Source organism: Aegilops tauschii, chromosome 3, assembly GCF_002575655.3.
Source record: "Aegilops tauschii subsp. strangulata cultivar AL8/78 chromosome 3, Aet v6.0, whole genome shotgun sequence".
NCBI classification, from domain to species: Eukaryota; Viridiplantae; Streptophyta; class Magnoliopsida; order Poales; family Poaceae; genus Aegilops; species Aegilops tauschii.
This window is the reverse complement of record NC_053037.3, coordinates 628,823,997-628,896,085: the sequence shown is the minus strand read 5'-3', so window position 1 is coordinate 628,896,085 and position 72,089 is coordinate 628,823,997. Positions and strand designations below refer to the sequence as shown.

At 48.0% G+C, this 72,089-nt stretch overlaps 4 pseudogenes; all 4 read left to right on the top strand.

Moving 5' to 3' along the window:
* Positions 1–50,452: 50,452 nt before the first annotated feature.
* LOC109785248 (uncharacterized) lies at positions 50,453–51,152 on the top strand (annotated as a pseudogene).
* Positions 51,153–51,692, top strand: LOC141020547 (uncharacterized; annotated as a pseudogene).
* Positions 51,693–55,181: 3,489 nt separating this feature from the next.
* LOC109784339 (uncharacterized) lies at positions 55,182–55,979 on the top strand (annotated as a pseudogene).
* Positions 55,980–55,995: 16 nt separating this feature from the next.
* LOC141020559 (uncharacterized) lies at positions 55,996–66,600 on the top strand (annotated as a pseudogene).
* Positions 66,601–72,089: the final 5,489 nt, after the last annotated feature.

The following is a 72,089-nucleotide window of genomic DNA, read 5'->3' as shown; positions in this document are numbered from 1 at the left end:
ACCTTCGGTACTAAAACATTGTACAACTGATTAGCAATCTGCTGCTTTAGTCCACTCAGCCATCTCTCTAGGTCCCAAAGTGAAATGTTTCCCGGGTATGATATTAGGCAAGAAATAAGAAATAACAGTTGCAAAAATACCCCTTGTAAAAATTAGGGACAATTTTTTTTTGGCGGCTTAAAAAAAATAAGCTGCATCTCCCCAGCTTAAAAGACAAGCCGTCCCCTAAAGTTTTTTTAGAACGAAGACGCTCGACGCTTCCGGCTTTAACTTAATAAAGCCCACAATAGGAAGTGCACACGAAATAAGTCTTACAACACGACCAGGACCCTCAAAAGGACAAGCGGGGCGAGGGCAGCAGGTTTAGGATTACACGCCGCAAACGGCTAGACCAGAGCACGCATGCTCGCAGTAACGATTCCAAAAGGTGCCACCATAACCTACGGTTGCGGCGCAGGAGCTCTTGCCAAAGTGTAGACTTGACGTAGATGGGCCAGAGCGAGCTGCAGAAGATCAGCGTCTTGGCGCCTTCCCAGCGGCCCCCACTGCTGCAAAAAGATAACACCTTTGTATATAACATCAGCGGGATGTGAGGCGAAAACGCCCTCTATGGTAAGTTTGTTCCTAATGCGCCAAAGTGCCCAAAGTAATGCCCCCACACAACACCACATGACACGTCTAGCGGAACCCGAGACCGACGACAGGATAGCGCACAACTCAGAACATGTCCGAGGATCCCAATCCCGGCCAGCGGCCTCACGAATAGCACTCCACACAAATCGGGCCAAGTGACATTGGAAGAACACGTGGTTACCGGTTTCAGGCGCCCCGCACACCGCGTACGACCCGTTGGACGGTCCGTTGCGTTTGGCGATGTTCACCGACGTGCGCAGCTTGTCACGAGACAGTTGCCAGAACAAGACCTTGGTTTTGAGGGGGAGCCTTGCCTTCCAAAGCCCAGACGCAACTTGCTGCTGAGTGCCCCTAGCGAGGGCTCGGTAAAGGGAGTTTACAGAGAACTTGCCAGAGGCGTTGAGGCGCCACGACACCACGTCCGGGCCCTGGGTTAGCACGACGCCCTCAAGGATAGACAATAAGTTTCCCAAACTTGCCGTCTCCGGGCCAGTGAGTTCCTGATGAAACTAAAGCACTAGTGGGGACTCAGCCAAAACTTGAGCCACGAAGATGAGGGGATCAAGTGCAATATTAAACAACTGCCTAAATCTGGACCAGAGAGGTTGGTCGCCAATCCATAAGTCCGTCCAGAATCGCGTTGAGCATCCATCCATAACCTGAAACTTAGCCCCCATGGCGAAGATTGGTTTAAGCTCTTGGTTGGAGTTCCAAAATGGAGATCCCCGACCAGAAGCTGCAAAGAAGTTGCCGGACGGGAAGTATCTGGCTTTGAGAAGGTCCACCCAAAGCCCAGTTTCTCCCAGGGATAGCTTCCAAATCCATTTGCACATTAAGGCAACGTTCATGAGCCTGGAATTCAACACCCCCAACCCCCCGGGACTTGGGACGGCACACGGCCGTCCACTTGACTAGGTGGTACTTCCGTTTGGGGCTAGCTCCTTCCCAGAAGAAGCGAGACCGCGGAGTGTCTAACTTGGAATGCACTCCTTCGGCAAGCAGAAACAAACCCATGGAAAACATGGGGAGCGAGGAGAGACAAGAGTTTGTGAGAATAAGCCTTGCTCCCGAAGACATGAATCTCCCTCTCCACAGCCCCACCCGTCCGGCCACCGTGTTGCAGATGGGGGCCCAGTCCAGGATGGTGGGAGCCCGATCCCCAATCGGAAGCCCCGGGTACAGAAATGGAAGACTGCCCAATTTGCAGTTGAGCAAGTCTGCCACGTCTTGACTCTCGTCTGGCCCCATCCCCATGGAAACCACTTCACATTTGTGGAAGTTGATTTTTAGGCCGGACATGAGTTCGAAGCTCAGCAGGATAGCCTTGACCGTAGCGATGCTATGCCTGTCAGGCTCGAACAGTAGCAGCGTATCGTCTGCATACTGTAGGTGGGAAACCCCTCCCGGAACCAGCTGGATAGCCACCCCCTTAAGGTGACCAGCCGACCTAGCTCGGTCCAACATTGCAGCCAGGGCGTCGGCCACAAAGTTGAAAAGTAACGGAGAGGCTGGGTCTCCCTGACGCAGCCCCCGCTTATTGCGAAAGTAGTGGCCTCCTTCGCCGTTTACCGCAATGGCCGTTTGGCCCCCCGAGACCAGTTGGAGCATGCGGTGAACCCAAACTGGCGCAAAGCCTCTTCCCAAGAGGACCTGCCTAAGGAAGTCCCAATTTACACGATCATATGCTTTTTCGAAATCTAGTTTTGGAAGGATCGCGGGCTGACGCGTGCGTTTGAGCGAGTGCACAATCTTGAGCAAGGCAAGGGCCCCCTCCAGAATGTTGCACCCACAAATGAACGCAGATTGGTTCCTACTAATGATGGGATGGGCTACCGGAGACAAACGCGAAGCATAGGCTTTAGAGCAAATTTTAAATGGCACGTTAATCAGCGCAATGGGTCTAAATTGCCTAATATTGTCAGCCCCCTGTACTTTAGGGATGAGGGAGAGGATCCCGAAGTTTAAGCGGGAGATATCGACCTCGCCGCTTATAAAACCGTTGCAAACCCCAAATATCTGGCCCTGAAGGAGAGCCCAGAAGCGCTTGAACATGGCAACCGGCCAGCCATCCGGGCCGGGAGCCGTGTCTGACTTCATACCGTGAACGGCAGTGTCAATCTCCAAAGGCGTGAACGCGAGACCTAGCTCGTCGTTTTGGGCCTCAGACACCCTGCCAGCCGGGCCCCACAGGTCCGAGCGTAGGCGCGCCAGAGGTGGCTCGCACGAGCCCATCAGTTGGATATAGAACTGATAGACGTGTCGCATAATGTCGCCTTGACGCAACAGGAGCCCCTGCTCCGATTGCAGTCGTAGGATGGCACATTTGCGATGGCGGCCATTCGCATATGCATGGAAATATTTCGTGTTCGCGTCGCCTTTCAGGGTCCATTTAAGCCCCACTCTCCGCCGCCAGTATTCTTCTTCTGCCCGGAGAAGCGACTCCACCTGACCCTCCAGGTTGTAGCGGTGTGCCCACTCTTGTTCAGAGAATGGGCGCGCATCAGCCTGCGCATCCAGTGTCGCGAGCTCCCGGACGAGACGGGCCCGCCGCAGTTTGTCATCGCGACCTTGGTTAGCCCCCCCATCCCTTGAGAGACACACGCAGGCCCGCTCCGGACGCGACCCACATCTCCATGGGCCCGCGCTGGTGCCCAAGCCTGTTTACACATGCCTCCCATTTTTGCCTGAACACTTGTTCAAACTCTGGGAGTTCGAACCACGCCGTTTCAAAGAAGAAACGAGGGCTTCGCTTGAGCCTATCCTCCCCTGTGGATAGGACCAGAGGCACGTGGTCAGACCCAATGCGTGTTTCAGCGACCAACGAGCACATGGGAAACCACAACTCCCAATCAGCTGTCACAAACACCCTATCAAGCACTGAACGCACCGGAGACAACTGCTTGTTGGTCCAGGTAAACCGAGCCCCTGTTCTGGCCACTTCCCTAAGCGCCATGGCCGCAATAGCGTTGTTGATCAAGGAGACTCTGGTCCAGGTAATGTTCGAGTTGCTCTTGTCCGCGCCCGAGCGAATCAAGTTGAAGTCGCCTCCCATCACCAGCAGAAAGTTGAGGGAAACCGAATGTCCCACCCGCGCTTGGAGCTCATCGAAAAACTCGAGCGAGCGCGAGTGGTCAGCGAGGCCGTAGACCACTAGCACCACCCACTCCCGAAGCGACTCCCTATGCCTAACGTGGGCCGAAATAAAAAAAGGTGCCCGTCTCCCAGGACAGCACCTCGAAGTAGGCATTACTAAGGCCCAGAAGCATGCCACCCGAGTGCCCGCGGGCCGGAGACCAATGCCACACAAAGCGCTCCAGGGGGTCGATCACCAGCAACTCGTGGTGACGGAAATCAGCCTTAATGGTTTCCTGGATGCCTACCGCGTCAATGCCCTCATTGCGCATGTACTCCTTGAGCTGGGTCCGCCTCCCAGCATGGCCGAAGCCTCGGATATTCCAAAAGAGGAACCGCATTAGATGATGCGGTTGCGGAGGCGGATCCCACGCGAGGTCACCGCTTTTGCCACGCGCCTCGTCTTTTGGGGCAGACGAGGGGGAGAGGCGGCAACAGCCCCTGCTGTTACCACGCTCGGATCGTGCAGCACAGCCATGGTCGAGGGAGTCCCCGCTCCCCCTTCCGGCACGGCCGCGCGCGCAGCCGCAACACAAGCTAATGCTGCCTGTGCAAGTTCTTTTGAACGAATGGGAGAAATCAGCTCACGGGTCTCTCCCTCCGACACCAATTGAACCCCACTATCCCCCAAAATCTCCCCAAGTGCTCATCCGAGAAGGAATCGAGAATCGTAAAGCGCGAGGAGCGGGGGGGGGGGGGTCATTACCTTCAATCTCCATGTTCTTCTCGGCCTGGAGGAGTTGCGCGCGCTATAGAGACGGCATGTTGCCCTTGGCGCCCTTGGGGTGGCCACTGGTGCGCGTCGGGGTCGGAGCTATGGCCACCGCCTTGGAACACTTCGCCTTGGCCACCGGGAGCGTCACGGCCTCCGCCACCAGGTCGGCAGCAAGACCCGCAGAGGCAGCCGCAGGCCCGCCCCCTGCCGGATCCAGAGGAGAGGCCAGCGCCATGACCGCCTGCTTGGGGGTGGCCGGGGCGCCCAGGTTCTCCATCAGAGGGATCGACGAAGTCGCCTTGTGCCCCTCCGTCTTCTTCGCCTGCCGCACCGAGCCGCTCTTGCTCACGCCACCAGAAGGAGGGGACGTCCACATGGCGGAGCCGCACCCCTCACCCACCACGAGGCCCGGAGAGCGCACACCAGGGAGCAGAGAAGAGCGACGGCCAGAGTCGCAGGAGGCCGTCGCACCCCGGTCCGCATCGGAGTCAACGGCCATGTTGGAGCCATACTGGTTGGCCTCCATAGTGGCGCCCACCAGACCGAGCGGCGCAGCCGCCGCCGGCCCCCTGCCCTTGGAAGGGCCCGCCGTCTTGTCCAGGGGCTTGTCTTGGAGGCGCAACTTGTCCCACGCCGCGGTGTCGATGGAGTCGTCGCCCATGCTCTAGTCGTTGTCTTGGTCCACGTCCTTGTCGCCGGGGCCTTTGCCGTTGGAGGGGGGAGGCGGGGGGGGGGGGGGGGGGGGAGGGGGGAGGGGCAACACCGCGGCCCGACGTAGCGAGCTCGGGTTCCAACTTGATATCGTACCCTTCTCCATTGAACCAGAGCTCGACACGGCCGCGCAGCTTGTCAGGGGCACGACAGGCAAACCGCATCTGCACCGGACCCACCCGGATCAGAGACAGTTCGCCGATCGCGATGGGGCGACCGATCATGGGCGACGACTACTTGGGGGGCACGCCCACACCACCGAGAAGCAGTCCGCACCCACTGGAAGCACTTGCCAGTCCCATTCGTCTTCGAAGAGGTACGGCAGCTCCGCCTCCAGCACGGCCGAGGAGAGCAGGCCCGGGGCCGCGGAGATGAAAGCAGCATCAGCGCCCAGGCCCGCGCCCGCGGCCGCATCCGCCGGCCCCTCCACGAACGGCAGGCAGAAGAAACCCTGGCCCGGGATCGCGTTCCCCATGATCTGGAGCTGCAGAGGCTTGCCCCGGGTCGGGCAGTAGGCCGAAGCATGGCCTTCTTCTTGGCAGAGAACACAAAGCGGCTTGAACGTGCAGTCGATATGGAAGTGGCCGACCCGCCCGCATTCGAAACACTCCGGCCCATCCGCCTCCTCCACCGGGATCGGCTCAGCCGCCGTGCCCTTGGACGACGCCGGCGCCGCCGGCAGCGCGGGTAGAGCACGCCGCGGATCCGCCACGGCCCCGGGACTATGCTTCTGCTTCTTGGCGTAGGGGTCGCCGACCCGGTCGCCGCAGTGGGGGTGCTGCATCTCCTTGCGCTTGAGCTCCTTCTTCTTCTCGAGCCCGCGGCGTCGATGCTCTTCTTTCTTCTGGTGCTTGCGCTCCTGCTCTTTGATCCACCACGGAGGGAGCGGCCCCCAGCCCCCCGCCTCCGCCTCCTCAATTGCGAGCTGCGTCTTGGCCTTGGCACGAAGCTCGCGCTCGCGTTGCTTCTCGGCCTCCAGATCCAGAGGCGGCGCTATCGGCGGCTTCTCCACGCGTCGCTCCCCGCGCGAGCCCATCCGCACCACCTCGACGAAGGAGCGCCGGAGGGGAGGGGGAGGGGACAAGCGGCGCAGCCGACGAGCTTGCTTGCCGAAGCGGCGCACCTGATCTGCGGTGGCTGCAAACCCTAGGGTGGGCTCTAGCACGCACCGTCGCACCCACACCCATTTATAGGGGAGGCGGGGGGGGGGGGGGGGGGGGGTGGGGGGGGGGGCACCGAGGCTTCTAAATTAGTTATCCCATAACTAGTTTCGAAGCCCCAATGAATGAGAGAGGTGACTTGTGGGAGAAAATCTGGAGAGGAGGTGGCTTACTTTATAAGCCACCAAAATTATGTTTGTACTAGATTTTATTTGAGGCAAATGTTTGTACTACATAATAGAAAAACACGCGTTGGCTCCATATGCCTTCGTGGAGAAGTGCTGCCCTTCTCGTTGTGGTCCAAGAAGGGAGATTAAGGAAAAATGGGCGTATGGCACGTTAGTTGGTGCTAAGGAGTATGGCCCATTTATGAACCGAGTCGTCCTTTTCAGCTTAGATTGGCGCTCATAACCGCTGCAGCGAATTTGACCATAACGGTGCTGAGTCTGGCACATGATATAAGGTGGATTCGCCGGCACGCCGCGAGCAATTTCATGATAAATTTCTTTGGTTCCTACACTAAGTACACAGTCAACCTTTTTCTTAATTCTTCTCCTGCTGTAATCTGTGTTAATTAGATGTGCTTTGCCTATGTTTCTACTTATGTAGGCGAGTTAGGTACAGAGCATGATTTGTTTTTTTTTGCAGAATTTACAACCAATAATACCGACTATAAATTGTTGAACTTATGCAACTTTACTTTTTTTTGCTGGAAAAACTTCCAATCTATTCATCTTCAATCATGTTAGTACAACGAGCACTAGAAATAATAAAAATTATATCTAGATCCGTAGACCACCTAGCGACGAGTACAAGCACTGAAGCGAGCCGAAGGCGCGCCGCTGTCATCGCCCCTCCCTCACCGGAGCCGGGTAAACCTTGTTGCAGTAGACAATCGGGAAGTCGTCATGCTAAGGTCTCGTAGAACCAATGCACCAGAACAGCAACCGCTGCGGATGAAGAGTGTAGATCAAAAGAATCCAATCTGAAAACACACGAACGAAGACGAACGACGAACAGATCCGAGCAAATTCACCAAAGGCAGAACTGCCGGAGACACAACTCCACACGCCCACCGATGATGCATGAAGCATCACCGGAACCAGAGCTTGGCGAGGAGACCTTTATTCCATCTTCAGGGAGCCGCCACCGTCTCGCCTTCCTGAGCAGGACACAAACCCTAACAAAGCTCGAAAAAAAAATCTAAAAACGGAGCCCTCCCACCGACAAGGGCCGAGATCCACTCCGCCTCGATGGCCATAGGACCACCGGAGACGGGATGGACCGGCGCCGGCGCCGGTGGGAGGCAGAAAGCTAGTGTTCTTGGGAGGCGGCGGCTAGCTCCAGAAACTTTACTTATTTATATATGTTTACTTTTGCTTCAGGTCACATCTAGTACTCTCATTAGTGCTGTTGTATTTATCGTAGTGTTATGGATTAACCCTTGATAATCCCACCATAAAAGGTTTATAATTTTGTTTCAATGAGAACACCGGAGCTAGCGTCATTGCCATGTTCTTACTTGGCCCAAACATGCTCTGAAATGCACATGGTGTTATTATGAAAAACTTGCACGGTTCCCCAGTTTATCTTGATCGCGCCCCATTTGTCCTTGAAAAAGGTCGGTGCACACTACACCTGTAGTTTACGCTGTAAGAGTTTCTTAGATCTTGTGATGGTAAACATCTCATATGTACATTTCCATGAACAGTTACAGAGCTTGTAGGAGAAATGGATCTTATTTACATACAAAATAATTCATGGCAGGCAACTACTTTCCGGAAACTCTCAGATCTCCTGGCATAGACTAGTGCCTACATGTCAGGTTTTGTTTTATCTAGTTGTATTTTTCAGAATTGCTATGGATCATTGGTCAAGCTCACATATTTACAACTTGGTCTAAATAACTTTCAACCTAGGCAAACAACATCATGTAGGCTGCCAGTTTCATCTTTGTCAGAACACTTTTTAAGAAACTTCTATTGATTATCGTAATTCGCAGCCTTTCGGTGCCAGCCCTGACCTTTGCTCTTCCCGCTTCAGAGCAAAAACGAAACTCGTTCCAATTCCTGCCAGTGGATTTTCCTAAAGATGTAGAGACGAAGACCATGCGGGGATTTGTTTGTATCTAGCAGTTTGATTTTAGCTCTGGTTTGCTCATTGACCATAGGACTAGAGTTTCCCTGATTTCCTGCTGCTAGTAGTTAAGGAAAGCTTAATACGCACGATGTGGATTCGATCCATTGAAAAGTAAGAGAAAATTGACTAGTGTCAATTTTATTTCCTAGCAGGCTTCCTACACGCTCTTTGATATGCAATTGCCCTGCAGGGTCGGAAAACCTACCCATGCTTGTATCTTGGTAACTCCCTAATTGTGATGGAGGTTCAGTAGTCATTCAGAATTGATGCATGGAAATGAATGTGATACTGAACTTTATGGGAGGAGGGGAATGCCTGTACTGCTTAGGCTTGCCCAAGGCATGGCTGCGAAGCCAGCCATATGAACAATCATGCACACCGGTCAAGAAGAGAGGTCCTCAAATAAAAACAGGACAATTTATTCTTTTTTTCTGTTCGAAGGAGCCAAATCTCTATGTATCAATCTAACGCCAACATCATAAGAAACTAATTATAGAAAACTAAAATGATACTTCCTCCGTCCCATAATATAAGAGCTTTTTTGACATTGGAGGTTGAGCGTGGATCACTTATAGTAGGGTCCATCGTCACTTCTCAAACAACGCACATGACCTCGGCGTTGAATGCTTGCTGCAGTAATGTCGATTGATGGAACCTGTCTACAACGTTGCCTCGATCGATGTTCTTCGTATAGCTGGTTCGTCGGTTTCACGCTGTACATGAAAACACATGGCCTATTTGGTTCACTCCAATATCTCATAGCAAGAAATTGCATCTAGATATATTGCTGGAATGGCCATGAGTTTAGAACCATATGCTTTGGTACATAGCTATATACTCCCTCCGTCCGGAAATACTTGTCCTAAAAATGAATGTATCTAGACTTATTTGAGTTATAGATACATCCATTTTATCCGTTTCTAGGACAAGTATTTCCGGACGGAGGGTGTATATAGCTAGATGATAACTTGGTACTATTTCTTACCAGAGGAAGGAAGACAATTAATGAGCTCATGATATTTAATCCATTTATCCTTTTGGAGATCAACATAAGCAACAAAAGATTTACAGAAATTGACAACAATCTCAAAATCAAGACCATATTTTGCACTAGGTTTTAGAAAAAAAACATCAGTTTTAACACAATCATATTTAAGATTTATACCGGATTCTTTACCTTTGTCGACATCCCAATGTTCAACATTACGTTGAATTCTTTCCAAAAGATCTCATTTATAATCAATATGTCTACTTGTAAAAGAACCGACCGAAGAAGCATCAAGCATTTCTTTATCGCGTAGAGGAAGTATTGCAAAAAAATTGTGAACAATAATACCTCTAGAAAGCTCATGATTTGGCCATATGTGCATTAATGACATAAGCCCCCACCCCACAAGCTTGAGAGATACTTTCTCCGCCGCGAAGCCAGATCTTATAGATATAATTCCGATCACAGTGAACTAAATGCATAGGATAAAATTTATTATGGAAAGTACATTTGAGTCACTTCCAGTCCCATGCGTGAAGATTATCCAATAGCCTAAACTATGCCAATGTTTTTTCCTCCAAAGATGAAGGGAACAACTTCTTCTTAAGTTCTCCATTGGATAGAACTGAAAGTTAAATAAACCACATAATTCTTCCATAGTAAGTAAGTGCATATCTGGACAAATAGTTTCATCTCCTACACAACGGTTAGTTTGCACTTGTTCAATAATGCCAACATGAATTTTAACAACATTTTCATTAGGCGGAGGTTCCTTCCTAACCACTTGTGCACGTGGAGAGGTCACCCCGAAGAAACCTCTTAAATAACTTTCTTCCATAGTGAAGAAAAGTAGCGAACAAAAATAAAAAAAGACATCACGTACGGTAAAGGTTTACCTTACCAAAGCACTACACTCTTCGACAACGGAGCCAGAAAAGAGTCTTGATGACTCACAAGTATATGGGATCAAAGATAGTTTTTTCAGCAAGTAAGAGTGTCGAACCCAACAAGGAGCATAAGGAATTGACAAAATAGTTTCCACCAAGGTTTCACTCTAAATGTTGTAAAGATATTTTGATAGGTTGTTTGATAGCAAGGTAAAAAGTAAGAAAAGCAATAGATTGCAACAAGTGGCCCTTGAGGACACACATGAATCTCAAGTTACTTTTATAGGGACTAAAGCGCTCTTGAGGACACACATGAATCTCAAGTTACTTTTATCATGATTCATTAAGTTACTCTTCATTCTTTTGATCATTGTTATGTGGGTGGACCGGAGCTATCCTACTGTCCTAACTTGAACAAATACATACTTATAATTATACTATTCATGCAAGGATCTGCAATTAAAAGAGATGTGATCAAGATAAATTTAACATGACATTAAACAATTGGATACAAAACAACCCCTCACATAACAATTGATAAATTGCGGTTTGGGTTACTATCACTCGAGCAACCCATCATCAACAAACTGATTCCACAATTCCTTCCCCTAGACCCAAATATGGTGAAGTGTCGTGCAATTGACTTTCTCATAACACCACTAGAGGAAGAACAACACAACATATAATCAAAACATTGAATGGTAATCTACTTCACATGACTACTATCAATAAGACTTTTCGCATGTCCTCAAGAACTAATGGATCAACTCACAAGACATCATATGGATAATGACTAGTAGGTATGAATATATGAAGAACAATCTAAACATAACAATCTTTCACAAATAATTCTCCTATGCATCAACTACAAACGTGTAATCAACACATACAAGTACTCACAGGTACCAATATGAACTTTGATACAAAGATTGAGCAAGAGGGATGATCTAGGGTTCAAAGATGAGATGGTGCTGGTGAAGATGTCGATGGAGAAGATGATCCTGATGATGAATAGAGTGTTGGTGATCCCAATGATGAACATGAAAGTTTCTCCGGTAGATTCTATCCTCCATGATCGTCATCGACCTCCTTCGCCACCTCTCCCTTCATGGCCATGGCTTCAAAACTGGGAACCAAAGCATGGGCCGCTGCCTCGGGCGATTGGCCACAGCCACTATGCGAGGTAACAACTGATGTGTTGCTTCAATACGATGTTGGAAGCCATGTGGTAAAATGGGATGGGGTGGGGGTGGGATAATGCAACTATGGTCACCCCAGGCAGGGAATGACACCTCAGCTTGCTACTACTATGGTCACTGTGTTCTAGGATAGGCATCTTGGTCACCCCGGGCTGGGACCAACATCGCTATGAGCTATGACCGGCAAACGAGATGCCGGGACGCCACTCGACAATGATGCAGCTCGCAGATGGGATGTATGGGCCGGCTTGCAGGGATGCTACGACCATGACTGCCACAGTAGCTGGCTGGAGAGTGTGGTGTTGGAGCGGGAGGGGATGGCGAGCTGCTGCTAGATGTGAGAGGTGTTGCTATGGCGATAGCTCGCGTTTTAACAACATTTTTTCTGTCTTAGTTTTCTAGGGACCTATGGGAGATAGAGGAGGGGAGCTGAGACTAGGGATGGCACCCGCCGGGTTTGGGTCCGGGTGGAGTTACCCCATACCCTTACCCACCCTCTTTGAGCTTACCCATCACCCGTACCCATACCCGTCAACGGGTACAATTTTTCCCCATACCCATCACCCGACAGGGAAAATGGGTACCCACGGGTAAAAATACCCAGTGTGCGGACATCAACTTGAGCAAGAAATAATCATAAACGACAACATATCAGCACAATTTATAGACATCACATACTAATAAACAACAACACATCATAAACAAAAACACATTCCCATAAACAACATCACTTATTCGTATGCAGCAACACATAGTCATTTATTTTAAGTTCACAAAATCACGAGAAAGTATGGAGGTAATTTGATCATACATAAGGCCACAAAATAAGCATCACGAGAAAGTATGGGTACCCACGGTTTTATTTTGCAGGAAGAGTTAATTTCGAATCATACAGCACTTCACATTTTTATTAACTGCAAGTCATCATTTTTCTGACCAAAACGTGCATCTGTAGTGCTGTCTTAAATGGGCCTGAATCTTACTGTATTTTGTTGACTATTAATAGTCTGAAACAAGTTAGAATGTCTCTGCATTTTTACCCTTGGGAACTGGGAAGGTAGATGCTTACAAAATGATCTTGTACAAAAGCAGAGACGATCAGTTACCACCTCACATTAAATAGATCTAAAATATTCTGCCACCGGCCACCACCGATTCTATCTCTGTTGTTACAATGCTAAAAAATCACACAGCGAGTGATGTACTAGCACACAATTTGCTACACTGATCTCATCTTAGTAACAAATACTTTTTTTCTCAGATATATAAAAACCTCATTCATCACAGCAGCTATATACATGCATAGGTAGAAAACCAATACTTATTTTAACTTATATATGCACGAAAAAAACATCATCTCATCACATCATCTATACATCTATCTATCATCTACGAATGCATAAAATCATACACAAAATTGAAACTCACCAAGCCAATATAGCCTTGCTCTTGTTCTTGTGCTTGATGACAGTAGAGGAAGGACTAAGCGGGCTAGGGCGAGGTGGCCGGCTTGAAGTGTTGCGACGCTGCTGCACCTTCGACGCCGAGGCAGGAGGTAGAGGTCCCTTACGTCGGCCGGGGGCTTGCCCCTTTCCTGGCGGACGGAGACGGATGGCACCATCCAACGACGGTGTTAGGCTTGGGATCAGGGCAGCCGTGCCATGCCCATGCTCCTGGCCGTGGTGGTCGCCGCCGTCCGACTCAGTCCACTTGAGCGTGAGCTGCATCTCCTTCTCCCGGTCGCCGTCCTCGCGCAGGCTATGGTCCTCATCCCCAAGGTCCATGGCGTCCGAGTGGCTGGAAGCGCTGGCGACGGCGAGGCAACCAGCAGCTGGACGCATTGGCGGCGGCGACTAGCGAAGTAGCGATGCCCGAGGAGGCGAGGAGCCCCGAGATGATCAGATGAGATGAGAGACGAGGTCACGAGGAGGATATGAATCTCCGTCTCTGGATATGGGACGTGATCACACATTCCTTCTATACCTACTAATAAAGCAAGGTGCGTTTCTTCAAATTTTTAATCCGTTCACCCATATTATTATTTAGATCTTTTATTATCTGAGGTGGTACTAATTTTTATGTGCACAATCATTCAGAATAACGTTTTGTGGGGGAAACGCTTGGCAGCCCACACTCAGCCCGTTTGTATTGGCAGCCCAGCAAAAATACAAAAAAAATTATGCTGGATACAAGGGTCAAATTCTAAACCTGCTCTTTAGTCCAAGCGACAACGTCCAGCTGAGCTAGCTCATTACATATGATAGAAAAAGGGGCTCGTTTCTCTTTTAAATAGTACCACCTCGCTTTCTTACAATTCAATCCACCAATTTATATACACATGTGATTGAAAATCGATAAGCCACGTCCAGAATCAAGAGCATGAATGAGGTGCGGAGGAATCACCAGACGAAGTAGCTGGGGAATATATGGATAAACGAGAAAAAAAAGATGCCGCTTCCAAGCACCACGAACTACATCAAAAAGATGAAGTAGAGGCCGGAACCAGCGGCAGCGACCTACATCGACCGTGGGAGCGAGAGGAAACACCATGGTTAGGGCGAGACGTTGAAGCGGGCGTCGGCAATGGGAGGATGGGAGGAAGTGGAATCCAAGACGCACCGCCCGGCCGCGCTGTGGCAGCGAGCAGGCGAAGCCAAGGCACGGTGTGAGGCCACACTCCGCGGCACCGCGTGGGCCGGTGGCCTCGGGCACTGCCAAACGGCATGGCGGCAGTGCCCATCAGCGGCAGCATGTGCCCAGAAGCTTGCTCTTATCTGCCCCTCAGCGAGTTGGCTCAATGTGAGATGTTTTTTTTTTAGATGCAATGTGAGATTTGATTCCGATTTGGAGTATACCGTTTTTCTAACTTTTTTTTGCACATATATGGTTCCAAGAGATTTACTTTCCTGTACTGTGGTACGTAGGCAGATGTTTATGAATCTCAATAATCGTGGGCGCTCATTTGTAATCTTATAGGTCAAAGTGGGCACGCACTGAAATCTAAGGACTATGCTATCTTTTGTACCCCTCTGTATCAAAAAATAAGACATTTTTTGACACCGCCATGACAAGGTCAAAAAATATGTTATATTATTAAGGACACGGCTATCTTTGTTTTGATCTAGAAATATTTATTTCTACTATTTTAGGCGAATTAGAAATAATTAGTTCTACTACTTAAGAGCTGTATTGCAGTTTCAACTTTTCATTAGTTTGTTATACGCTTGGCCAGTTGCTCTCTTTATTCATGTTAGTTCATTAAAAAAATCAAGATAGGATTATTTTATCTTTTTCATAATTTTGATTTTAAGCTATAGGACTTGTGGTCTGGATATGCCATCCGTCAAAACTGAACAAAAAAGGTACAATCTGGAGTCCTGTATTCGATAGCATAGTTCCAGTCTTCCTCTCGCCTATATGAAGATGAACATTGATGTAATTGTTCTGCCATAGGAGAATAGGAGGTTCAATCTTTTGGACATTGATTATATTAGAATCTAACAGAGAATTCATTGTTTCTAAAATATTGTTCTCCTTTTCTTTTTATTCATTACGCAACATAATAGTACTCATGCTTTGCTGAATCTAAGAAGTGAAATGTGGAGCAAGACACCATACTAGGTTTCAATGTAGTTGGTGATAGCACCATCTTAGGAATTGATCACCTCTATAGACCAATTTACAAAGGTACCACATCAGTGGCAGAGCTTGAGCCAAATATATGGGGGGCCATGGGCTGGAGGGGGGGCAAACATAACTATTTCAGCCGTTTTTAGTGAAAAATAGGCCTAATACAAAGGAATATATACAAAGAAATTTTGTAAGCTGGGGGGGGGGGGGGGGGGGGTATGGCCCAGGTTGGCCCCCATGAAGCTCCGCCACTGGTACCACATGAAGGGCAAGCGCAAGACTTGTCAAAAATGAGGGGCTCGCAGAGGATGGCCCTCACGTCCAGCTCGATGAGATTAGTTTAACCATTCTCTTGCGTTCATACAGATGTGTGATGCAGTACCCGAGGTCAATGCCACGCTCGGATATATTGTGGTCATGTGCGCACCGCCCGACGAAGGCGGTGAGGGAGTTGAAATAAAGGGTAACGTCTTCTCCCGTTGCAACGCACGGGCCTTTTTGCTAGTATTCACCTAAGCCAAATCACGCTAATCACGTAGATTCCTTCTATCATTCCATGTACGTGCGTATCACTACCAGAATAACTGGCGATGTCGACAGCCCCCGTCGGCATAGATTGGCCTATCTCGACGGCCCAGCCCAAGCCGTCGGCATAGAAATACTTCGGCGTATATCCATCTATGCCGACGACCCCCGTCGGCAAAGCTCAGCCGTCGGCGTCGCGAGAAATATGCCTACGGCGGCCGTCGGCATAGATAAGCCCGTCGGCATAGAACGTGGGCCCGGCTACCTGGGCGGAAACGGCCTTTTAACGGCGTCAGTCTACGCCGACGGGCTAACGGCGGCCGTCGGCATAGCCCCCACGTCATCGATCCGCGTCGCCCGCCACGTCATCGATCCGCGTCGCTCGCCGGTCCGTGGGGTGGCAAATCTATGCCGTCGGCATACGCCTGGCCCATGGATGTTGCCATGTCATCGATCCCCGCCCTTTGCCACGTCATCGATCCGTGGCCGTGTGCGCAGGTATGCTGACGGCCTTGCCGTACCTCTATTTTTTATTTTTTTTATTTTTTATTTATATTATTTACTTTTTCCTGTTTTTTTTCACAACATAAATGTGCCTTATTTAACAAAAAACATACCCCGATGGTATATCGATTGCCCCCCCTCTCGGACGTTGCTGCCGCCGTGCCCCACAGCGACACCGGTGAGGGGGGGCACACCCCGGAACTGCGTGCCGGGTGCCTGCACCAGCCACCACGCTTCCACAACCGTAGGAGGGCCCAAAGCAACACCTAGCGGCATTGCTACCCCCCCAGGTACACCGTCCCGTCTAACCGGGCCCTCATACATGCGGGGCGGTGTGGTGCCATGTCTGAAGAGGCGGGACGGGGGCCCTGGGGGGATAGCAATACCACCGGAGCGTCGCACCGGGCCCTCATACATGCGGGGTGGTGTGGTGCCATGTCCAAAGAGGCGGCGCGCATCTCCGGGGTGTGCCCCCCTCACGAACGGCGGCGCCGCCGGCACCTGGAGGGGGGAAACGGACGCGTCCGGTCTACACGGAGGGGATCTTGCTGTGGGTCTGGCCCGGATGTTGCTCCAAAGTGTTCCTATGGGCTGACCTAACACAACCGGGTGGAGAGTTCCACTGGTCAAAGCCCGTCCGTGTAAAGTCAAAGGGCTAGATCTCGTGGTCTAACGCTACATGGTTAGGCGGGACGGGGGCCATGGGGGGATAGCAATGCCACCGGAGCGTCGCACCGGGCCTCATATATACATGCAGGGTGGTGTTGTGCCATGTCCGAAGAGGCGGCACGCGTCTCCGGGGTGTGCCCCCCCTCACGGACGGCGGCGCCGCCGGCACCTAGAGGGGGGAAACGGGCGCGTAGGGTCTACACGGAGGGGATCTTGCTGTGGGTCTGGCCCGGATGTTGCTCCAAAGTGTTCCTATGGGCTGACCTAACACAACCGGGTGGAGAGTTCCACTGGTCAAAGCCCGTCCGTGTAAAGTCAAAGGGCTAGATCTCGTGGTCTAACGCTACATGGTTAGGCGGGACGGTGCCCCTGGGGGGTAGCAATGCCACCGGAGCATCGCACCGGGCCGTCATATATACATGCAGGGTGCTGTCGTGGCATGTCCGAAGAGGCGGCACGCGGCTACGGGGCGTGGCCCCCCTCACGGACGGCGCCGCCGCCGGCACCTGGGGGGTGAAACAGACGCGTAGGGTCTCCACGGAGGGGATCTTGCTGTGGGTATGGCCCGGATGTTGCTCCAAAGTGTTCCTATGGGCTGACCTAACACAACCGGGGGGAGAGTTCCACTCGTCAAAGCCCGTCCGTGTAAAGTCAAAGGGCTAGATCTCGTGGTCTAACGCTACAGGGTTAGGCGGGACGGGGGCCCTGGGGGGTAGCAATGCTACCGGAGCGTCGCACCGGGCCCTCATACATGCGGGGTGGTGTGGTGGCATGTCCGAAGAGGCGGCACGGGTCTCCGGGGTGTGGCCCCCCTCACGGACGGCGTCGCCGCCGGCACCTGGAGGGGTGAAACAGACGCGTCGGGTCTACACGGAGGGGATCTTGCTGTGGGTTTGGCCCGGATGTTGCTCCAAAGTGTTCCTATGGGCTGACCTAACACAACCGGGGGGGGGGGGGGGGAGTTCCAAGCCCGTCCGTGTAAAGTCAAAGGGCTAGATCTCGTGGTCTAACGCTACAGGGTTAGGTGGGACGGGTGCCCTGGGGGTAGCAATGCCACCGGAGCGTCGCACCGGGCCCTCATACATGTGGGGTGGTGTGGTGGCATGTCTGAAGAGGCGGCACGCGTCTCCGGGCTGTGGCCCCCCTCACGGACGGCGCCGCCGCCGGCACCTGGAGGGGTGAAACAGACGCGTCGGGTCTACACGGAGGGGATCTTGCTGTGGGTTTGGCCCGGATGTTGCTCCAACGTGTTCCTATGGGCTGACCTAACACAACCGGGGGGAGATTTCCACTGGTCCAAGCCTGTCTGTGTAAAGTCAAGGGGCTAGATCGCGTGGTCTAACGCTACAGGGTTAGGCGGGACGGGGCCCTGGGGGGTAGCAATGCCATCGGAGCGTCGCACCGGGCCCTCATACATGCGGGGTGGTGTGGTGGCATGTACGAAGAGGCGGCACGCGTCTCCGGGGTGTGGCCCCCCTCACGGACGGCGCCGCCGCCAGCACCTAGAGGGGGGAAACGGACGCGTAGGGTCTACACGGAGGGGATCTTGCTGTGGGTCTGGCCCAGATGTTGCTCCAAAGTGTTCCTATGGGCTGACCTAACACAACCGGGTGGAGAGTTCCACTGGTCAAAGCCCGTCCGTGTAAAGTCAAAGGGCTAGATCTCGTGGTCTAACGCTACATGGTTAGGCGGGACGGGGCCCCTGGGGTAGCAATGCCACCGGAGCGTCGCACCGGGCCCTCATATATACATGCAGGGTGGTGTCGTGGCATGTCCGAAGAGGCGGCACGCATCTCCGGGGCGTGGCCCCCCTCACGGACGGCGCCGCCGCCGGCATCTGGAGGGGTGAAACAGACGCGTAGGGTCTCCACGGAGGGGATCTTGCTGTGGGTATGGCCCGGATGTTGCTCCAAAGTGTTCCTATGGGCTGACCTAACACAACCGGGGGGAGAGTTCCACTCGTCAAAGCCCGTCCGTGTAAAGTCAAAGGGCTAGATCTCGTGGTCTAACGCTACAGGGTTAGGCGGGACGGGGGCCCTGGGGGGTAGCAATGCTACTGGAGCGTCGCACCGGGCCCTCATACATGCGGGGTGTTGTGGTGGCATGTCCGAAGAGGCGGCACGCGTCTCCGGGGTGTGGCCCCCCTCACGGACGGCGCCGCCGCCGGCACCTGGAGGGGTGAAACAGACGCGTCGGGTCTACACGGAGGGGATCTTGCTGTGGGTTTGGCCCGGATGTTGCTCCAAAGTGTTCCTATGGGCTGACCTAACACAAGCGGGGGGAGAGTTCCAAGCCCGTCTGTGTAAAGTCAAAGGGCTAGATCTCGTGGTCTAACGCTACAGGGTTAGGCGGGACGGGTGCCCTGGGGGTAGCAATGCCACCGGAGCGTCGCACCGGGCCCTCATACATGTGGGGTGGTGTGGTGGCATGTCTGAAGAGGCGGCACGCGTCTCCGGGCTGTGGCCCCCCTCACGGAAGACACTGCCGCCGGCACCTGGAGGGGTGAAACAGACGCGTCGGGTCTACACGGAGGGGATCTTGCTGTGGGTTTGGCCCGGATGTTGCTCCAAAGTGTTCCTATGGGCTGACCTAACACAACCGGGAGGAGAGTTCCACTGGTCCAAGCCTGTCTGTGTAAAGTCAAAGGGCTAGATCTCGTGGTCTAACGCTACAGGGTTAGGCGGGACGGGGCCCTGGGGGGCAGCAATGCCACCGGAGCGTCGCACCGGGCCCTCATACATGCGGGGTGGTGTGGTGGCATGTACGAAGAGGCGGCACGCGTCTCCGGGGTGTGGCCCCCCTCACGGACGCCATTGCTACCCCCCCACCCACAGGTACCCCGTCCTGTCTAACCCTGACACAGATGACCGCCGGGTCTAGCCCTTTGACTTTCGCCGGACGTGGCATGTCCATCTATGCCGACGGCTAAGCTCCAGTGGCATTGCTACCCCCCACGGCCCCCGTACCGCCTAACCCCCAGGGTCCCGGTGTCACAGGCGTCGCACCGGCTACCAGGTCCCATACAGACGGTAAACTAAGAATCTAAAAATGTAATAATTGAATTGATTAAAAACTCTGGTATTTATCATTGAAAATGTACTATCACTGTGAAACCTTTAGTGCCCGGGCACCGGGCCGGCTGCCCGTGCACTGAAAGTTTCACAGTAATTGTCCATTTTCTTCATATAAATCTAATGAATACCGGAGCTTATAACGTATGGATTAGTGAACTATTTAAAAAGGTCAAATTGCTTTTCCCTCGGCGAGGTGGGACTATTTTTTCAAAAAAAGTATTTGCCATCTATGCCTACGGCATAGCCATCGGCATAGGCCTCCTATCTATGCCGACGGCCTGGCCGTCGGCATAGAGCCACCCTTATCCACTCGATGGCCCTCTCGCTGTCAGGTGGGACCACTCCTATGCCAACGGCATGGCTGTCGGCATAGATCCACCCTTATCCACTCGGGCCACGCCGTGGCCACTCGTTCAACTGCCCCTCCTCAACCACTCCTCCTACTCCAACCCACGCCGCGCCGCCGCCCGACCCCGACCCCCACCCGCGCCGCCCCCGCCACCGGATCCCGACCCGCCGCGCCGCCGTCCACCCCCTCCACCCGCTGTCGCCGTCCGCCCCCTTCCACCCCAGTCCCCCTCCACCCGCCCCCTCCACCCGCCGCCCCATCCGCCGCCTCTACCCGCCGCCCCATCCACCCCCTCCACCCGCTGTCGCCGTCCGCCCCCTTCCACCCCAGTCCCCCTCCACCCGCCCCCTCCACCCGCCGCCCCATCCGCCGCCTCTACCCGCCGCCCCATCCACCCCCTCCACCCGCTGTCGCCGTCCGCCCCCTTCCACCCCAGTCCCGCTCCACCCGCTGCCCCGGCCGCCCCCTCCACCCGCCCCCCTCCACCCGCCGCCCCGTCCACCTCCTGCTGCTACTGCTGGTGAGCTGGCCGCGGCCGTGGCTCCGGCGAACTCCGGCGCCCTCCCGGCCCTCCTCTGCTGCTGGTGAGCAGCGGGGAGGCCTCGGCCGCCCACGCTCCACCGCCCGTCGCCGGCCCCTCAGACACCACCTCCGCCACCACGTCCTCCGCTGCTCCCCTACTGCCCCCCTCGGTGAGCTCCCCCGCCAGCGTGCCGCTCCCCCCGCTGCTGCCTTGCTCCCCTGCCGCTATTGTGTTGCTAGATGAATGGATGGATAGATAGTTAGATAGATAAAAAATTTGTATGTTTTTTGTTCTTCTTGCTACTGTTTTTAGGTGGATGGATGTATGGATTATTTTTTGTTAGATGGATGCATGGATGTTGTTAGAATCATAGATGGTGGATGGATGGAATGTCGGTGAATTTTTTTAGAAACTTTGTTTGTCATAAATTTAATGTTAGGTCATGTTTATAAATGGATGTTGGTCAAGTTAATGATATATGAATGGATGGATGGATGTTGGACAAAATTTTGACACTTGACTGAGATGTGATGATCTTGCTATTTTTTTTATACTCATAATGATCTTGATAAAATAATTGAAGACAAAATTTTGAAACTTACTAAGATGTGATGATCTTGCTAAAAAAATGATAGTCATGATGATCTTGCTAAAAGAATAGAAGACATAAGGTTGACACTTGACTGAGATGTGATGATCTAAGTTGTTTTTCGGTGGAATTTGCAGGCTTTGTGGTGTCACATTTCACCGGAGTGGCCGTTGTCCGACGCGTTGGTCCCTGAGCATCCCTCTGCTGTTCGACTACTTCCTCTACAGCGGAGGGTGAGCTACAAATCCATCACCTCCTTTTTCATGTGACTAGATTTCATTCTCAAGTCAACTGGCGTAACCTAGGTGTCTCCCGTCCGAAAGGGTTGCATCGATAAATATGCATTCAATTGCATATTTATCACCGCAGCTCTTTCGGATTGTCCAGCGTTTTCCATGGACAGCCCGAGGATGTGTAGATTGGGTATGTTCTCCATGTTCTACCCCGTTCCGAGACAGGATTTCGGCGGCGCCTCCCCATTGTTCTCCGGAGCACATTCTCTCGGCTATTTGCCGAGACGTTATCTGGAGACCAGCGGGGAGGTGCTGCCGAAATTTTGTGAGATCCAACCGACGACGATGCACGAAATGATGGTGAGACCATTGTCAATGAAAATGACATACTTATGCTAGGAAAAGTTAAACGAAGACGCTGACGACGAGGAAGAGCCTCCACCTCCGTCAGACAACGAAGATGATATGATTGATAGTGATGATGAGACGGACCGAGAAAGTGGTTACAACAGTGATGATTCATATGGTTTCTAGCAGATGTACGTGTCAAGTCTTTTTTTTCTATAGTTTAGGAATATGCCTTTTTATGCATTTTTATTAATGTGTTTATTATCATGCCTTTTCCTTCATTTCATTAATTTACAAATTGCTTATTCTCTTTTCAATGCAGGTTCGTGGAACATGGGCAAGGGGAAGGCCGACGGCGTGGGTTTCCTACGCAAGGTCGTCGGCCTGCCTAGTCGGAGTGGTCGAGCACGTAATCCTCCCCCCGGCTACTTGACGATGACTCCTCACAGGGAGGTCGAGGGAGAGGTGCCCCTAGAGGAGGAGGGGGCGGGGGGAGAGCCCCTAGAGGGCGAGGTGGTGGGGGGAGAGCCACTACAGGGGGTCGCGGCTAGAAAGAGCGCACCCTCACCGACTTAGGGGTGTTGTCTTCGAGGCCATCCTCTAGTGAGGTACCCTCCTCTGGTGAGGAGGAGGAGGAGGACGAGGCAGGCTAGGAGGAGGAGGTTCGGGATGGGGCTGAGGAGGAGGTGGAGGAGGAGGACGAGGAGGAGGAGGATGAGGAGGAGGTTGGGGAGGGGAAGGCAGGCGAGGAGGAGGGTGGTGGCGGGGATGATGGTGGTGGCGGGGAGGGGGTTGACAACAAGGGGTGGCTGCGTGGTAACGCAAAGCTACCAAAGCAGGTTCCTGCTACTGAGGAGCAGAAGTGGCTCATTGAGCCCACGGGGAAAGAGTAAGTGCCACTTTATAATAATTTCATTATTTTGCTTGTCACATGCTCATTCCGGTTGTTATTTATTTTGCTTGTCACATGCTAATAGTTCATTCTTTTGCAGCAACTGGATATATTCTAAAGGGGTCCGTATTCCCAACGGCCTCATCACCGTCTTGCTGAAGTTACACTGGCCGGGGTTGTACTGTCCGGATCCAGTCAGGCACTTGAACCATTGGGTCTTGGCCACGAGCTGGGAGCACTGGGAAGCGGCCCTCCACGCGGACCATGGGACCCATGCCAAGGCCGTGATCACCACTTTCTGGGTGAGTTCTCTTCAGAAGCACAAGTCCATTCTAGTTTCATGAATGATTTAACTCATGGCTTCTTCCATTCTTGTTTCGTGCATGATTGTAGAAATTCTATCGAGTTCTCCCGGAGCACAGGGCCAGAGCGGACCAGATCGTGCTGCGCCAATGCAAGAAGAAGGCCCGCCAGATGCAGTACGAGGTGCGCTATGTGGCCATCTCGACATACCATCACGACTATCTTGGTGTGAAGATGACCAAGGAAGACGCGCGGAGGATGGGCATTACCTTGGAGAGGGACGAGTTCTTGAAGGTAAGTATAAAAGATTTTTCATTATGCTTTCATTACCTTGTGGTACATTTCACCGTTTCGTGTTGACATGCCATTATGCTTTCATTATGTAGGTGCTACCAAATTGGTGTTATGGAAAAGACGAGTCCTGGGCGGCATTGGTGGATCTTTGGTGTGATGAGGCTGGAGCCTGGGCGGCTATGAGAGTCAAAAACAAGGCTAACCGAGGGAAGGAGGGAGTACATGCTTAGGGAAACCGAAACCACTATCTCCACAAGGCAGTTAATGTATGGCTAACCCCATTAAACATTCTTCTTCTTCTATTTACCATCACTTTCTTATGTATGACTAACCTCTGTTTGGTGGTGCAGGAGGAGAAACTGAAGCGGCCGCTCTCACACATGCAGGCGTGGGAGATCGCCCATACGCGGAAGGACCCCAAGCCTGGCGAGCCCAAGTACTACGGCAAGAAGACCGCGCATAGGAAGAAGGCCTACTCCGATGGGTATCTGGTGTTACATCCTGACACACCTGACCCCATTGCGGCGGATCTGGACGAAAGGGTGGTGGTGGGGATGGGGCCGAAGGAGCACGGTCGGGAGGCGGTTCTGTTGGGGATCGTAGCAGAAATTAAAATTTTCTACGCATCACCAAGATCAATCTATGGAGTTTACTAGCAACGAGAGAGGAGGAGTGCATCTACATACCCTTGTAGATCGCGAGCGAAAGCGTTCAAGAGAACGGGGTTGATGGAGTACTCGTCGTGATCCAAATCACCGATGATCAATGCGCCGAACGGACGGCACCTCTGCGTTCAACACACGTACGGTTGGGAGAGACGTCTCCTCCTTCTTGATCCAGCAAGGGGAAGAAGAGGTTGATGGAGATCCAGCAGCACGACGGCGTGGTGGTGGAAGCAGCGGGGATCTCGGCAGGGCTTCGCCAAGCTCAGCGAGAGGGAGAGGTGTTACGGGGGGAAGAGGGAGGCGCCAGGGGCTTCGGTGCGCAGCCCTCCCTCCCCCCTCTTTATATAGGGGCCCTGGGGGGGGCGCCGGCCCCTAGAGATCCAATCTCAAGGGGGGGCGGCCAAGGGGGCAACTTGCCCCCCAAGTCAGGTGGGGCGCCCCCCACCCCCAGGGTTTCCAACCCTCGGCGCAGGGGGAGGCCCATGGGGGGCACACCAGCCCACCAGGGGCTGGTTCCCTTCCCACTTCAGCCCATGGGGCCCTCCGGGATAGGTGGCCCCACCCGGTGGACCCCCGGGACCCTTCCGGTGGTCCCGGTACAATACCGGTGACCCCCAAAACTTTCGCAGTGGCCGAAACTGGACTTCCTATATACAAATCTTTACCTCCGGACCATTCCGGAACTCCTTGTGATGTCCGGGATCTCATCCGGGACTCCGAACAACTTTCGGGTTACCGCATACTAATATCTCTACAACCCTAGCGTTACCGAACCTTAAGTGTGTAGACCCTACGGGTTTGGGAGACACGCAGACATGACCGAGACGACTCTCCGGTCAATAACCAACAGCGGGATCTGGATACCCATGTTGGCTCCCACATGCTCCTCGATGATCTCATCGGATGAACCACGATGTCAAGGATTCAAGTAATCCCGTATACAATTCCCTTTGTCAATCGGTACTTTACTTGCCCGAGATTCGATCATCGGTATCCCAATACCTCGTTCAATCTCGTTACCAGCAAGTCACTTTACTCGTTCCGTAATGCATGATCCCGTGACTAACTACTTAGTCACATTGAGCTCATTATGATGATGCAATACCGAGTGGGCCCAGAGATACCTCTCCGTCATACAGAGTGACAAATCCCAGTCTCGATCCGAGCCAACCCAACAGACACTTTCGGACATACCTGTAGTGCACCTTTATAGCCACCCAGTTACGTTGTGACGTTTGGTACACCCAAAGCATTCCTACGGTATCCGGGAGTTGCACGATCTCATGGTCTAAGGAAATGATACTTGACATTAGAAAAGCTTTAGCAAACGAACTACATGATCTATGTTGGGGAACGTAGTAATTTCAAAAAATTTCCTACGCACACGCAAGATCATGGTGATGCATAGCAACGAGAGGGGAGAGTGTTGTCCACGTACCCTCGTAGACCGACAGCGGAAGCGTTATCGCAACGCGGTTGATGTAGTCGTACGTCTTCACGATCCGACCGATCAAGTACCGAACGTACGGCACCTCCGAGTTCTACACACGTTCAGCTCGATGACGTCCCTCGAACTCCGATCCAGCCGAGTGTTGAGGGAGAGTTTCGTCAGCACGACGGCGTGGTGACGATGATGATGTTCCACCGACACAGGGCTTCGCCTAAGCTCCGCAACGGTATTATCGAGGTGTAATATGGTGGAGGGGGGCACCGCACACGGCTAAGAGATCTCAAGGATCAATTGTTGTGTCTCTGGGGTGCCCCCCTGCCCCCGTATATAAAGGAGCAAGGGGGAGGCAGCCGGCCAAGGGGAGAGGCGCGCCATAGGGGGGAGTCCTACTCCCACCGGGAGTAGGACTCCTCCTTTCCTTGTGGGAGTAGGAGAAGGGAAGGGCGAAGGAGAAAGAAGGAAGGGTGCGCCCCCCTTCCCTAGTCCAATTCGGACCAGACCATGGGGAGGGTGCCGCCACCTTTTGAGGCCTTTCTCTCCTTTCCCGTATGGCCCATTAAGGCCCAATACGAATTCCCGTAACTCTCCGGTACTCCGAAAAATACCCGAATCACTCGGAACCTTTCCGAAGTCCGAATATAGTCGTCCAATATATCGATCTTTACGTCTCAACCATTTCGAGACTCCTCGTCATATCCCCGATCTCATCCGGGACTCCGAACTCCGTTGGTACATCAAAACTCAATAAAACTGTCATCGTAACGTTAAGCGTGCGGACCCTACGGGTTCGAGAACTATGTAGACATGACCGAGACACGTCTCCGGTCAATAACCAATAGCGGGACCTGGATGCCCATATTGGCTCCCACATATTCTACGAAGATCTTTATCGGTCAGACCGCATAACAACATACGTTGTTCCCTTTGTCACCGGTATGTTACTTGCCCGAGATTTGATCGTCGGTATCTCGATACCTAGTTCAATCTCGTTACCAGCAAGTCTCTTTACTCGTTCCGTAACACATCATCCCGCAACTAACTCATTAGTCACAATGCTTGCAAGGCTTATAGTGATGTGCATTACTGAGTGGGCCCAGAGATACCTCTCCCACAATTGGAGTGACAAATCCTAATCTTGAAATACGCCAACCCAACAAGTACCTTTGGAGACACCTGTAGAGCACCTTTATAATCACCCATTTACGTTGTGACGTTTGGTAGCACACAAAGTGTTCCTCCGGTAAACGGGAGTTGCATAATCTCATAGTCATAGGAACATGTATAAGTCATGAAGAAAGCAATAGCAACGTACTAAACGATCGAGTGCTAAGCTAACGGAATGGGTCAAGTCAATCACGTCATTCTCCTAATGAGGTGATCTCGTTAATCAAATGACAACTCATGTCTATGGCTAGGAAACATAACCATCTTTGATTAACGAGCTAGTCAAGTAGAGGCATACTAGTGACACTCTGTTTGTCTATGTATTCACACATGTATTATGTTTCCGGTTAATACAATTCTAGCATGAATAATAAACATTTATCATGATATAAGGAAATAAATAATACTTTATTATTGCCTCTAGGGCATATTTCCTTCAGTCTCCCACTTGCACTAGAGTCAATAATCTAGTTCACATCGCCATGTGATTTAACATGAATAGTTCACATCACCATATGATTAACACCCATGGTTCACATCGTCATGTGATCATCACCCAAAGGGTTTACTAGAGTCAGTAATCTAGTTCACATCGCTATGTGATTAACACCCAAAGAGTACTAAGGTGTGATCATGTTTTGCTTGTGAGATAATTTTAGTCAACGGGTCTGTCACATTCAGATCCGTAAGTATTTTGCAAATTTCTATGTCTACAATGCTCTGCATGGAGCTACTCTAGCTAATTGCTCCCACTTTCAATATGTATCTAGACCGAGACTTAGAGTCATCTAGATTAGTGTCAAAACTTGCATCGACGTAACCTTTTACGACGAGCCTTTTGTCACTTCCATAATCGAGAAACATATCCTTATTCCAGTAAGGATAATTTTTTACCGCTGTCCAGTGATCTACTCCTAGATCACTATTGTACTCCCTTGCCAAAATCAGTGTAGGGTATACAATAGATCTGGTACACAGCATGGCATACTTTATAGAACCTATGGCCGAGGCATAGGGAATGAATTTCATTCTTTTTCTATCTTCTGCCGTGGTCGGGTTTTGAGTCTTACTCAATTTCACACCTTGTAACACAGTCAAGAAACTCTTTCTTTGACTGTTCCATTTTGAACCACTTCAAAATCTTGTTAAGGTATGTACTTATTGAAAAAACTTATCAAGCGTCTTGATCTATCTCTATAGATCTTGATGCTCAATATGTAAGCAGCTTCACCGAGGTCTTTCTTTGAAAAACTCCTTTATGCTTTGCAGAATAATTCTACATTATTTCCGATCAACAATATGTCACTTACATATACTTATCAGAAATGTTGTAGTGCTCCCACTCACTTTCTTGTAAATACAGGCTTCACCGCAAGTCTGTATAAAACTATATCCTTTGATCAACTTATCAAAGCGTATATTCCTACTCCGAGATGCTTGCACCAGTCCATAGATGGATCGCTGGAGCTTGCATATTTTGTTAGCACCTTTAGGATTGACAAAACCTTCTGGTTGCATCATATACAACTCTTCTTTAATAAATCCATTAAGGAATGCAGTTTTGTTTATCCATTTGCCAGATTTCATAAAATGCGACAATTGCTAACATGGTTCGGACAGACTTTAAGCATCGCTGCGAGTGAGAAAATCTCATCGTAGTCAACACCTTGAACTTTGTCAAAAACCTTTTTCCGACAAGTCTAGCTTTGTAGATAGTAACTCTACTATCAGCGTCCGACTTCCTCTTGAAGATCCATTTATTTTCTATGGCTTGCCGATCATCGGGCAAGTCAACCAAAGTCCACACTTTGTTCTCATACATGGATCTCATCTCAGATTTCATGGCCTCAAGCCATTTTGCGGAATCTGGGCTCACCATCGCTTCTTCATAGTTCGTAGGTTCGTCATGGTCTAGTAACATAACCTCCAGAACACGATTACCGCACCGCTCTGGTGCGGATCTTACTCTGGTTTACCTATGAGGTTTGGTAGTAACTTGATCTAAAATTACATGATTATCATCATTAACTTCCTCACTAATTGGTGTAGAAGTCACAGGAACAGATTTCTGTGATCCAATAAGGGAGCAGGTACAGTTACCTCATCAAGTTCTACTTTCCTCCCACTCACATCTTTTGAGAGAAACTCCTTCTCTAGAAAGGATCCATACTTAGCAACGAATGTCTTGCCTTCGGATCTGTGATAGAAGGTGTACCCAACTGTCTCCTTTGGGTATCCTATGAAGACACATTTCTCCGATTTGGGTTTGAGCTTATCAGGATGAAACTTTTTCATATAAGCATTGCAACCCCAAAATTTTAAGAAACGACAACTTTGGTTTCTTGCCAAACCACAGTTCATAAGGCGTCGTCTCAACGGATTTTGATGGTGCCCTATTTAACGTGAATGCAGCTATCTCTAATGCATAACCCCCAAAACGATTAGTGGTAAATTGGTAAGAGACATCATAGATTGCACTATATCCAATAAAGTACGATTATGACGTTGGGACACACCATTATGCTGTGGTGTTCTAGGTGGCATGAATTTGTGAAACTATTCCACATTGTTTTAACTGAAGGCCAAACTCGTAACTTAAATACTCTTCTCCACGATCAGATCGTAGAAACTTTATTTTCTTGTTACGATGATTTTCTGCTTCACTCTGAAATTATATGAACTTTTCAAATGTTTCAGACTCTTGTTTCATTAAGTAGATATACCCATATCTACTCAAATCATCTGTGAAGGTCAGAAAATAATGATACCTGCTACGAGCCTCAATATTCATTGGACCACATACATCTGTATGTATGATTTCCAACAAATCTGTTGCTCTCTCCATAGTTCCGGAGAACGGCGTTTTAGTCATCTTGCCCATGAGGCACGGTTCGCAAGTATCAAGTGATTCCAAAATCCCATCAGTATGGAGTTTCTTCATGCACTTTACACCAATATGACCTAAACGGCAGTGCCACAAATAAGTTGCACTATCATTATTAACTTTGCATCTTTTGGCTTCAATATTATGAATATGTGTATCACTACGATCGAGATCCAATAAACCATTTTCGTTGGTGTGTATGACCATAGAAGGTTTTATTCATGTAAACAGAACAACAATTGTTCTCTAATTTAAATGAATAACCGTATTGCAATAAACATGATCAAATCATATTCATGCTCAACGCAAACACCAAATAACACTTATTTAGTTTTAACACTAATCCCGAAAGTACAGGGAGTGTGCGATGATGATCATATCAATCTTGGAACTACTTCCAACACACATCGTCACCTCGCCTTTTACTAGTCTCTGTTTATTTTGCAACTCCCGTTTTCGAGTTACTACTCTTTAGCAACTGAACCAGTATCAATTACCGAGGGGTTGCTATAAACACTAGTAAAGTACACATCAATAATCTGTATATCAAATATACCTTTGTTCACTTTTACTAGTCTCTGTTTATTCTGCAACTCCCATTTCGAGTTACTACTCTTAGCAAGTGAACCAGTATCAATTACCGAGGGGTTGCTATAAACACTAGTAAGGTACACATCAATAATCTGTATATCAAATATACCTTTGTTCACTTTGCCATCCTTCTTATCCACCAAATAGTTGGGGTAGTTCCGCTTCCAGTGACCAGTCCTTTTGCAGTAGAAGCACTTAGTCTCAGGCTTAGGACCAGACTTAGGCTTCTTCACTTGAGCAGCAACTTGCTTGCCGTTCTTTTTGAAGTTCCCCTTCTTCCCTTTGCCCTTTTCTTGAAACTAGTGGTCTCGTCAACCATCAACACTTGATGTTTTTCTTGATTTCTACCTTCGTCGATTTCAGCATCACGAAGAGCTCAGGAATTACTTTCGTCATCCCTTGCATACTATAGTTCATCACGAAGTTCTACTAACTTGGTGATGGTGACTAGAGAATTCTGTCAATCACTATTTTATCTGGAAGATAAATTCCCATTTGATTCAAGCGATTGTAGTACCCAGACAATCTGAGCACATGCTCACTAGTTGAGCGATTCTCCTCCATATTTTAGCTATAGAACTTGTTGGAGACTTCATATCTCACAACTCGGGTATTTGCTTGAAATATTAATTTCAACTCCTGGAACATCTCATATGGTCCATGACGTTCAAAACGTCTTTGAAGTCCCGATTCTAAGCCGTTAAGCATGGTGCACTAAACTATCAAGTAGTAATCATATTGAGCTGCCAAACGTTCATAACGTCTGCATCTGCTCCTGCAATAGGTCTGTCACCTAGCGGTGCATCAAGGACATAATTTTTCTGTGCAGCAATGAGGATAATCCTCAGATCACGGATCCAATCCGCATCTTTGCTACTAACATCTTTCAACATAATTTTCTCTAGGAACATATCAAAATAAAACAGGGAAGCAACAACGCGAGCTATTGATCTACAACATAATTTGCAAAATACTATCAGGACTAAGTTCATGATAAATTTAAGTTCAATTAATCATATTACTTAAGAACTCCCACTTAGATAGACATCCCTCTAATCCTCTAAGTGATCACGTGATCCATATCAACTAAACCATGTCCGATCATCACGTGAGATGGAGTAGTTTCAATGGTGAACATCACTATGTTGATCATATCTACTATATGATTCACGCTCGACCTTTCGGTCTCCGTGTTCCGAGGCCATATCTGTTATATGCTAGGCTCGTCAAGTTTAACCTGAGTATTCCGCGTGTGCAACTGTTTTGCACCCGTTGTATTTGAACGTAGAGCCTATCACACCCGATCATCACGTGGTGTCTCAGCACGAAGAACTTTCGCAACGGTGCATACTCAGGGAGAACACTTATACTTTGATAATTTAGTGAAGGATCATCTTATAATGCTACCGTCAAACAAAGCAAGATAAGATGCATAAAGGATTAACATCACATGCAATCAATATAAGTGATATGATATGGCCATCATCATCTTGTGCTTGTGATCTCCATCTCCGAAGCACCGTGCTTGTGATCTCCATCTCCGAAGCACCGTCATGATCACCATCGTCACCGGCGCGACACATTGATCTCCATCGTAGCATCGTTGTCGTCTCGCCAACTTATTGCTTTTACGACTATCGCTACCGCTTAGTGATAAAGTAAAACTATTACATGGCGATTGCATCTCATACAATAAAGCGACAACCATATGGCTCCTGCCAGTTGCCGATAACTCGGTTACAAAACATGATCATCTCATACAACACATTATATCACATCATGTCTTGACCATATCACATCACAATATGCCCTGCAAAAACAAGTTAGACGTCCTCTACTTTGTTGTTGCATATTTTACGTGGCTGCTACGGGCTTAGCAAGAACCGTTCTTACCTACGCATCAAAACCACAACGATAGTTTGTCAAGTTGGTGCTGTTTTAACCTTCGCAAGGACCGGGCGTAGCCACACTCGGTTCAACTAAAGTGAGAGAGACAGACACCCGCCGGTCACCTTTAAGCAACGAGTGCTCGCAATGGTGAAACCAGTCTCGCGTAAGCGTACGCGTAATGTCGGTCCGGGCCGCTTCATCTCACAATACCGCTGAACCAAAGTATGACATGCTGGTAAGCAGTATAACTTATATCGCCCACAACTCACTTGTGTTCTACTCGTGCATAGCATCAACGCATAAAACCAGGCTCGGATGCCACTGTTGGGGAACGTAGTAATTTCAAAAAAATTCCTACGCACACGCAAGATCATGGTGATGCATAGCAACGAGAGGGGAGAGTGTTGTCCACGTACCCTCGTAGACCGACAACGGAAGCGTTATCACAACGCGGTTGATGTAGTCGTACGTCTTCACGATCCGACCGATCAAGTACCGAACGTACGGCACCTCCGAGTTCTACACACGTTCAGCTCGATGACGTCCCTCGAACTCCGATCCAGCCGAGTGTTGAGGGAGAGTTTCGTCAGCACGACGACGTGGTGACGATGATGATGTTCCACCGACGCAGGGCTTCGCCTAAGCTCCGCAACGGTATTATCGAGGTGTAATATGGTGGAGGGGGGCACCGCACACAGCTAAGAGATCTCAAGGATCAATTGTTGTGTCTCTGGGGTGCCCCCCTGCCCCCGTATATAAAGGAGCAAGGGGGAGGCAGCCGGCCAAGGGGAGAGGCGCGCCATAGGGGGGAGTCCTACTCCCACCGGGAGTAGGACTCCTCCTTTCCTTGTGGGAGTAGGAGAAGGGAAGGGGGAAGGAGAAAGAAGGAAGGGTGCGCCCCCCTTCCCTAGTCCAATTCGGACCAGACCATGGGGAGGGGTGCGGCCACCTTTTGAGGCCTTTCTCTCCTTTCCCGTATGGCCCATTAAGGCCCAATACGAATTCCCGTAACTCTTCGGTACTCCGAAAAATACCCGAATCACTCGGAACCTTTCCGAAGTCCGAATATAGTCGTCCAATATATCGATCTTTACGTCTCGACCATTTCGAGACTCCTCGTCATATCCCCGATCTCATCCGGGACTCCGAACTCCTTCGGTACATCAAAACTCAATAAAACTGTCATCGTAACGTTAAGCGTGCGGACCCTACGGGTTCGAGAACTATGTAGACATGACCGAGACACGTCTCCGGTCAATAACCAATAGCGGGACCTGGATGCCCATATTGGCTCCCACATATTCTACGAAGATCTTTATCGGTCAGACCGCATAACAACATACGTTGTTCCCTTTGTCACCAGTATGTTACTTGCCCGAGATTCGATCGTCGGTATCTCGATACCTAGTTCAATCTCGTTACCGGCAAGTCTCTTTACTCGTTCCGTAACACATCATCCCGCAACTAACTCATTAGTCACAATGCTTGCAAGGCTTATAGTGATGTGCATTACTGAGTGGGCCCAGAGATACCTCTCCGACAATTGGAGTGACAAATCCTAATCTTGAAATACGCCAACCCAACAAGTACCTTTGGAGACACCTATAGAGCACCTTTATAATCACCCATTTACGTTGTGACGTTTGGTAGCACACAAAGTGTTCCTCCGGTAAACGGGAGTTGCATAATCTCATAGTCATAGGAACATGTATAAGTCATGAAGAAAGCAATAGCAACGTACTAAACGATCGAGTGCTAAGCTAACGGAATGGGTCAAGTCAATCACGTCATTCTCCTAATGAGGTGATCTCGTTAATCAAATGACAACTCATGTCTATGGCTAGGAAACATAACCATCTTTGATTAACGAGCTAGTCAAGTAGAGGCACACTAGTGACACTCTGTTTGTCTATGTATTCACACATGTATTATGTTTCCGGTTAATACAATTCTAGCATGAATAATAAACATTTATCATGATATAAGGAAATAAATAATACTTTATTATTGCCTCTAGGGCATATTTTCTTCATGTGTGAAGGTTAGAAAATAACGATACCCACCGCGTGCCTCAACACTCATCGGATATACCCATACCTACTCAAATCATATGTGAAGGTTAGAAAATAACGATACCCACCGCGTGCCTCAACACTCATCGGAACGCATACATCGGTATGTATTATTTCCAATAAGTCATTAGCTTGCTCCATTGTTCCAGAGAATGGAGTTTTAGTAATCTTTCCCATGAGGCATGGTTCACAAGTATCAAATGATTCATAATCAAGTGATTCCAAAAGTCCATCCGCATGGAGTTTCTTGATGCACTTTGCACCAATATGATCTAAATGGTAGTGCCACAAGTATGTTGCACTATCATTATCAACTTTGCATCTTTTGGCATCAATATTATGAATATGTGTATCACTACAATCCAGATTCAACAAGAACAGACCATTCACAAAGGGTGCGTGACCATAAAAGATGTTACTCATATAAATAGAACAACCATTATTCTGTGCCTTAAATGAATAACCGTCTCACAATAAACAAGATCCAGATATAATGTTCATGCTCAACACTGGCACTAAATAACAATTATTAAGGTCTAAATCTAATCCCGAAGGTAGATGTAGATGTAGAGGTAGCGTGCCGACGACAATCACATCAACCCTGGAACCATTCCCGACACGCATCGTCACCTCGTCCTTAGCCAATCTTCGTTTATTCCGCAGCTCCTATTTCGAGTTACAAATATGAGCAGCCGAACTAGTATCAAATACCCAGGCGCTACTACCAGCATTATTAAGGAACACATCGACAACATGTATATCAAATGTACATTTATTCACTTTGCCATCCTTCTTATCCGCCAAATACTTGGGGAAGTTCCGCTTCCAGTGACCATTACCCTTGAAGTATAAGCACTCAGTATCAGGCTTGGGTCCAGCTTTGGCCTTCTTCATGGGAGCTGCAACTTGCTTGCCATTCTTCTTGAAGTTCCCTTTTTTCCCTTGCCCTTTTTCTTGAAACTAGTGGTCCTGTTAACAATCATCACTTGATGCTCCTTCTTGATATCCACCTCCGTGGCCTTAAGCATTGCGAAGAGCTCAGGAATCATTTTCGTCATCCCTTGCATATTATAGTTCATCACGAAGCCTTTGTAGCTTGGTGGCAGTGATTGAAGAACTCTATCAATAACACACTCATCAGGAAGCTGAATTTCCAGATGCAAGTGGTTGTGGTACCCAGACATTCTAAGTATGTGTTCACTGATAGAACTGTTCTCCTCCATTTTACAGCTGAAGAACTTGCTGGAGGCTTCATAGCTCTCAACCCGGGCATTTGCTTGGAATATTAACTTCAGCTCTTGGAACATCTCATATGCTCCATCGCATTCAAAACGTCTTTGAAGTCCTAGTTCTAAGCCGTAAAGCATGGCACACTGAACTATTGAGTAGTCATCAGATCGAGTTTGCCAGACATTCATAACATCCGTAGTAGCTCCTGCAGCAGGCCTGTCACCTAGCGGTGCATCAAGGACATAATACTTCTGTGCAACAATGAGGATAATCCTCATGTTATGGACCTAGTCCGTGTAGTTGCTACCATCATCTTTCAACTTAGCTTTCTCTATGAATGCATTAAAATTCAACGAAATAGTAGGACGGGCCATTTATCTACAACATAGATATGCAAAAACTATTAAGACTAAGTTCGTCATAAATTAAGTTCAATTAATCAAATTACTAATGAATTCCCACTCAAATTAACATCCCTCAAGTTATCTAAGTGATACATGATCCAAATCAACTAACCCATGTCCGGTCATCACGTGAGCTGAGATAGTTTTCAATTGTGAACATCTCTATGTTGATCATATCTACTATATGACTCATGTTCGACCTATCGGTCTCTCGTGTTCCGAGACCATTACTGTACATGCTAGGCTCGTCAAGTTTAACCTAAATATTCTACTTGTGTAAAACTGGCTTACACCAGTTATATGTGAATGTAGAGTCTATCACATCGGATCATCACGAGGTGCTTCGAAACGACGAACTTTAGCAACGGTGCATATTCAGGGAGAACACTTTTATCTTGAAATTAAAGTGAAGGGATCATGTCATAATGCTACTGTCTTTCTAAGCAAAATAAGATGCATAAAGGATAAACATCACATGCAATCAAAATATCTGACATGATATGGCCATCATCATCTTGTGGTTTTGATCTCCATCTCCAAAGCATCGGCATGATCTCCATCATCACCGGCTCGACACCTTGATCTCCATCGTTGCCTCGGGGTCGTCTCTCCAACTATTTCTTCTACAACTATTGCTAACGCATAGCGATAAAGTAAAGCAATTACATGGCGCTTAATGATTGACACGCGGGTCATACAATAATTAAAAGACAACCCTAAGGCTCCTGCCGGTTATCGATATTACGAAACATGCATACGACAATGTATATCAGATCACGTCTTGACCATACCACATCACAATCATAACTTGCAAAAACAAGTTAGACGTCTTCTACTTTGTTTTTGCAAGTTTTACGTGGCTGCTACGGGCAACTAGCAAGAACGGTTCTTACCTACGCAAAACCACAACAGTGAGTTATCAAGTTTGCTGTTTTAACCTTCTTCAAGGACCGGCCGCAGTCAAATTCGATACAACTAAAGTAGGAGAAACAGACACCCGCCAGCCACCTTTATGCAAAACAAGTTGCATGTGTCGGTGGAACTGGTCTCATGTACGTGGACATGTAAGGTTGGCCTGGGCCGCTTCATCCAACAATACCGCCGAATCAAAATAAGACATTGGTGGTAAGCAATATGAACATCACCGCCCACAACTCCTTTGTGTTCTACTCGTGCATATTATCTACGCATAGACCTGGCTCATGATGCCACTGTTGGGGAACGTTGCATGGAAAAAAATCTACGCACACGCAAGATCTGTCCACGGAGATGCATAGCAACGAGAGGGGAGAGTGTGTCTATGTGCCCTTGTACACCGTTTAGCGGAAGCGTTAATCAACGCCGTTGATGTAGTTGTACACCTTCAAGTACCGAATGTACGACAGCTCCACGTTCAGCACACGTTCAGCTCGATGACGCCCTTGCCTTCTTGATCCAGCAAGAGGGGTGAAGTAGTAGATGAGTTCCGGCAGCACGAAGGCATGGAGATGGTTGGTGATGAAGAACAATCTCCGCAGGGCTTCGCCAAGAACTACAGAAACTAGACGGAGGATAAACTAGAGGGGACGGGGTTGCAGGCACATGGCTAGGTGAATCTTGATGTGTCTCATGTGCTAGCCCTACCCCTCTATTTATATGTTGAACCCTGGGGTCGAAACTTGGAGTAAAAGCCTCCTCAAAGTCAGTTTTGCCCGAAAGGCAAGAGTCCTTCTCGGACTCCAGGACAAGACGCCAGGGTTCCCGGCGTCTGGACCCTGACGCCAGGTCCCTGGCGTCTGGCCCCTGGCCTCCGCAAAACAGCCTTTTAAACCTTCCATAAGCCCCGTGGGCTTTACCCCTTGGCCCAAATAAAGTATTCTCGTACCTGAACATTTCGGGAGACATCCGAAACCCCTTCTAGTGAATTCTGGAACCTTTCTGGAAGCCCAACACTATTATCCCATATATCAGTCATTACCTCCAGACTATTCCGGAGCTCCTCGTCATGTCCGTGATCTTATCCGGCACTCCGAACAACATTCGGTCACCAACTCACATAACTCATATAACACTATATCGTCAATGAACGTTAAGCATGCGGACCCTACGAGTTCAAGAATGATGTAGGCATGACCGAGACGACTCTCCGGTCAGTAACCAATAGTGGGACCTGGATACCCATATTGGTTCCTACATATTCTACAAAGATCTTTATTGGTGAAACCTTTATGACAACATACATAGTTCCCTTTGTCTGTCGGTATGTTACTTGCCCGAGATTCGATCGTCAGTATCTTCATACCTAGTTCAATCTCGTTATCGGCAAGTCTCTTCACTCGTTCCATAATACATCATCCCGCAACTAACTCCTTAGTCACTTTGCTTGCAAGCTTCTTGTGATGTTGTATTACCGAGAGGGCCCAGGATACCTCTCCGTCATACGGAGTGACAAATCCCAATCTCGATTCACGCCAACTAAACAGACACCTTCGGAGATACCTGTAGAGCATCTTTATAATCACCCAGTTACGTTGTAATGTTTGATATCACACAAGGTATTCCCCCGCTATCCTGGAGTTGCATGATCTCATAGTCGAAGGAATATGTATTTGACATAAAGAAAGCAGTAGCAATAAACTTAACAATCATATGCTAAGCTAACGGATGGGTCTTGTCCGTCACATCATTCTCCTAATGATGCCATCCCAATATCAAGTGAAAACTCATGTCTATGGTTAGTAAACCTTAACCATCTTTGATCAACAAACTAGTCTAGTACAGGCTCACTAGGGACACGGTATTTGTTTATGTATCCACACATGTATTTAAGTTTCCGGTCAATACAATTCTAGCATGCATGAATAATAAACATTTATCATGAATAAGGAAATATAATAATAACAACTTTATTATAGACTCAAGGGCGTATTTCAATCATTTCCCTCAGTTATGAAACCAAGCTTACCAATCCGGTAGGAGAACCAAGCAACACTATGTAAACAGCACCTGCACACAAACAACAAATGCTTGCAACCCAACGAGGAGAGGCATTGTGAATCCCTCAAAGGTTAGAAGCAAGATAAATTGTATAGTTTTTGATAGATAGATTGTACAAAAATACAAAATAAAATACATAAAAGAAAATTGCAGCAAGGTACGTATTTTTAGTTTTAATATATGATAAAAGATACACCCGGGGGCCATAGTTTTCAGTAGAGGCTTCTCTCGAAAAAATAACATATGGTGGGCAAACAAACTACTATTCGGCAATTGATAGAAAATCAAATAATAATGTTGGTATCCGAGGCAATGATCATACATAGGCATCACGTCCAAAATTAGTAGACCGACTCCTGCCTTCATCTACTACTATTACTGCACACATGGACCGTTATCCAACCATCTAGTGTATTAAGTTCTTGGAAAACAGAGTAATGCATTATGCAAGATGACATGATGTAGACTAGAAAAACTCATGTATGAATAAACCCCATTTTGTTTCCCTTAATAGCAATGGTACATACGTGTCACACCCCTTTCTGTCATTGGGTTGAGCACCGCAAGATCGAACCATTACAAAGCACCTCTTCCCATGGCAAGATAAATCAATTTAGTTGGCCAAACCAAACCAATAAATCGGAGAAGAAATACGAAGCTTTATTAATCATGCATAAAAGAGTTTAGAGAAAACTCAAATAATATTCATGGACAGATCTGATCATAAACTCACAATTCATCGGATCCCAGCAAAAACACCGCCAAAAGTCATTACAACAAATAGATCTCCAAGAACACCAAGGAGAACATTGTATTGGGAATCAAAACGAGGGAAGAAGCCATCTAGGTACTAACTATGGATCCATAGGTCCGTGGTAAACTATTGATGCATCATCGAAGGGACATCAACGGTGATGAAGAACCCCTTCATGATTGTTTCTCCCTCCGGCAGAGTGCCAGAAAGGGTCCCCGGATGGGATCTCTCGAGAACAAAGGCTTGCGGCAGCGAAAAAAGTATTTCGTAGACTCCCTGGTAGGTTTCCTGATTTTTGAGTATTTATAGAGGCGGAGTCAGGTCAAATAGAAGCTCATGGGCCCCACTATGTACCAGGCGCGCCCAAGGCCCCTTGCGCGCCCTGGTGCCTAGTGGGCCACTCCTTTGTCTTCTCGATCCTCCCCGAAGTTTCCAGGGTCTCTTATTGCCATAAAAAATCTCCAAAAAGTATCGTGACATTCAGACTTCGTTTGGTACTCATATTCTGCAAAGTCAAAAAAAGAAAAACAACAACTGGTATTGGGCAGTAAGTTAGTAGGTTAGTCCCAAAAAATGATATAAAGTTTCTTGTAAATGTATATAAAGCATCCAAGATTGATACTATAATAATATGGAACAATAAAAAATGATAGATACGTTGGAGACGTATCAGTCTCAAATTGCAACGATCAAGCGTGTCGGTGTTCACACACCTAGCGTTGGCCAACATTTAAGTGTCCATGCCACTTTAGTGCTGGAGGAAAAATATTTGAGTTGTTTGTTGGAAGCAAATCTGTGATTTCTGAACAATAGTAATATTTTGTACAACCTGTGCTCCAAATTAGTTGATCTAAATTAGCTTAGATACAGATGTATTGAACACTAAAACATGGCCAGATACATCCCTTTTTAGTAAAATCTGAGCTAGCTATGCGGGACCGATGGAGTCTATGCCTATTCGCAAGCAATGACGATTTACCAAGGAAAAACATTTGATTATGTTACGTAATTTCTGGAAGCATTAATTAAAATTCTATATTGATTTAGCGGTAGGAAATCACGACTTCTGGAAACATTAATTAAATTATATATGTACAGCTGTCACTGCAAGCAATTTTCTACATGTCACCGCAAGCAATTTTCTGCATGCACATTTCTGTGGCTCAGTCAGATGCTTTAAAAGATTTCCATCATAGGTCAGGGAACTTAACTTCTCTGTTTCTTTCTTTCTTTCTTTGTGTGAGCGATAGCCCCTCGGTTTTCATTAAGAAATTCCCCAACCTTGCCAAAATCCTTGCCCCACCATGTTGTCGTATCGGGCCTGGGCAGACCTACCGCCGGAGCTTGTCTGCCGCATCGCCGACGGACTTGACGACCTCAAGTGCTACGCGAGTGCGCGGGGAACTTGCCCGACATGGCGTTCCGCGCTCACACCTCCGTCGCCGTCGCTGCTCATGGACCACAGTGATGACCCCGCCAAGTGCTGCATCACCACCACCATCAAGCGTCGTACCACTGTAGCCTCGATCCTCATGTGTCGCTCCTTCGGGCTCAACCCCATCCCTTCAGGCAAGCTCCGCCCCGCCGCATGCCGCTCCTTCAAGCTCAGCACAATCCCCTCGGTTAGGACCTGTCTTGGATGCTGCGGTGGATGGCTTGCCCTCTCTGTCTACATTGACGGTGGTCATAATCTGCTCAGCCTCTTCCACCCGTCATGGCCGCTGAGATCCTTCAGCCTCCGCTGATCTACGACATCCGCCTTGTCTCCAAGATGGTCTTTGCACCCAACCCCAGCACTGACGACTTCCTGTCCGCCATGATATGTGACATCAATAGGCCTGCCTACGTCACCGCTGAGGCCAGGAGGTGGGCTGTCCTTGACCCTATACGCCTCACCCATGGAGACCAGATCACCGACCTCCTCTACCATAGAAATGGTATGGTCTTTTGCCTCACTTGGTTGTGAGATATCCACGTGCTCCGCCTGCCGCAGCGCCGCCGCCGGGAACCTGTCATCCTCGAGGGACACACATGAGCACATCCTGTAGTGCATAACAAGCGGATCATCTAGATGCACTGGACATGACCAGATCTAAACGCGCTGGCCACTATAGAGACATAGTTGTCATCTGTGGGAAGCAACCTACTGTGCGATGATGTCTACTAGGCAACCTTCTTCTTGTAGACGTTGTTGGGCCTCCAAGTGCAGAGGTTTTTAGGACAGTGGCAAATTTCCCTCAAGTGTATGACCTAAGGTTTATTAATCCGTGGGAGGCGTAGGATGAAGATGGTCTCTCTCAAACAACCCTGCAACCAAATAACAAAGAGTCTCTTGTGTCCCCAACACACCCAATACAAAGGTAAATTGTATAGGTGCACTAGTTCCGCGAAGAGATGGTGATACAAGTGCAATATGGATGGTAGATATAGGTTTTTGTAATCTGAAATTATAAAAACAGCAAGGTAGGAAGTAACAAAAGTGAGAGAAAACGGTATTGCAATGCTTCGAAACAAGGCCTAGGGTTCATACTTTTAGTAGTGCGAGTTCTCTCAACAAGGATAACATAATTAGATCATATAACAATCCCTCAACATGCAACAAAGAGTCACTCCAAAGTCACTAATAGAGGAGAACATACAAAGAGATTATTGTAGGTGTCGGTGTCAAAACCGGCGGATCTCGGGTAGGGGGTCCCGAACTGTGCGTCTAAGGTCGATGGTAACAAGAGGCAGGGGACACAATGCAGGTTCGGGCCCTCTCTATGGAGGTAATACCCTACTTCCTACTTGACTGATCTTGATGAATATGAGTATTACAAGAGTTGATCTACCACGAGATCGTAATGGCTAAACCCTAGAAGTCTAGCCCGTATGACTATGATAATGAATCCCCCTCTTCCGGACTAAGTCCTCCGGTTTATATAGACACCGGGTGGATCTAGGGTTACACAAGGTCGGTTACAAAGAAAGGAATCTACATATTTGGTCGCCAAGCTTGCTTTCCACGCCAAGGAGAGTCCTATCCGGACACAGGTGCAGTCTTCGGTCTTCGTATATTCACAGCCCATCAGTCCGGCCCATGGCTAACAGGCCGGACGCCCGAGGACCCCTTATTCCAGGACTCCCTCAGTAGCCCCTGAACCTGGCTTCAATGACAAGGTATCCGGCGCGTAGATCTGTCTTCGGCATTCCAAGGCGGGTTCCTTCTTCCAAACTCAAAAATAGTCTTCAGACGTATTGAACGTGTCCAGACCTGTAACACACACCACACACAACCGTAGAGAGAATATAATTTTTCACGAGTCCAATCCGCTGACAACTTTTTGTAACATGACATCACGTCTGTCCGGTCATAATTTCGAACCGTTTTTCGTCTGCCGCTCCACGTTTCGAGACGCGGTTGCCATTGGCACGTCTTGTCAAAGCAGAGATCATGTCCCCTTATTGCGGGATTCTCATCAATACGGGCGTGGGTAACCCAACCGTGCCGTTTACACAGCCCTTGGGAATAGGCTAGTTTTGAGGCGAGTGGGGAGGCGTTCGATATTTCACTGCCTTTATAAGGGGATAAGGATTCCCCCTTTTTCTCCCACGCCTTCTCTCTTCCTCCGCCCTTCCAATCCTGAGCTCCAGCGCCCAAGTTCTCATCTTCTTCCCACTCAAGCTAGCGCTCAACCATGTCCGGATCCGGAGGTCAAGGCAAGTGGATGGTCTCCTCCGTCAAGGAGAAGGACATTACCGAGCTTCGCCCACCGTCTTCCAGCCTAGGGGCAAACCGTCCCCACGCCGAAGCCCAACGAGAGGGTGGTATTCATCCCTCATTTCCTCTGCGGGCTAGGGTTTCCACTCCACCCTTTCGTCTGCGGGCTGATGTATTATTACGGGATATAATTCCATGATCTATCCCCGAACTCTTTCCTCAACATCTCGGCATTCATCGTCGTGTGTGAGGCCTTCCTCTGCATCCAACCCCACTTCGGGCTGTGGCTCAAAGTCTTCAACGTGAAGCCGAAGGTAGTGGATGGCTAGCACGCAGAGTGCGGAGGAGCCATGGTGAGTAAGCTGGCCAATGTCTCCTGGCCAAAAGGCAATTTCATGGAGACTGTCAAGGAATGGCAGAAACAATGGTTCTACATCACAGAACCCCACGGCACAAACTGGGCCGCGGCCGCCGAATTTAACTCCGGCGCTCCCATGCGACTCACCTCCTGGGTCGAGTAGAGCCCGAACTGGTGTTCGCCAGACGAGCTGATAGCGCTGCAGACACGCGTTCAAAGCATGGTGGACAAGAATGTCAAACTTGTCGATGTAATCCAAGTGATGCTGGTTCGCCGGATCCTCCCTTGCCAAATCCGAAAACACCCCCTTTGGGAGTTCAATCCGAGGAGGCACCATACCCTGGAAAGGCTCTTCGAAACAACTCACGAAGATGCCTGGAAGTTGCTCTTCAAGGGCAACAAGATACCGCCAGCCACGGATTCGGATCGTGGGCACGACGTTAACAACCCCGCCAGCGAGGTAAGTTTCTAACGCGTCCTTTACTTGTCTTGCTTCAAGGAGGATATCTGAACTTTTACTGTCATTGCTTCTTCAGGAATGGATGGAGAGGGCGAAGCGGATCCAGTATCCAGCTCCGCTACCTGAAGAACTAGTCATTCCCCGTTTAGCGAAGATGCTGGTGCCGGCGCCCTATACAGCGCCGGCGAAGAAGGCCAAGGGGGTCCGGAGTGGCCCCCATCGCAAGGGCGCTTTGGACGAGACGTCCGAAGACAAGACCCTCTCCTCCGCCGCCGAAGATGACGATGATGAGGAGGAGTAGGAGAACAAAGCTCTCCCTGATGAGGGAAGGAAGAAGAGGGCGGCCTCCACGAACCTGGAGGCGGGGACGTCCAAGAAAGGGAAGGGCTCCTTCGCGGATAACTCCGCGTGGGACATTGACAGCAGTCCGGAGCGACACCCCCGCACTAAGCCTCAAGCTGCATCGTAAGTGCTATGACTCCTGCATACCCATATGTCCAGCCTCTCCTATTCAATGTATTGACATGGTTAATTGTGCTATTACAGTCCGGCTCATGACAGCTTCCAGCGATTCTCATCAGGGGGTTCGTTGGACCCAAAGGTGATGGCCAACGAGTCTCCGCCGGCCGCTGACTCTCCCAAGGCCAAGGACGACACTGAGGTGCTATCCCGAAGGGCCGCTCCAGTCCGGGGAGAGGCTCAGGCCGCTGTCAGGGAGCCGCTAGAGGGCAAGACCTCTACCGCCGACCACATGGGGGAACAGATCCCCATGGAGACGGGCGAGGAGGGCCGTATTCAGTTCAGCCCTCAGCCGGATACGATTCCGGAGACCAATACCGCTCCGGAATCCAGCAAGCAACCTCCTTCGAAAGAGGGGGGTGCGCCAATTCCACCGGTGACGCCTGTCCAACCAGGAGCACCGGATAATCTGCTGGAAGCGTTGCGAGGTGCTTCCATTGTGGATGAGCACCGCGTTCTTATGGGCACGGTGATTGAGAGGGTCTAGTCCGCCAAGAGCGGACTGGCCGAAGCCTGCAGCAGCTTGCTGACAGGTTTTGAGGTAAGAGACATAAAAATCCTGATATAGTCAGTAGCCCCTGAGACATTGTCCGGTGTTCGGAAAGAAAGGCCGGACAGAGGATCGATCCTTTATTGCAGGGAACTAACGAAATTTGTATTAAATGACTACGCAGGCGTCGTTGCTGGCCGCGGCCTCACACACTGCCAAAGTCTCCGGACTGAAGCAGAAACTGGAGCGGGCCGAGGAGGAGCTCGGCCAGGTGAGGAGACAGCTCCAGGAGAAGCAAGGTATGTGATAACCCGCTATATATTCGAAAAGAGTAAAATGATGTGTATTGATCGAAGTGTCATGATATGTGTAGGAGCCGGGACCGAGGTCGAGGCCCTGAAAAAGGCCCTGGCCGACGCCGAGGGTACGGCCGTCAAGGAGCAGGCTGCCCGTAAGGAGCTCAAGGCCCGGGTCAACAAAGTCCAACAAGAGCTCCAGGATGCGGTGAAGAAGTGCGAGACCTTGGAGCGTGATGCATCGGTTCGAGAGGCCGAACTCGCCAAGGCTCGTCAAAGCGCGGAGGCGGCCGGGAATGAGGCCCAGGGCGCCCTCCAAGAGATCCAGGAGGCCAGGAAGATCGCGGCGGGTAAGGCATTTAGTATGCAAAGCAAGTATATGAAGAAGAAGTATTTGTTAGTAACCCGGATTCGGAGTTCTCCAAGAGCCTTCGCAGATCTGCCGCGTAGTGTATCCGACGCCGCGGAGTTCTTTCGAGCCGAAGAAGGGAGATCCACAGAGAAATTGTTCTGGTCGCAGTATCTTGCGCCAGAGCATCCCGTGCCCTTCACCGATCAGCTGAAACAGCTGGTGGAGCTGCATAGGGTGGCCGAACTAGCCATGAAGGATTTGATAATCCGGCTATCGCCAGCCGAAGCTATGACCGGCAGCTACTTCAGACTCGTGAAGCGGCTGGTGAACGCCTGTCCTCGGCTGGACGTCGTCAGGCGATCGGCCTGTATTGAAGGTGCGCACATGGCCTTCGCCCGTTGCAAGATGTGGTGGGCGAAGATGGACGCCGTCGAGCTGACAGGGGGGCGCCAAAGGGCAAGGAGCACCGCACACCTGAGCGTTATTTTGCGGATGTCCTATAGGGGTCTCGCATTGTAGCAACACAGTGTGGGCAAGACATTAATTTCGAATGAATACATTCATGTTGTCTTTGCCTTGAATGATGAAACAATGTCGGTTTTGTAATATAATGCTTTTTATGTTTTAATTTTTTCCTCCTGTGCGGCCGTGTTGTATGAAATCTGAGGGTTGGCCAGTCGCCGGCTTCTGCCCCCACGTAGTTAGTACGAAGGTGTTTGGGATGGAATCTAAACAATCTTGATCCAATTATATGGTCCTTGAAGGAGTTGTTTAGCGCAACGAACAAGGCAATCAGACTATGCCGCTTGAACGCCCTCACTTAGCCATAGGAGTTTTACAATAAAACATGTGCGCAGCCCCTAGTATCCGAACCAGAGTGCTATGCGCGTCTGATCGGGAAGTACCGATACGCGTAATGAGGGAGAAATCTCCAACGATTTCCAACCTCCGAATAGCTGACCGGCTCTCGCCGTATCATGACAGTCAATTTTCGGCTTTCTCTACTGAGGTGCTCCTTTGGATAAACCAGTGCACAATCATAGTAGTTCTCCCTTTACTACCTTAGCCGATATAGCGGAACGTAAGGTAGCAAGCACAAGAGCCGGGCAACCCAACTATTGACCAAAGACATGATTCGGAGCCGATGCATGTAGTGCTAAATTCAGGGTGCCGAACTATACTGTAAAAGTGTTCGGACTTTTGTTGCCATGCTGTGGGGCGCTATGAAGCCCCTGGCAAGATGTCGATGGAGAATATGATCCCAATGATGAATAAAGTGTTGGTGATCCCGATGATGAACATGAAAGTTTCTCCGATTGAGTCGCTCCTCCATGCTCGCCGTCAGCCTCCTTCTCCACACCGAGCGTTGGCCAAAATTTAAGTGTCCATGCCACTTTAGTGCTATGTGAAAAATATTTCAGTTGTTCGTTGGAAGCAAATTTGTGATTTCTGAACAACATTAATATTTTGTACAACCTTCGCTACAAATTAGTTGATCTAGATTTGCTTAGATACAAATGTATCCAACACTTAAGGTTGTCTAGATACATCCTTATTTAGTAAAATCTGAGCCAGCTAACGCTAGACCGATGGAGTATATGTCTATTTTCAAGCAATCACGACTTACCAAAACCTAAAAAAGAAAGAGTAAGAAATCACGATTTACCAAGGAAAAACATTTGAGTATTTTTAGTAATTTGTTGAAGCATTAATTAAATTATATATTGATTTGGCGGAAGGAAATCATGACTTCTCGAAGCATTAATTAAATTATATATACAATTGTTACGGCAATTTATGCAAGCAATTTTTTGCATGCACGTTTCCGTGGCTCAGTCAACGCTTTAAAAGATTTCCATCATAGGCCAGGGCACTCAGCTTCTGTGTTTATTTATTTCTTTCTTTCTTTGTGTGAGAAAAAGCCCCTCATTTTTCATTAAGAAATTCCCTAACCTCGCCAAAATTCTTGCCCCGCCATGTTGTCTTGTCGTGCCTGGGCAGACCTGCCGCCGGAGCTTGTCTGCCACATCGCCGACGGACTTGATGACCTCAAGTGCTACGCGAGTGCGCGGGGAACTTACCTGACATGGCGTTTCGCGCTCATGCCACCATTCTCGTCGCTGCTCGTGGACCACGGCGACGACCCCGCCAAGCGCTGCACCACCGCCGCCGTCAAGCGTCGTACCCCTGTAGCCTTGACCGTCACGCATCAAGCTCACCACAATCCCCTGTGTTAGGACCTGTCTTGCCTACTGCGGTGGATGGTTTGCCCTCTTTGTCTGCATCGACGACGGTCATAGTCTGCTCAGCCTATTCCACCCCGTCATGGCCGCTGAGATCCTCCTGCCCCCGCTGATCTACGATAGCCGCCTCGTCTCCAAGATGGTCTTTGCACCCAGCCCCACCACTAAGGACTTATTGGCTGCCATGATATGTGACATCAATAGGCTTTCCTACATCGCCACAGGGGCCGGGAGGTGGGCCGTCCTCGACCCCATCCGCCTCGCCGATGGAGACCAGATCACCGACCTCATCTACCAGAGAAATGGTATGGTCTACTGGCTCACTCGGTTTGGAGATGTCCACATGCTCCGCCTGCTGTAGCGCCGCCGCAGGGAACCTGTCATTCTCGAGGGCCACACATTAGCACATCATGTAGTGCATAACAAGCGGATCATCTAGATGCACGGGACATCACCAGATCTAAAAGTGTCGACCACTCTAGAGACATTGTTGTCATCTGTGGGAAGCAACTTACTGTCTGACGTGGCCACTACTTTCGCCCGGCCATATAATACAATCTCGACTTTCACTAGCGCTAATAACCTTGTGTTCTGCGATTGTACCATATACCAAATCTGGAGGAATGCAGCCTCCACGGTTAGTATGCAGCTGGCAGGAGTGGGTCGTTGTCATATCGTACATGAAAAAATATTTGTTCTGAGGTATGACCCCCATCGCCGACCATGTTGGGACGTTCTGACCGACTTAAGGGGACACTTAGTGTTTGTTGGGAGGAACAAGGCAGTGTCGATATATGCAGAAGGTGTTCCAGGACTCAAGGGTGATTGTGTGTACTGGATCGGTGGGAGAGGTAGTGATGGCGGCATGGTCTATGACATCAAAACTGGCAGGTCAATACCTTGCATTCCCCTCATGGATGGCGAAATTCCGGGGTTTCCACAAAGCACAATTTGCTGGTACATTCTAAGCGGTGAATGAAAGAAGAGTTTACCCGACCCGAGCAAAGGCCCATGCTTAATCTGGAAAAAAGTGATGCGTCAGTAGGGCAGCCTGGCAACATAGTGATAAGGACCACCAACCACATTGGTGGAAGTGATGTTGTACCGTCGGTAAAGGGTTTTGTTCATGTTTTTTGTATACTACATTCGAAGTTTATTTAATTCATTTGGAATTGCCGGCCTACCATTTGATTCACCGTTCCCTACATTTGAAATAAACAAGATAAATTTAACATAGCATTAAACGATTGGATCCGAAACAACCTCTCACATAACAATTGATAAAGTGGGGTTTGGGTTACTATCACTCTAGCAACCCATAATCAACAAACTGATTCCACAATTCCTTCTCCTAGGCCTCAATATGGTGAAGTGTCATGCAATCGACATTCTCATAACACCACTAGATGAAGAACAACACAAAATATAATCAAAACATTGAATGGTTATCTAATTCACATGACTACTACCAATAAGACTTTTCGCATGTCCTCAAGAAATAATGGATCAACTCACAAGACATCATATGGATAATGATCAGTAGGTATGAATATATGAAGAACAAGCTGAACATAACAATTTTTCACAAATAATTCTCCAATGCATCAACTACAAATGTGTAATCAACACATAAAATACTCACAGGTACCAATATGAACTTTGATACAAATATTGAGCATGAGGGATGATCTAGGGTTTGAAGATTAGATGGTGTTGGTGAAGATGTCGATGGAGAAGATGATCCCAATGATGAAAAGAGTGTTGGTGATCCCGATGATGAACATGAAAGTTTCTCCGGTTGAGTCGCTCCTCCATGCTCGCCGTCAGCCTCCTTCTCCACACCGAGCGTTGGCGAAAATTTAAGTGTCCATGCCACTTTAGTGCTACGTGAAAATTATTTAAGTTGTTTGTTGGAAGAAAATCTGTGATTTCTTAACAACATTAATATTTTGTACAACCTTCGCTACAAATTAGTTGATCTAGATTTGTTTAGATACAAATGTATCCAACACTTAAGTTTGTCTAGATACATCCTTATTTAGTAAAATCTGAGCCAGCTAACGCGAGGCCGATGGAGTATATGTCTATTTTCAAGCAATCACGACTTACCAAAAACAACAAAAGAAAGACTAAGAAATCACGATTTACCAACGAAGACCATTTGAGTATTTTTAGTAATTTGTTGAAGCATTAATTAAATTCTATATTGATTTGGCAGAAGGAAATCATGACTTCTCGAAGCATTCATTAAATTATATATACAGCTTTTACAGCAATTTATGCAAGCAATTTTCTGCATGCACGTTTCCGTGGCTCAGTCAACGCTTTAAAAGATTTCCATCATAGGCCAAGGCACTCAACATCTCTGTTTATTTATTTATTTCTTCCTTGTGTGAGGAAAAGCCCCTCATTTTTCATTAAGAAATTCCCTAACCTCGCCAAAATTCTTGCCCCGCCATGTTGTTGTGCCGTGGCTGGGCAGACCTTCCGCCGGAGCTTGTCTGCCGCATCGCCGACGGACTTGACGCCCTCAAGTGCTACGCGAGTGCGCGGGGAACTTACCTGACAAGGCGTTTCGCGCTCATGCCACCATTCTCGTCGCTGCTCATGGACCACAGCGACGACCCCGGCAAGCGCTGCACCACCTCCGCAATCAAGCGTCGTACCACTGTAGCCTTGACCCTCACGCATCAAGCTCACCACAATCCCCTGTGTTTGGACCTGTCTTGTCTACTGCGGCGGATGGCTTGCCCTCTTTGTCTGCATAGACGACGGTCATAGTCTGCTCAGCCTCTTTGTCATGGCCGCTGAGATCCTCCTGCCCCCGCTGATCTACGATAGGCGCCTCGTCTCCAAGATGGTCTTTGCACCCAACCCCACCACTAACGACTTATTGGCCGCTGTGATATGTGACATCAATAGGCTTGCCTACATCGCCGCAGGGGCCGGGAGGTGGGCCGTCCTCGACCCCATCCGCCTCGCCGATGGAGACCAGATCACTGGCCTCCTCTACCACGGAAATGGTATGGTCTACTGCCTCACTCGGTTTGGAGATGTCCACAAGCTCCGCCTGCTGTAGCGCCGCCGCAGGGTACCTGTCATTCTGGAGGGCCACACATTAGCACATCATGTAGTGCATAACAAGCGGATCATCTAGATGCACAGGACAACACCAGATCTAAAAGTGCCGACCACTATAGAGACATTGTTTTCATCTGTGGGAAGCAACTTACTGTTCGACTTGGCCACCAGTTTCGCCCCGCCATATAATACAATCTCGACTTTCACTAGCACTAATAACCTTGTGTTCTGCGATTGTAACATATACCAAATCTGGAGGAATGCAGCCTCCACGGTTAGTATGCAGCTGCCAGGAGTGGGTCGTTGTCATATCGAACATGACAAAATATTTTTTCTGAGGTATGACCCCTAGCGCCTACCATGTTGGGACATTCTGACAGACTTAAGGGGACACTTAGTGTTTGTTGGGAGGAACAAAGCAATGTCGATATATGCAGAAGGTGTTCCAGGACTCAAGGGTGATTGTGTGTACTGGATCGGTGGGAGAGGTAGGGATTGGGGCATGGTCTTTGACATGAAAACTGGTAGGTCAACACCTTGCATTCCCCTCATGGATGGTGTCATTCCGGGGTCTCCACAAAGCATAATCTGCTAGTACTTTCTAAGCGATGAATGAAATAAGAATTTACCAGACCCGAGCAAGGGCCCATGCTTAATATGGGAAGAAAGTGATTCGTCACTGGGGCAGCTTGGCGACATAGTGATAAGGACCACCAACCACGTTGGTGGAAGTGATGTTGTACCGTCGGTAAAGGGTTTTGTTCGTGTGTTTTTATCCTACATTCGAAGTTCATTTAGTTCATGTGGAATCGTCAGCCTGTCATTTGATTCACCGTTCCCTTCATTTGAAGTAATCAAGATAAATTTAACATAACCTTAAACAAATGGATCCAAAACATCCCGTCACATAACAATTGATAAATTGGGTTTGGGTTACTATCACTCCAGCAACCCATAATCAACAACCTGATTCCACAATTCCTTCCCCTAGGCCTCAATATGGTGAAGTGTCATACAATCGACGTTCTCATAACACCAGTAGAGGAATAACAACACAGCATATAATAGAAACATTGAATGGTATCTACTTCACATGAGTACTATCACTAAGACTTTTCGTGTGTCCTCAACAACTAATGGATCAACTCACAAGACATCGTACGGATAATGATCAGTAGGATGAATATATGAAGAACAATCTGACATAACAATCTTTCACAAATAATTCTCCTATGCATCAACTACAAACGTGTAATCAACACATAATATACTCACATGTACCATTATGAACTTTGATACAAAGACTGCGCAAGAGGGATGATCTAGGGTTCGAAGATCAGATGGTGCTGGTGAAGATGTTGATGGAGAAGATGATCCTGATGATGAATAGAGTGTTGGTGATACCGATGATGAACATGGAAGTTTCTCCGGTAGAGTCACTCCTCCATGCTCGTCGTCGGCCTCCTTCTCCACCTCTCCCTTCATGGCATGGCTTCAATATGGCGAACTGAAGCATGGGCCGCTGCCTCTGGCGATTGGCCATAGCCACTATGCGAGGTACCGACTGATGTGTTGTTGCAATACGATGTTGGCAGCCAAGCGGCAAATTGGGAGAGGGGTGGGGTGGGATAATGCAACTATGGTCACCCTGGACAGGGAATGACACCTCAACAAAAGAGATGCTGGGACGCCATCCGACGATGCGGCAGCTTGTAGATGGGATGTGGGGGCTGGCTTGCACGGATGCTACGACCATGACCGCCACAGTAGCTGGCTGGAGGGTGTGGTGTTGGAGTGGGAGGGGATGTCGAGCTGCTGCTTGATGTGAAAGGTGTTTCTGTGGTGACAACCCATGTTTTAACAATGTTTTTTTTCGTCTTAGTTTTTTAGGGACCTACGGGAGATAGAGGAGGGGAGCTGCGACGAAGCGTTTGACTATTGAAATAGCCGACATGACTCGGAATGGACGTCTTTACTACTTGTGAGCTGCGTTGGGATTTCCTCAAAGAGGAGAGGATGATGCAGTACAGTAGAGATAAGTATTTCCCTCTGTTATGAAACAAAGCTTATCAATCCAGTAGGAGAACCAAGCAACAATATGTAAACAACACCTGCACACAAACAACAAATTCATGCAACCCAATGCGTAGAGGGGTTGTCAATCCCTCAACGGTTAGGAGCAAGATAAATTGTATAGTATTTGATATATAGATTGAACAAAAATACAAAATAGAATACATAAAAGGAAATTACAACAAGGTATTTTTAGTTTTAATATATGATAAAAGATAGACCTGGGGGCATATTTTAACTAGAGGCTTCTCTCAAGAAAATAACATATGGTGGGTAAACAAATTACTGTTGGGCAATTGGTTGAAAAGCAAATAATTATATTCATATCCAAGGCAATGATCGTACATAGGCATCACATCCAAAATTAGTAGATTGACTCCTGCCTGCATCTACTACTATTACTCCACACATCGACCGCTATCCAACATGCATCTAGTGTATTAAGTTCCTGGAAAAATAGAGTAATGCATTACGCAACATGACCTGATGTAGACTAGATAAAGACACGTAGGAATAAACCCCATTTTTTACCATTTTTGTCATTAGGATTGAGCACTTCAAGATCAAACCCATTACAAAGCACCTCTTCCCATGGCAAGATAAATCAATTTAGTTGGCCAAACCAAACCAATAAATCGGAGAAGAAATACGAAGCTTTATTAATCATGCATAAAAGAGTTTAGAGAAAACTCAAATAATATTCATGGACAGATCTGATCATAAACTCACAATTCATCGGATCCCAGCAAAAACACCGCCAAAAGTCATTACAACAAATAGATCTCCAAGAACACCAAGGAGAACATTGTATTGGGAATCAAAACGAGGGAAGAAGCCATCTAGGTACTAACTATGGATCCATAGGTCCGTGGTAAACTATTGATGCATCATCGAAGGGACATCAAGGGTGATGAAGAACCCCTTCATGATTGTTTCTCCCTCCGGCAGAGTGCCAGAAAGGGTCCCCGGATGGGATCTCTCGAGAACAAAGGCTTGCGGCAGCGAAAAAAGTATTTCGTAGACTCCCTGGTAGGTTTCCTGATTTTTGAGTATTTATAGAGGCGGAGTCAGGTCAAATAGAGGCTCATGGGCCCCACTATGTACCAGGCGCGCCCAAGGCCCCTTGCGCGCCCTGGTGCCTAGTGGGCCACTCCTTTGTCTTCTCGATCCTCCCCGAAGTTTCCAGGGTCTCTTATTGCCATAAAAAATCTCCAAAAAGTATCATGACATTCAGACTTCGTTTGGTACTCATATTCTGCAAAGTCAAAAAAGAAGAAAAAACAACAATTGGTACTGGGCACTAAGTTAGTAGGTTAATCCGAAAAAATGATATAAAGTTGCTTGTAAATGTATATAAAACATCCAAGATTGATACTCTAATAACATGGAGCAATAAAAAATTATAGATAGGTTGGAGACGTAGCAGTCTCACATTGCAACGACCAAGCGCGTCGGTGTTCACACACTGAGTGTTGGCCAAAATTGAAGTGTCCATGCCACTTTAGTGCTATAGGAAAAATATTTTAGTTGTTTGTTGGAAGCAAATCTGTGATTTCTGAGCAACATTAATATTTTGTACAACCTTCGCTCCAAATTAGTTGATCTAGATTTGTATAGATATAAATGTATCCAATACTTACACGTGTCTAGATACATCCTTACTTAGTAAAATCTGAGCCAGGTAATGTGGGACCGATGGAGTATATGTCTATTTTCAAGGAATCACGACTTACCAAAAACAACAACAAAAAGTGTAAGAAATCATTATTTACCAAGGAAAAACATTTGAGTATTTTGCGTAATTTCTCAAAGCATTAATTAAATTCTATATTGATTTGGCGGAAGGAAATCACGACTTCAGGAAGCATTAATTAAATTATATATACAGCTACTACTGCAATTTGTGCATGCACGTTTCCGTGGCTCGGTCAGATGCTTTAAAAGATTTCCATCATAGGCCAGGGCACTCAACTTCTATGTTTCTTTCTTTCTTTCTTTCTTTCTATCTTTGTCTGATTGAAAGCCCCTTGTTTTTCATTAAGAAATTCCCCAACCTCGCCAAAATTCTTGCCCCACCATGTTGTCATGTCGGGCCTGGGCAGACCTGCCGCCGGAGCTTGTCTGCCGCATCGCCGACGGACTTGACGACCTCAAGAGCTATGCGGGTGCGCGGGGAACTTGCACGACATGGCGTTCCACGCTCACTCCGCCGTTGTCATCGCTGCTCGTGTACCACAACGACGACCACGGCAAGCGCTGCATCACCACCGCCATAGAGCATCGTACCACTGTAGCCTCGATCCTCACGTGTCGCTCCTTCGGGCTCAAACCCATCTCTTCATGGCAATCTCTGCCCCGCTGCATGCCGTTCCTTCAAGCTCACCACAATCTCCTCGGTTAGGACCTATCTTGGCTGCTGCGGCGGATGGCTTGCCCTCTCTGTCTGCATCAACGACAGTCATAGTCTCTTCAACCTTTTCCACCCAGTCATGGCCGCTGAGATCCTCCTGCCCCCGCTGATCTACGACAGCCGCTCATCTCCAAGATGGTCTTTGCACCCAACCCCACCACTAACGACTTCCTCGCCGCCGTGATATGTGACATCAATAGGCTTGCCTACGTTACTGCTGGGGCCAGGAGGTGGGCCGTCCTCGACCCCATCCGCCTCGCCGAGGAAGACCAGATCGCCAACCTCCTCTACCACATATATGGTATGGTTTACTACCTCACTCGGTTCGGAGATGTCCACGTCCTCCGCCTGCCTCATCACCGCCGCAGGGAACTCTGTCATCCACGAGGGCCACACATTAGCACATCAGGTAGTGCATAACAAGCGGATCATCCAGATGCACAGGACAGGAGCAGATCTAAACGCACCAGCCACTATAGAGACACTGTTGTCATATGTGGGAAGCAACCTACTATTCGACGCCGCCACCAGATTCGCCCCGCCATATAATTCAATATCGACTTTCACTAGTGCTAATAACCTTGTGTTATGCAATGGTAGCATATACCAAATGTGGAGGAATGCAGCCTGCATGGTTAGTTTGCAGCTGCCAGGAGGGTGTCGTTGCCTTGTAGAACATGACAAAGTATTTGTTCTGAGGTATGACCCCCAGCGCCGACCATGTTGGGACGTTGTGGCCGACTTAAGGGGACACTCAGTGTTTTTTGGGAGGAACAATGCAGTGTCGATATATGCGGAAGGTGTTCTGGGACTCAAGGGTGATTGTGTGTACTAGATCGGTGGGAGAGGTAGGGATTGGGGCATGGTGTATGACATGAAAACTTGCATGTCAACACCTTGCATTCCCCTCATGGATGGTGTCGTTCCGGGGTGTCCACAAAGCACAATCTGCTGGTACTTTATAAGCAATGAATGAAAGAAGAGTTTACCAGATCCAAGCAAGGGCCCATGCTTAATCTGGAAAAGAAGTGATGTGTCACTTGGGTAGCTTGACGACATAGTGATAAGGACCACCAACCACATTGGTGGAAGTGATGTTGTACCGTCGTTAAAGGGTTTTGTTCGTGTTTGTTTATACTACATTCGAAGTTTATTTAATTCATGTGGAATCGTCGGCCTATCATTTGATAAACCGTTCCCTACATTTGAAGTAATCAAGCTAAATTTAACTTAACTTTAAACAATTGGATCCAAAAAAGCCCCTCGCCGAACAATTGATAAACTGGGGTTTGGTTTACTATCACTCCAGCAACCCATCATCAACAAACTGATTCCACAATTCCTTCCCCTAGGCCCAAATATGGTGAAGTGCCATGCGATTGATGTTCTCATAACACCACTAGAGGAAGAACAACACAACATATAATCAAAACATTGAATGGTAATCTACTTCACATGACAACTATCAATAAGACTTTTCGCATGTCCTCAAGAACTAATGGATCAACTCACAAGACATCATATGGATAACGATTAGTAGGTATGAATATATGAGGAACAATCTGAACATAACAATCTTTCACAAATAATTGTCCTATGCATCAACTACAAGCGTGTAATCAACACATAAAATAATCATAGGTACCAATATGAACTTTGACACAAATATTGAGCAAGAGGGACGATCTAGGGTTCGAAGATGAGATGGTGCTGATAAAGATGTTGATGGAGAAGATGATCCGGATGATGAATAGAGTGCATGTGATCCCGACGATGAACATGAAAGTTTCTCCGGTAGAGTCGCTCCTCGATGCTCGTCATCGGCCTCCTTCTCCACCTTTCCCTTCATGGTTGACGGTGTCCTGGACTAGGGGGTACTCACCACGTCATCTCCCGACCAGCTGGATCGGGCCGAGGACCGCCATGGCGATTCACTAATGGGCCACTTTAGGCAGCCCATGCCGCATACAAGGAAGACTTCACAAGACTTGGCGCTCAAGCCAAGGACTCTCCGAAAACCCTAGTCCTCTGGTGTGTTATATAAACCGAGGCCAGGCTAGTCAATAGATCAACTTATATTCATTAGAACAATCTCGTGGTAGATACATGTACTCTATACTATCCCCCCATATGAATACAATCAAAAGCAGGATGTAGGGTATTATCTCTTTGAGAGAGCCCGAACCTGGGTAAAACCTTGTGTCCATGTTACCAACGCACCAAGACGCCTAGGTTAGGACCCCTACTACGAGATACGCCGGATATAGAGCCGACAATGGTTATGGCTTCAAAGCTATGAATCGAAGCATGGGACACTGCCTCTGGCAATTGGCCATAGCCACTATGTGAGGTAACGACTGATGTGTTGCTACAATATGATGTTGGCAGCCAGGCGACAAAATGGGAGGGGTGGGGTGGGATAATGCAACTATGGTCACCCCAAACAGGGAATGACACCTCAGCTTGCTAGTACTATGGTCAATGTGTTCTAGGATAGGCACCTTGGTCACCCCGGGCTGGGACCAACGTTGCTATGAGTTGTGACCGACAGAAGAGATGCTGGGACACCACCCGTCGATGTTGCAGGTCGCAGATGGGATATAGGGGGCAGCTTGCAGGGATGCTACGACCACGACTCCCACAGTAGCTGGCTGGAGAGTGTGCTGTTGGAGCGAGAGGGGATGGCGAGCTGCTGCTAGATGTCAGAGGTGTTGCTGTGGCGACAACCCGTGTTTTAAGAACGTTTTTTCCGTCTTAGTTTTTCAGGGAACTACGAGAGATAGAGGAGGGGAGCTGGGACGAAGCGTTTGACTATTGAAATAGCCCACATGACTCGGAATGGACGTCTCTGCTACTTGTGAGCTGCGTTGGGATTTCCTCAAAGAGGAGAGGATGATGCAGTACAGTAGAGATAAGTATTTCCCTCGGTTATGAAACCAAGCTTATCAATCCAGTAGGAGAACCAAGCAACACTATGTAAACGGCACCCGCACACAAACAACAAATACTTGCAACCAACGCGTAGAGGGGTTGTCAATCCCACAACGGTTACGAGCAAGATAACTTGTATAGTTTTTGATAGATAGATTGAACAAAAATACAAAATAAAATACATAAAAAATTTGTAGCAAGGTATTTTTAGTTTTAATATATGATAAAAGATAGACCCGGGGGCCATAGTTTTCACTAGAGGCTTCTCTTGAGAAAAATAACATATGGTTGGTAAACCAATTACTGTGGGGCAATCTATCTATTATATTACTAAAACAATAGAAAACGTAGGGCTGAGATGTAATAATAGGAAAATAGTAAAAAAGAATGGCTGCGATATGCATGAGAGAAGTACCTATATGCATGTCTTCTTATCGCACACGTTTCCAGCCTAAAAGGGATGAGTCGGAGTAAAGAAAAAAAATTGCTAGGCTCATGCGAGTGGCAAGCTGAAGTCCGGACCACTTACATATATGTGTCTTTGCTCATCTCATTGTTAAGCGCTAATGAAAGGTATTGCCTCCGGGACCTCCTATGCGCCGCTCGTTGCGGCAAAGAGGTGGCGTTTCGCATAGGGCGACTCACGTGGGCCGGCCCATTTCCAGTGCACGGGGTGGCAGGCGTTGGCGACATGAAAAAAAGAAGAGACACAGGGCGCGGGCAGTGGGGTTCGAACACGCGACCGTGAAGTGGGATGCGCACGTTGCTAGCCACTGCGACATGTGGGTTCTACTGTCAAATTGGCAACGCTACAGTAGAAGTAAACGACAGCGGCAAACTGGTAACACAACTCCACCATCATTACTTTGATTAGGTGTCTAAAATGGCAGCCCCGTGTATATGAAAAAAATTAAAATGGCAGCCCCGATTCGCTTGCCACAAACATGACTTTCTTTTCGGAAAAAGTAAAAAAATATAAACACGAAATTTTTCTAACTTCTGAACAAATTTATAAAAAGTCGAACGTTTTGTGAAACCCAAGCATTTTTTGAAAAAAAGGAACAAAATTCAAAGGGAGAACATTTTTTAAAATGATGAACAAAATTTTGAAAATGCGAACATTTTTTGACAAAACAAGAACAAAAATTAACAAAGCAAAATTTTTGAAATCAATTAAAATATATCAAAATGCGAACATTTTTTGATATTACCTAAAATGTTTATGAATTCATGAAAACATGGATTTTTTTGTTCGTGAACATATTTTGAAAGTGAAATTGCCGAACATTTTTTAAATTTGTGCACAAAAATTCAAAGGCGAACATTTTTTGAGATCCTCGGAAAAAATTGTTATTTAGCGAACAAAATTTTGAAAACATGAACAGAACACTATTTGAATTTGCGAACAAATTTTGAAGTGGGAACATATTTTGAAACTTGCAAACATTTTCTGAATGTGTGAACAAATTAAAATGCAACATTTTTTAAATTTGAAATTCTACACTTTTTGAATTTTCCATCATTTTTGTAAATTGAAAAATAAATATTAGAATTCTACATTATTGGAATTTCTGAACAAAATTTCAAAATTGGAACATTTTAGAAAAACGAGCAAAATTTTAAAAATGTGAACATTTTTTACAAATTCTGAAGATATGTTGGAAAATAAAAGTGAGAATGGTATAAAATGGAAAGAAAAGAAAAAACGAAACAAAGAAAATAAATAGAAGGAAAGAAAAAGAAAAAAGAACAAAAGATAGAATAGGAAAAATAAACAGGAAAAAAAGAAAAAGAAACAGAAAATGGAAAAACGAAAAAGAAGGAAAAGAAAAATAAAACACAATGTAAAGCCAAAAAACCGAAAAGAAAAGAACACAGGAAAAAACCCGGTTTAGGGAACCTTCTAGAAGGTTCCTAAAACCGGTTGGCCGCACCTGCGTAAAACTCGAAGTGGGCCGGCCCATGTTTGTCGCTCGCATCGCTGCCCCTGTGCGGTATCCCGACAGTTTACCGCAGCGAGCGGCGAATAGGGATTTCCATTGCCTCCAGCCTAATTTGATATTTGTGGGCCAAGTACAAGTTTTTTTTGGCTGGGTGGGCCAAGTACAAGATGAAGCCCAGAAAAAATATGTACTTTTTTCAGTCTCCACTACAATTCGTGCTAACCAATGGATGCCAGCAGTTCCTAATCTATTTGTCTCAAAAAAAAAAAAGCAGTTCCAAATCTGCATTAACGAGCTACACCAATTTTGGATTCTCAAAAAAAAGGTACACCAATTTCGTACGCCAATTTCAGCAGGAAAGTAAAGGACCAACCTTAATTTGTGCACACGTTCAACTTTTTGACATAAAAGATGGTAGCAAGCATAATGTTTTTTTCCACATTAGCCACGTGCATAGGTTCTAATTGTCAAGTAATTTAGTTATTAGGAGCATGTAGTGAATGGAGCGACAAGAAAAAATATGGCTGTGCAATTTTTGAAAATAATAGATGGAGATAATTTCCTTATGTGGATGAACCGGTGCTTACGTGATGTTTTTACTAGAACAAAACTCCTACTTATGATTAACCACCTCGCAAGCATCCGCAACTACGAGAAAAGTATTATTTGGATCCAAGTCAGTCCCTTACGAAGTAGCGCATAAACTAGGGTTTAAGCTTCTGTCACTCTCGCAACCCATCATCTAATAACTGCTCCACAATGCATTCCCTTAGGCCCAAGTATGGTGAAGTGTCATGTAGTCGACGTTCACGTGACACCACTAAGGGAATCACTACATACATACATACATATCAAGTTCACATGATTACTTGCAACAAGATTTCTCCCGTGACCTCAAGAACCAAAGTAACTACTCACAAATGATAACCAAGCTCATGATCAGAGGGATATTAAATAGCATAATGTATCTGAACATATAATCTTCCACCAAATAAACCATATAGAAATCAACTACAACATGTAATCAACACTACTACTCACCCACAAGCACCAATCTAAGGTTCCGGTACAAATTGAACACAAGATATGAACTAGGGTTTGAGAGGAGATGGTGTTGTTGAAGATGTTGATGGAGATTGCCCTGCCCAAAATTGGAGAGTTGTTGGTGACGATGATGATGATGATTTCACCCTCCGGGAGGGAAGTTCCCCCGGCAGAATCGCTCCGCCGGAGGGCAAAAGTGCTCCTGCCCAAGTTCCGCCTCGAGATGGCGGCGCTTCATCCCTAAAGTCCTCTCCTGATATTTTCTAGGTCAAAATGACTTATATACCAGAAGATGGGCACCGGAGGTGGGCTGAGCAGGGCACAACCCACCAGGGCGCGCCTAGGCTCCCTGGCGCACCCAGGTGGGTTGTGCCCACCTCGTGGGCCCCTCTGGTGGTTATTTGCACTACAAAAAAAGACACATCCGTGACATTTTGGGCCGAATGAATTTTTTTGTCATGCTTTCACTGTCTTCACCTCGGGGGGAAACTGCTTCTTACCCCCGGTATTCGGCTGACGGGGCTCGTCATCGTCTTCGCTTGGAGGCCCTTTTCCCTTGTGCTCGGTATTTAACTTACATGCCTGTTTGAAAACCCAATAGTTCCTGTTGGTATGATTTGCGGGGTTATCGGGTGTGCCATGAATCTGACAGGGCCTCTCAAGGATTTTATCTAAGTTGGATGGCCCGTTTTGTTGCCTTTGAAAGGTTTCTTCCGCTGACCGGACTTGGGACCGCTGAATCCGGCATTGACTGTCGTATCATCTGCGTCATCATCATTGTTGTTATTACGACGTTTGTTTTTATTGCGGCCAGGTTTACCGTTGCCGCCCCGCACCTCGGAGGTGCCAGGATCACCTGAACTGTTGATTCTACGAGCCAACCATCTGTCTTCACCCACACAGAAGCGGGTCATAAGTGCCGTTAAGGCTGCCATTGTGACGCCCCCGATTTGACCGTACACTAATCATGCACGCAAATGTGTACGATCAAGATCAGGGACTCACGGGAAGATATCACAACACAACTCTAAAACATAAATAAGTCATACAAGCATCATAATACAAGCCAGGGGCCTCGAGGGCTCGAATACAAGTGCTCGATCACAGACGAGTCAGCGGAAGCAACAATATCTGAGTACAGACATAAGTTAAACAAGTTTGCCTTAAGAAGGCTAGCACAAAAGTAGCAACGATCGAAAAGGCAAGGCCTCCTGCCTGGGACCTCCTAACTACTCCTCGAAGCCGAACTCCATGTAGAATCATCCTCGGGATCTCTAGCTCCTGGACTCCAGCATCTGGTTGCGACAATCAGGTATAGAAAGGGGAAAAGAGGGAGAAAAGCAACCGTGAGTACTCATCCAAAGTACTCGCAAGCAAGGAGCTACACTACATATGCATGGGTATATGTGTAAAGGGCCATATCAGTGGACTGAACTACAGAATGCCAGAATAAGGGGGGATAGCTAGTCTTGTCGAAGACTACGCTTCTGGCCACCTCCATCTTGCAGCATGTAGAAGAGAGTAGATGGTAAGTTCACCAAGTAGCATCGTATAGCATAAACCTACCCGGCGATCCCCTCCTCGTCGCCCTGTTAGAGAGCGATCACCGGGTTATATCTGGCACTTGGAAGGGTGTGTTTTATTAAGTATCCAGTTCTAGTTGTCATAAGGTCAAGGTACAACTCCGGGTCGTCCTTTTACCGAGGGACACGGCTATTCGAATAGATAAACTTCCCTGCAGGGGTGCACCACATAACCCAACACGGTCGATCCCATTTGGCCGGACACACTTTTCTGGGTCATGCCCGGCCTCGGAAGATCAACACGTCGCAGCCCCACCTAAGCACAACAGAGAGGTCAGCACGCCGGTCTAACCCTATGCGCGCAGGGGTCTGGGCCCATCGCCCTATGCACACCTGCACGTTGCGTACGCGGCCGGAAGCAGACCTAGCCTAGTGGCGTTCCAGTCCAATCCGGCGCGCGCCACTCAGTCGCTGACGTCACGAAGGCTTCGGCTGATACCACGACGCCGGGATACCCATAACTACTCCCACGTAGATGGTTAGTGCGTATAGACCAAATGGCCAGACTCAGATCAAATACCAAGAACTCGTTAAGCGTGTTATGTCGAAGTAACCGCGGACGCCGTCCAGGGCCAGGCCCACCTCTCACCTAGGCGGTCTCAACCTGCCCTGTCGCTCCGCCACAAAGATCCACTTGCGGGTACTCCTACGAGCCGACCCGACTTTATTTACCACATGTGTCATGTATAGAGTATATAAGTATATACCCGTGATCACCGCCCAGGTGATCACGGCCCGATAGTATAGCACAGCAGACGGACAAGAATGTAGGGCCACTGATGGAAAACTAGCATCCTATACTAAGCATGTAGGATTGCAGGTAAAGGTAACAACAGTAGTAGCAAGGGTAGGCTATGCATCAGGATAGGATATCGGAAAGCAGTAACATGCTACACTACTTTAATGCAAGCAGTATAGAGAAGAATAGGCGATATCTGGTGATCAGGGGGGGCTTGCCTGGTTGCTCTGGCAAGGAGGGGTCGTCAACTCCGTAATCGAACTGGGCAGCAGCAGCGTCGGTCTAGTAGTCTACCGGAGAGAAGAGGGGGAAGAAATAGTAAATATAAAGCAACCATAGCATCCCAAAGCATAACGTGGTAATACGACGTGTCGGGTGTGACCTAACGCATGTCTACACGAATAGGTGAAGGGGGAAATTCAACCGGGAATGTTTTCCCGGTTCCAGACCTATGCTAGACAGATGACCGGAGGGGAAAGTTCCATGTTCAGCATACTAGAGGCATGTGACAAATGAACGGACCGCGTATTCGGATTCGTTGGATTTTTCTGAGCAACTTTCATATAGAAAACATTTTCATCCGAGCTACGGATTATTTTATATGATTTTTGAAAGATTTAACAATATTCTGGAATTATTTATATTAACAGAAAAGGAATATGACGTCAGCATTGCGTGGGGATGACGTCAGCAGTCAACAGACTCGCTGACCAGGGTCAAACCGGGCCTGTGGGTCCAGTGGGACCCACATGTCAGCCTCTGTTAGTCTAACAGCAATTTAAACTAAACTAACAGTCTAATTAGAGGGGTGGGCCCCATATGTCAGTGAGTGTTTAGGCTAGTATAGTTACTTGTTTTTTTAAAACGTTTATTAAACTAATTATCAGAGCGGGGGCCCACATGTCTGTGACAGAAGCCGGCCCAGTCAGCGTTGACCACAGTCAACTGGTCAAAGTGGGGCTCCTGGGCCCACCAGTCAGTGGCTGGGGCCTGCCCAGTCAGCAGTTGACCAAAGTCAACAGGGCAGCCGGGTCCCAGGGGCCCACGGGTCAGCGACCGGGGGGGGCCTAGGCGGTGCCACGTAGGCGGGGCGCCGGAGAGAGCTCCGGCGAGCCTCTCCCGCGGCGGCTCATCGCCGGAGACGGCCGGAAAAATGCTACAGGGCACGGGGGTAGGTGCGGCTAGGCGCGTTCGATCGGGCGTTCGACGCCGCATCCACCTACGGTGGCGGCGCGGCCCGTAATAGGCTAGAACGACGACGGCGAGAGGTGGGGCGGTCGCCGGAGTTCGGCCGCTTTCTGGTTTGGCGCTACGGGGCACCAAAACGTGCGTGGTTTGCGGCTACAGCTAGCTGGCGATGCGGCGCGTCCGATGGAGCAAGCAGCAGGGGCGGGGATGGCCGGAGTGGCACCGGCGACAAGCCGTGGCGGCGGTGAGCTACGGGCCTCGTCGGGGACGGTGCTACGGTGCGCGCGCGGGTGAAATAAACAGCTAGGCGTGGTCTACGCAGTGCGACGAGGCCAATGAGCAGCAGCGCGCGTCCAAATGGTCGCCGGAACGACGCCGGCGACGTGCTATGCGGTGGCGAGCTTGGGCAAGTCGAGGACGACGGCTAAAGGGAGTAAACGGCGACGGAAGAGGGCTAGGAGGGATAAGAGGCTCACATTGAGCCTGCAGGTGTGCGAGAGTGAGCTCGGGGGAGGCTCGAGGCGGCGAAACGGGGCGGCGATCGACGGCGGCCGTGCGGGGAAGACGAGCTCGGGGAGGTCGTTGCAGTGGCTCCAAGCTTCAACGGAGAGGCGGAGGTGATGTAGTCGAGGGCGGCGACGGCGTACGACACGGCAAAGTGGCGATTGGGGCACGGTGGCCGCGGGATCGAGCGGAGGGCGGCGACGGGGGCGCTCGGGCAGTGGGGAGAAAGGGCGAGCGCGGGCGAGGGAGAGAGGGGAGGAGGGGGATCTGATGTGGGTTAGGGTTTGGGCGAGAGAGAGGGAGAGCGTCGGGGGCTGATCTCATCCACCCGCGCCGCAGCAGTGCGCGGGGGCGAGTGCCCCGCGGCCATGGAGGCTCGGCCTTCTCCTGTTCCAGGAGGAGGACGAAAGGCTGAGGTAGGTGGGCTGGGCTGGCACTGTTGGCTAGCTGGGCCGGTTGGTCCAGCGTGCGTATGGGGGGGGGTTCCTTTTTCTTCTGTTTTGTTTTTCTTACTCTTTATTTATTCTTTTCTATTTTGGCTAATTGTTTGGGCACCAAATGAGTTTTGTAAAATATGAGAGCTGGCCCACAAATCACAGCACAATATATTCTACCACCAAAAACTAGTTTGGGGTAAATATCATTTCATAATTCTTTTGTATTAATAAAGAGGTTATTAAATAATATTTTCAGCCACTGTTTGAGGCTGTTTAAGTCACTTAACAAATTTCATTAATGTTGTTTACAATTTTATCATAGCCTCTGATTTAACTACTATTTATTGAACATTTTAGTCTTAATATTTGAAAACTTTTATTGTTTGCTTGATTTTGAATTTTGAATTATAATCGGTTTCGAACTAACACCAGATTAATAACAGTAATCATGGTGACGTGGCATTGTTAACAGAGGTTTACTGTAGCTTAATTATCCAGGCGTCACAATTCTCCTCCACTACAAGAAATCTCGTCCCGAGATTTAAGCGGTGGAGTAAGGGAGGAAAGTGTTGGTAGCGAAAACCTAACGAGTCTTCTCGGTCTTGGCTGCCCTTTCGAAGAGGTTGATCCCTTTTGTTGATGTCTTTAATTCTCTGCTTCAGGTCATCATGATGAAGTCGTGATCCTTTCTTCGGAGTTTTCATTGTACATATGACGGACAAGGGGTAACTTCGGAAAAACGGACCTCCGAAAGGTTAACTATCTGGTTGATAAAATCGGGGGAAGGTGGAAAGTAACTCTCGAATTGAAACTTAAGAAAATATCGAGAGCAAAGTATGAAGGTAGCATGAGAAGTTTCGAGCGGGCATGCAATCGTTCGTTGCCTGAAACGAAGTGTGAAAAGGGTTCAGAGCAACGAGAATAACATGGTGTTTGATTCCAGGATGAATAATGGTATAGATTTTAGCTCGTGAATCACATACGAAGCTAGGTGCACAGGATACATTAGAATCCGGGTTGTAAAGAAGAGTCAGGTTTCGATCCTGTGGAACTGTGGGTTATGGGCCCACCATGTGGGTTAAAAGTAGGAAGGGCGGTGACATCTTGCACGATCATGATAGCAAGGCATGTCAGAGGGTAGCCTGTCAGTTATATGTCAGCCACATCGTCGGTACCAAGGGCGAGGGACGAAGAGAACCATTTTCCTGCGCGTTGAAACAAGGCGGACCATTAGGCAAAGTTCTCGTCCATCGGTGGTTACCGAAATGTCACCAACAATAGTAACAGGGTCTTACTGACAGAGTTGTACACCAAGGTGTTTACATAAGCAGGAGAATATTACTGCTTAGATCATATAGATCAACAGAAAGGTTAAAACAAACAATGGAAAGGAAATTATGATTATCAGATTAAACAGAAGAATGGAAAGGAAAATGTGTTTAAACACATATTTCAAAGGTATATCCTTCCCAAGGACAAGCTGAGCATGATATTCATGACAGGATATAATGTAGAAAACTCTTTAGGTAGGGAGAGAAATTTCATGACATTACCCATACAACGGTGTTTGGATAATTGAGCAGGAAACATTTAGCATTGGGCTTCAAATGTTCCTGTTGAAAATCGGAGTACCATAGACATGCTTCGAGATAGCATTGACATGGTCAACAGGTGAAGATCAGACTTTGGAAATAAAAAGGATCCATCAGGAACAACTTATAGAATAAGTCTTACAATTTCCTCATGGAAGAACAGCTAACCTTACTAAAAGGGAAAACTTATAACAATAGGTCCTCTGGCCAGGTGTGTTAGGCATGACATCACCTTACCGGGTCATGAATAGACCAATGTTACAACTCTTGGAAATATGTTCCAACCATCATATCTGACCGAGATTCAGATCTGATTGGTGTCAGGATAACTCAAACTCAGGATGCCTGAGAAGAAAGGTGCAACACGAATTGTCGAGATGACATTGTAAGATTCTCGGGAAATGAACTATGAAAGCAAGTTCCGAAACAAGAGTTCATCATTAAATCAAGGGGAGGTGAGGAGGTGACTGATTGACTCAACGACAATCCATTGAGATTTCCAAAAGATGGATTTCCACAACTATGTGACCAAGGAGATAACATTAGCTAGATCGAATGATATAATGAGGTATGCTCGAGGAAAACATACCCAATTAAACATTGGTGGAAAGCTGCACCCAAAATATGGGCTTAGGTAGCATGATCAATGTTGGAACGGTGATTCGATAACCAATATTCTAAGCATGAACTATCGACCATTAACTCCAAAGCAATAGGATTGCTAGAAGTTTTGAATTCACGCATCCTAGTTCAATTATCGGTATTCAGGTTAGAAACAACACGGGGATCAGAAAACAAATGGAGATGGCGAGAAGTATTACTATATCAAGAATTCTCAAGAGGTGGAGAAATTCTTACAATATCCTTGACATAAAAGATGGTAATACTCCAAGGTAGAACATAACATAAGCTGGTTAGCAAGGAGCTCCATAACATGATCAAGTTTGTGATGAAAGGAATGTAAGGATGTTGTCGATGGTAACTCAAATTACCAAGGAACGAGGATGGCACTTATCATCAAGAATTCCATTGATATCCTGGAAGGAGTCAAAATGCTGATGATGATCACGACATTTTGTTGTCGAGGGGATCCACGAAGAAGCAATTGATCAGCGACTGCATCAAGCAAAAGGAATGATGCAACAAAAGATTATTGGAGCCATAGATACTACACAAACTCAGGGTCAAGTTTGTTGTTCGAGGTGAAACGATATGACGAGGAAAATCGACGTAAGCTTAGCTCATCGTCGAAAGTGGTGCTCCGGGAATAAGGACCAGGTAGCACAGTTAAAATCATCAAGATAATGATATAGCCAAACAGGCTAGGAATGGCGTGATCGGGTACAAACTCGTACTTAAAGAAGATTACTAAGAGTTGTTGAACCGGAGTGCGGACTCGGTTCAGTTATCGGTGTCTTTGCGTGATTAATAACTCAGAGCCCGTGGAAAATTGGAATCAGTGAGAATGTAGCACTTGATGAAGAACTCATAAGAAGTTATGCAGTTCCATGATAATCTCGAGATACCAGGGGGTAATACTCGACGACAGATCAAGGTAGAGGTTGGACTAGGGTATTGCTCTGCAGAAGACAAGTGCTCAAACTTGCACGAGAAACGGAATCAAGGAGGAACATGCTCGGAACCACGATTGCAAAGGATCAATTCACCGATACCAGATGATATTATACCAGGGAAATAGTTATTATTATAAGAAGCTTCCATGATAGGATCTACATCATGTCCATGGGCATGAACACAAAGGTTCAAGGTCGACTCCCACTTCTCCAATGCATAACCTTTCATTCACTTCTCATTTTTCAAAGAAGTTGTAGTGTTGAAATTTTATCTGGCAAAATACCAGAAGAGTATGACTCATGAAAACTTTCGAGTTCACACATATTATGGAAGGCATAGGTTCAACCCATCGGGGCATCGTGGAAACATATACCACAAACTTCGGAGTAAATAATACAAGCTCGAAAGTAGAGCATGGTTCACAAAGCAGAGGATACAATTTACCAAAGGCATCATGTATCCGAGGAAAAGCTCACAAGGTTATTCAGTAGGAAGGACACTGTCGGATAAAATCCAACAAAGGAACCGATGGTCCATAAGGGATCTGATGTGAGCATCGGTACTCAACCAGAGGAAGAAGAATGCAAGGAGATCTGATTATAGAAACAACTGACTAACTCAAAGTTCAAATGCAAAAGAATTATGATTTCCAAATCAGGGGGTTAGAAGCAACGCTCTGATCAAGGATGGATAAGTTGAGTAGGCTTAGGGGTACAATCGATGGCAATTTGATAGGTTGAGATCCAGCTCATGTTAAAAATGAGGTCGGAGCCGGAAGGATGAATTCTAGGATCTGATTGAGGATTGCGAGCATTCGCAACATATTGAATCAATGGACTCAAAAAGATAATGACAAGGGGTGCCAATAAGATTTCGAGACTTATGGGATTAATCATAATGCTAGTAAGCAAGAATTTCAAGAGCAATAGGCTCCTGAGGATTTTCGGAAGATCGAATGGTATTCTGAACACTTTTGTGATATACTTGAATCCACTGGGGATGAGCGGATACTCGGTAAGTGCGAGAATTATCCGTAGGGGTATTCAGGTGACAAAGAACAGCAAGGCAGTAAGCTCAATGATTCTCGGAACAACAGAGATAATTTCGGGGTATCTTGTAATAACAAGATCAACTGGGAAACATTGTATGAATGACGAGTATACGCGGTTATCCATAGGAGTTTATCGAGGAAAGGGAATTGCAAAAGCGATGAACACAAGTTCTCGGGTTTTCAGCGGAGAGTATCTTCAGGGTCTTCACGTGCAGCAGCCGATCATCAGTAATAAGGGGCTCTCCGGGTGAAAGCGATAACGAGATCCTAATGTTAGATTTAGCAAAATTCACTTAACCCGAATAGGAGAGAGTTCAGAGTCCCAGAGTATAGACAAGGAGTAAAAGATCCTAATACCACCCAATGGCAACGTGGGCCCGTAAGCCACACAGCCATGTTAGTAAAAGTTTTGTAAAGGCTAGACTCGACTTCGGCCAAGGAGTTAGGAAGGGGGATTCCTACAGGCAGTTGGCTCTGATACCAACTTGTGACGCCCCCGATTTGACCGTACACTAATCATGCACGCAAATGTGTACGATCAAGATCAGGGACTCACGGGAAGATATCACAACACAACTCTAAAACATAAATAAGTCATACAAGCATCATAATACAAGCCAGGGGCCTCGAGGGCTCGAATACAAGTGCTCGATCACAGACGAGTCAGCGGAAGCAACAATATCTGAGTACAGACATAAGTTAAACAAGTTTGCCTTAAGAAGGCTAGCACAAAAGTAGCAACGATCGAAAAGGCAAGGCCTCCTGCCTGGGACCTCCTAACTACTCCTTGAAGCCGAACTCCATGTAGAATCATCCTCGGGATCTCTAGCTCCTGGACTCCAGCATCTGGTTGCGACAATCAGGTATAGAAAGGGGAAAAGAGGGAGAAAAGCAACCGTGAGTACTCATCCAAAGTACTCGCAAGCAAGGAGCTACACTACATATGCATGGGTATATGTGTAAAGGGCCATATCAGTGGACTGAACTGCAGAATGCCAGAATAAGGGGGGATAGCTAGTCCTGTCGAAGACTACGCTTCTGGCCACCTCCATCTTGCAGCATGTAGAAGAGAGTAGATGGTAAGTTCACCAAGTAGCATCGTATAGCATAAACCTACCCGGCGATCCCTTCCTCGTCGCCCTGTTAGAGAGCGATCACCGGGTTATATCTAGCACTTGGAAGGGTGTGTTTTATTAAGTATCCAGTTCTAGTTGTCATAAGGTCAAGGTACAACTCCGGGTCGTCCTTTTACCGAGGGACACGGCTATTCGAATAGATAAACTTCCCTGCAGGGGTGCACCACATAACCCAACACGGTCGATCCCATTTGGCCGGACACACTTTTCTGGGTCATGCCCGGCCTCGGAAGATCAACACGTCGCAGCCCCACCTAAGCACAACAGAGAGGTCAGCACGCCGGTCTAACCCTATGCGCGCAGGGGTCTGGGCCCATCGCCCTATGCACACCTGCAGGTTGCGTACGCGGCCGGAAGCAGACCTAGCCTAGTGGCGTTCCAGTCCAATCCGGCGCGCGCCACTCAGTCGCTGATGTCACGAAGGCTTCGGCTGATACCACGACGCCGGGATACCCATAACTACTCCCACGTAGATGGTTAGTGCGTATAGACCAAATGGCCAGACTCAGATCAAATACCAAGAACTCGTTAAGCGTGTTATGTCGAAGTAACCGCGGACGCCGTCCAGGGCCAGGCCCACCTCTCACCTAGGCGGTCTCAACCTGCCCTGTCGCTCCGCCACAAAGATCCACTTGCGGGTACTCCTACGAGCCGACCCGACTTTATTTACCACATGTGTCATGTATAGAGTATATAAGTATATACCCGTGATCACCGCCCAGGTGATCACGGCCCGATAGTATAGCACAGCAGACGGACAAGAATGTAGGGCCACTGATGGAAAACTAGCATCCTATACTAAGCATG